This window comes from Lolium perenne, chromosome 3, assembly GCF_019359855.2.
Source record: "Lolium perenne isolate Kyuss_39 chromosome 3, Kyuss_2.0, whole genome shotgun sequence".
NCBI lineage: Eukaryota > Viridiplantae > Streptophyta > Magnoliopsida > Poales > Poaceae > Lolium > Lolium perenne.
Genome location: NC_067246.2, coordinates 352,333,879 through 352,405,967, shown reverse-complemented (window position 1 = coordinate 352,405,967; position 72,089 = coordinate 352,333,879). Strand labels below are relative to the sequence as shown.

At 45.3% G+C, this 72,089-nt stretch overlaps 1 protein-coding gene and 2 long non-coding RNA genes across 3 annotated transcripts; 2 read left to right on the top strand and 1 right to left on the bottom strand.

The window, feature by feature from the left end:
* Window positions 1-48,831: 48,831 nt before the first annotated feature.
* Window positions 48,832-50,688, top strand: LOC127346219 (cytochrome b5). The gene is made up of 3 exons (XM_051372777.2): window positions 48,832-49,011; window positions 50,032-50,098; window positions 50,176-50,688. The coding sequence occupies exons 1-3, from the start codon at window positions 48,925-48,927 to the stop codon at window positions 50,430-50,432; spliced, it is 411 nt and encodes a 136-aa protein (XP_051228737.1). The 5' UTR covers window positions 48,832-48,924; the 3' UTR covers window positions 50,433-50,688.
* Window positions 50,689-51,221: 533 nt separating this feature from the next.
* LOC127346221 (uncharacterized) lies at window positions 51,222-53,211 on the top strand. The gene is made up of 4 exons (XR_007879397.1): window positions 51,222-51,399; window positions 51,522-51,586; window positions 52,390-52,675; window positions 52,810-53,211. It is a non-coding gene; the product is annotated as an uncharacterized lncRNA (long non-coding RNA).
* Window positions 53,212-53,411: 200 nt separating this feature from the next.
* LOC127346220 (uncharacterized) lies at window positions 53,412-56,209 on the bottom strand. The gene is made up of 2 exons (XR_007879396.1): window positions 55,206-56,209; window positions 53,412-53,616 (listed from the first exon to the last, which is right to left on the bottom strand). It is a non-coding gene; the product is annotated as an uncharacterized lncRNA (long non-coding RNA).
* Window positions 56,210-72,089: the final 15,880 nt, after the last annotated feature.

Below are 72,089 nucleotides of genomic sequence, written 5' to 3'. Positions count from 1 at the left end.
TCTGGAAAGTTTTCTGTATCGTGGCTCTCTCGGTAATGGGGGTTTCGCGACGAAGGCTATTTGTAGGCGGAAGGGCAGGTCAAGGGGCGTCACGAGGGGCCCACACAGTAGGTCGGCGCGGCTAAGGCTTGGGCCGCGCCGGCCTAGTGTGTCGCCACCTCGTGGCCCCACTTCGTTAGCTCTCCGATCTTCTGGAAGCTTCGTGTGAAAATAGGCCCCTGGGCGTTGACTTCGTCCAATTCCGAGAATATTTCCTTACTAGGATTTCTGAAACCAAAAACAGCAGAAAACAGCAACTGGCTCTTCGGCATCTTGTTAATAGGTTAGTTCCAGAAAATGCATAAATACGACATAAAGTATGCATAAAACATGTAGGTATCATCAATAATGTGGCATGGAACATAAGAAATTATCGATACGTCGGAGACGTATCATAACCGTTTACAACGAGCTCTTGGTCACCTCCATAACAAAGAAACATATCCTTAGTTCTTTTCAAGTACTTCAGGATATTCTTGACCGCTGTCCAGTGTTCCATTCCTGGATCACTTTGATATCTGCTAGTCAAACTAACAGCATGTGCTATATCCGGTCTAGTACATAGCATGGCATACATGGTAGATCCTACTGCCGAGGCATAGGGGATATTACTCATCCTTTCTCTTTCTTCTACCGTAGCCGGTCCTTGAGTCTTACTCATGACCTTGCCTGGTAACATAGGTAAGAACCCTTTCTTACTTTCGTCCATTCTAAACTTCTTTAGAATCTTGTCCAGGTATGTACTCTGTGATAGCCCTATTAGGCATCTTGATCTATCTCTATAAATCTTGATGCCTAATATATACGATGCTTCACCAAGATCTTTCATTGAAAAACTATTATTCAAATAACCTTTTACACTGCTTAATAGTTCTATATCATTCCCAATCAATAATATGTCATCTACATATAATATCAGGAATGCTACAGAGCTCCCACCCACTTTCTTGTAAATACAGGCCTCTCCATGACACTGTATAAACCCGAAGTTTTGATCACCTTATCAAAGCGTCGGTTCCAACTTCTTGATGCTTGCTTCAGTCCATAGATTGAACGCTGAAGTTTGCATACTTTGTCAGCATTTTTAGGATCGACGAAAACTTTTGGGTTGTACCATATACAACTCTTCCTCAATGTCTCCATTAAGGAACGCCGTTTTGACATCCATCTGCCAAATCTCATAATCGAAAAATGCAGCTATTGCTAACAAAATCCTCATAGATTTTAGCTTCGCTACAGGTGAGAAAGTCTCATCGTAGTCAACTCCTTGAATTTGTTGGAAACCCTTTGCGACAAGTCGAGCTTTATAGACAGTAATATTACCATCAGCATCTGTTTTTCTCTTGAAGATCCATTTATTCTCGACAGCCTTGCGGCTATCAGGTAAGTCTACCAAAGTCCATACTTTGTTATCATACATGGCTCCCATTTCGGATTTCATGGCTTCTTGCCATTTGTTGGAATCTAGGCTCATCATCGCTTCTTCATACGTCGCAGGGTCCTCATCATTGTTATCCACAATCATGACATTTAGACAAGGATCATACCAATCAGGAGTGGCACGTTCCCTTGTCGATCTGCGAGGTTCAGTAGTTTCCTCGTTCGAAGTTTCATGATCATTATCATTAGCTTCCTCTGTTGCCGGTGTAGGCGGTACAGGTACAACTTCCGGTACTGCGCTACTCTGATCAACGAGTAAAGATTCATCAATCTCATCGAGTTCTACTTTTCTTCCAGTCACTTCTTTAGTGAGAAATTCTTTCTCAAGAAAGGTTCCGTTCTTAGCAACAAAGATTTTGCCTTCGGATCTGTGATAGAAAGTGTACCCTATAGTTTCCTTAGGGTATCCTATGAAGACGCATTTCTCCGCTTTGGGTTCTAGCTTGTCCGGTTGTAACTTCTTTACATAGGCTTCGCAACCCCAAAATTTAAGGAACGACAGCTTAGGTTTCTTATTAAACCATAATTCATACGGTGTCGTTTCTACGGATTTTAATGGTGCTCTATTTAAAGTGAATGCGGCTGTCTCTAATGCATAACTCCAAAATGATAAAGGCAAATCAGTAAGAGACATCTAGAACGAACCATATCTAAGAGAGTTCGATTACGACATTCGGACACACCGTTTCGTTGTGGTGTTCCCGGCGGTGTCAATTGTGAAAGTATTCCGCATTTCTTTAAATGCATGCCAAACTCATAACTCAGATATTCACCTCCGCGATCAGATCGTAGAAATTTAATCTTCTTGTTACGTTGATTTTCTACTTCACTTTGGAATTCCTTAAACTTCTCGAAAGTTTCGGATTTATGTTTCATGAAATAGATATACCCATATCTACTCAGATCATCTGTGAAGCTTAGAACATAACGATAACCACTTCGCGATGCTACATTCATTGGTCCACACACATCGGTATGTATGATTTCCAATAAGTCAGTAGCTCGCTCCATCATACCAGAAAATGGAGTCTTAGTCATTTTACCCATTAGACATGCTTCGCATCTATCAAGTGACTCAAAGTCAAGTGATTCAAGTAATCCATCGGTATGGAGTTTCTTCATGCGTTTCACTCCAATATGACCAAGATGACAGTGCCACATATAAGTAGAATTATCATTCAATTTAATTCGCTTAGCATCAATGTTATGTATATGCGTATCACTACTATCGAGATCTAACAGAAATAAGCCATTCTTTTCCGGTGCTCGACCATAAAAGATATTATTCATAAAAATAGAACAACCATTATTCTCAGACTTGAATGAATAACCGTCTTGCATTAAACAAGATACAGATATAATGTTCATGCTCAACGCGGGTACAAAATAACAATTATTTAGGCTTAAAACTAATCCCGAAGGTAGATGTAGAGGAAGTGTGCCGACAGCGATCACATCGACTTTGGATCCGTTTCCAACGCGCATCATCACTTCATCTTTCAGTAGTCTTCGTTTATTCTTTAGTTCCTGTTTCGAGTTACAAATATGAGCAACCGAACCAGTATCAAATACCCAGGTACTAGAACAAGAACCAGTGAGATAAACATCTATAACATGTATATCAGATATACCTTCTTTCTTCTTCTTGACAAGGCCGCTCTTTAGATCAGCCAGATACTTGGAGCAATTACGCTTCCAGTGTCCCTTCTCCTTGCAGTAATAGCACTCAGCATCAGGCTTAGGGCCGTTCTTAGGTTTCATAGGAGGCGTGGCAGTTTCTTGCCACCCTTCTTGAATTTTCCCTTAGACTTGCCCTGTTTCTTGAAACTGGTGGTCTTGTTGACCATCAACACTTGGTGCTCTTTCTTGATCTCAATCTCAGCAGCTTTTAGCATGCCAAAGAGTTCAGGTAACTCCTTGTTCATGTTCTGCATATTGTAGTTCATCACAAAGTTCTTATAACTTGGTGGCAGTGATTGAAGGACACGATTAATCCCCAGTCTGTTAGGAATCACTATTCCCAAGTCACTGAGTTTCTTTGCATGCCTGGTCATAACCAGCATGTGCTCACTAACGGAGCTGCCCTCTTCCATCATACAGCTGAAGGAGTGTTTCGATGCTTCATAGCATTCCACGGCCGCATGAGTCTCAAATATAGCTTTCAACTCATTGACCAACTCATGAAGATCGTGGTGCTCAAAACGTTTTTGAAGATCGGATTCCAGACTGCACAGGATGGCACAATGTACTTGAGAGTACCGAGCTTTCCGAGTCGCGTAAACAGCCTTTACTTCATCGGTTTCAGTTTTTGCAGGAGGTCACCTAGCGGTGCATCAAGCACATATTGCAGATTTCCGCCAGAGAGGAAGATCCACACATGACAGAACCAGTCGGTGAAGTTGCTACCGTTGCTCTTAAGTTTTTCTTTCTCTAGGAACTGGTTAAAATTGATTGGGGACGCCATCTCTACAACATATATTTGCAAAAGTTTAGACTAAGTTTATGAAAAATTGAGTTCAAATTTTAATTCAACATAATTAAAAATCTAGGTGAACTCCCACTCAAAACGCATTGTCTTAGTGATCACACGAACCAAATCCACCGCACCTAAGTGCGATCATCACGAGACAAGGTGTGATTTCAATGGCGAACACTCAAAGTGTTCATCATATCAACCATATGATTCATGCTCTACCTTTCGGTATCACGTGTTCCGAAACCATGTCTGTACATGCTAGGCTCGTCAAGGCCACCTTAGTATCCGCATGTGCAAAACTGTCTTGCACCCGTTGTATGCACTTGTTGATTCTATCACACCCGATCATCACGAGATGCTTCGAAACGACAAGTCTTGGCAACGGTGCTACTAAGGATGAACACTTTATTATCTTGAGATTTTAGTGAGGGATCATCTTATAATGCTACCGTCGTGATCTAAGCAAAATAAGATGCATAAAAGGATTAACATCACATGCAGTTCATATGTGATATGATATGGCCCTTTTGTGTTTGCGCCTTTGATCTTCATCTCCAAAGCACGGACATGATCTCCATCATCTTCGGGCATGATCTCCATCATCGTCGGTGTAGCGTCAAGGGCAATGGCATCGTCTTCATGATTGTCCTCCATGTAGCAACTATTACAACTACTTTGAAATACTACTCAACATGAAATTTAAAGACAACCATAAGGCTCCTGCCGGTTGCCACAATACAATAATGATCATCTCATACATATTCATCATCACATTATGGCCATATCACATCACCAAACCCTGCAAAAACAAGTTAGACATCTCTAATTTGGTTTGCATATTTTACGTGGTTTAGGGTTTTCGAGAGAGATCTAATCTACCTACGAACATGAACCACAACGTTGATACTAATGTTGTCAATAGAAGAGTAAATTGAATCTTCACTATAGTAGGAGAGACAGACACCCACAAAGCCTCTTATGCAATACAAGTTGCATGTCGAACGAGGAACAAGTCTCATGAACGCGGTCATGTAAAGTTAGTCCGAGCCGCTTCATCCCACTATGCCACAAAGATGCAAAGTACTGAAACTAAAGATAACAAGAGCATCAACGCCCACAAAACCATTGTGTTCTACTCGTGCAACCATCTATGCATAGACACGGCTCTGATATCACTGTAGGGATTCGTTCCATAGAAAACAAAAAATTTCCTACCGCGAACACGCAATCCAAGCCAAGATGCAATCTAGAAGACGGTAGCAACGAGGGGATTATCGATACTCACCCTTGGAAAGATTCCAAAGCCTACAAGATGAGGCTCTTGTTGCTGCGGTAGACGTTCACTTGCCACTTGCAAAAGCGCGTAGAAGATCTTGATCACGGCGCCACGAATGGGCAGCACCTCCGTACTCGGTCACACGTTCGGTTGTTGATGAAGACGACGTCCACCTCCCCGTTCCAGCGGGCAGCGGAAGTAGTAGCTCCTCTTGAATCTGGCAGCACGACGGCGTGGTGTCGGTGGTGGTGGAGAAATCCGGCGGAGCTTCGCTAAGCGTGCGGGATGTGGTCGAGGAGAGAGGGCCGCTAGGGTTTGGGAGAGGGGGCGCCGGCCACTAAGGGGTGCGGCCACCTTGTGGTCTTAGGGTGGCCGGCCCCCTCCCCTTGGCCCTCATTATATAGGTGGAACACCCAAGAGTTGGTCTACAAGTCTTCGAATAAGACCCCAAACCAAAACCTTCCATATCACATGAAACCTACCCAAGCTAGGACTCCCACTAGAGGTGGGATTCCCACCCTTCCTTGGGAGGGGGTGGCCGGCCCCCTTAGGGGAGTCCACTTGGGACTCCTCCCCCTTAGGGTTGGCCGGCCATGGGAGGTGGAGTCCCTCCGGGACTCCGCCTTCCTTAGTGGTTTCTTCCGGACTTTTCTAGAACCTTCTAGAACCTTCCATAGAACCTTCCGGATCATTTTAAATCTTATAAAATGACTTCATATATATGAATCTTATTCTCCGGACCATTCCGGGACTCCTCGTGATGTCCGCGATCTCATCCGGGACTCCGAACAAATATTCGAACTCCATTCCATATTCAAGTTCTACTATTTCAACATCCAACTTTAAGTGTGTCACCCTACGGTTCGCGAACTATGCGGACATGGTTGAGTACTCACTCCGACCAATAACCAATAGCGGGATCTGGAGATCCATAATGGCTCCCACATATTCAACGATGACTTTAGTGATCGAATGAACCATTCACATACGATACCAATTCCCTTTGTCACGCGATATTTTACTTGTTCGAGGTTTGATCATCTGTGTCGTCGTGGTGAACGAGCAGATGCCATAGGATGGCTTAGATTGGGGCCGAATGGACGCAAGAGGATTCGGGGGAGGGTTTGTGATCAGGTGGGATGAACTTCCGGATGGTTTCCTCAAGAACTTGGCCAAGGCCAGAGGTTGAAGAAGAAAGACACAAGGAAGAACTCACTCTAGATCACCATGTTCATTGATTCACACAGGTTACAGGTTTCTTTCTCTCTGTGTTCCGCGCGTACATCCATACATGCCTCTCTCCTTTTTTGTGAAGAAGGGCTGCCCCCTCTCCTTATATAGGGGAGAGGGTGGCTTACAGTGCAAGAAACCCTAATGGCATCTTTGACTGGACAAACTACTTTACAAGGCTACTGTACAAAGCTACTTTAATCATAGATGACACCGGGGTCTTCTTTAATCAGGGAGGCTGACGTCCTCCGGCTTCTTTCTCCGTCATCTTCTCCTTTATCGTCAGCCCTTCGTTTAAAGCTACTTTGCTTAGCTCATCCTTGTCTTCTAGCTCTGGAGAGGATCTTTGACCAGCTTTGCCGACAAGCCATTCCTTCCGGTGGCCCGGTACCTTTTCTATCCGGTTCCGGTATCCCTCTTATGAGGATACCGGCTTAGCCTGTTTAGCCAAACACCTATCTTAGACTCCGGCATGAACATCTAACCGGTATCCTGATGGCTCAAACCATCCGGTTTGGCATGCCTTTGGCATACCGGGGGTCATCCCCCCAACATTAGTCCCCGAAGCTGGTATAGTCTGGCGGATCCTATCCAACAGACCATGCCAGGTTCTTACATCTTTGGATACCGGTTTGATCCATCCGGCGCTAGGCTCGGATCCGGCATCTTTGCCCGGATCTTCCTTATCTTTTCTTCGTAAGTCATTCTCCGGTATCTTGTCTTCCGGTATCTTAACCATTAAATACCTCCTCGGCGAAGTCGAGAATATCTCGGGCCCCGCGCCTGACAGAGACATGCGCACTGTGACTGATGGGCCAGTGTCAGTTGTCATTTCGTTTCGACTCCCGCGCGCCCATTTAATGCACCGCTGTGGATCCCACTGGCCGTTCCAGATCTCCTGTGTGCCTCCGTGTGGCCTCCTGTTTTTCGCGTGTATCTCTTCGACACGTGGCGGCCCATGGTGCGAACCGCCGCAGGCCGCGAGGCGAACCGCCACGGCCCAGCGGTTTCCAGCCCACTTCCCTTCTTCTTTATAAGCGCAACCGCCGCTCCTTCTTCCTCTTCTCGCATTCTCCACTTCCTCGCGCACAGTGCTCTTCGCTTCCGTGCCTTCCGCCGTTCGCCGTCGCTCGCCTGAGCCCCGTCGCCCGGCGAACTCACGCCGTCCTTCCGCCGGACTTCGCCGCGCGGAGATCCTCAGCAGCAACTTCACCGCGCCCGCCGCATTCGTGCTTCTCCGCGAACTCCTCCGCCTCGCCGTCGACGGTGGTCGTTGGCGACCGCAGGCTCACCGTACCTCCGGCGAACCTCTTCCTCCGCGACTCCGCCGCCTCAGGTTAGGCCCGACATGCCTTTACCCCTTTCTCTCTTGCACTTCGGATCTTGGGGGCGGTAGAGTATTTATTCGTTATTTGTTTTGCTTTTCCTCTTACTCGTAGATCTTCGCGCGAGGGTCCATTTGGGGAAAACTGTTTCTTGGTAGATTCCGGCGTCCCTAGATCCTCATGTCTAGCGAAGGGTCTCTCCCCGCTGCCACCTCTAGCAACCAAGATAGTAGCGCTTCCGACGGGTTAACCGATGACCTCGCCCGGATGGATCTGGCATCTAGCCGGAAACAAGAGGCCGGCTCATCTAGCCGGGCCTCCGGAAAGGACAAGACACGCGGAGCCTGGAGAGGTTCCGACGTGACCCAGTTTGAGATCGACTGGCTCTACCGGTCTAGGAGGATTCCGGAAGGAGTCATCTGCCGGCTTCCAGGCGACGAGATCCAACCGGTGCTCGAACCCGGTGAGGTCGTTGTTTTTCTTGCTCACTTTGAGCGTGGCTTCGGCCTTCCTGCTTCTGATTTCTTTCGCCAATTCCTCAACTTCTATCGTCTCCAACCTCACCACCTTCCCGGCAATGCCGTTTTTTACCTTTCTTGTTTTGTGGCCTTCATGGAGGGCTACATTGGCATCCGTCCCGCTCGCGAGACGTTTGCCCGCTTTTTCTCCCTTCGGATCAATTCGGTCCAGGGCAAGGACATTCCTAAGCCCAAACCCCCCGTTCAATGCGGGTCTTGCATCATCGGCTCCCGCCAAGGGTGCCCCTTTTTTAAGTTCAACGGCCTCGAGTCTTGCCGGTTGTGGCAGACGACGTTCTTCTATGTGAAGAACGCGGGCGACGTCGACCTCATCAACCTGCCGGCGTTCAACCCGGCGCCGCCTGCCAAGACCAACTGGCAGTACAACCCCGGTACGGATCATGCCGAGACGAACCGGGTGGTGCGCTTCATGATGAAGTTGATGAAGGACACCAACATCTGCTCCGACGATATCATCCGCGCCTTCATCAGCCGCCGGGTGCTTCCCCTTCAGCAGCGCGCTCACAAGATTAGTGAGATGTACGGCCCCGGTGATCCCACCAAGATCACCGGCCTGGCCTTGAGCAAAGAGGATGTGGTCCTCAAGGCCAGCCAAATCTGCCAAACGGACATGCCGGATGACTGGGAGTGGGGCCTTTGCCCCCTCAGCGCCAGAAATCCTCCGTCCAAAGAAGTAAGAAGATACGCGGCTCGGGTCGTATTACCGGTAACTCTTGTACTTGTGTCTAACCTCCCTTTTTTCCTTTGTTTTCAGGCTAAGGCCCGCTTCCCCCGGATTGATTCAGACCGACGAGGCCCTTGCCGGAAGAGGCCTCTGGACAAATACGATCCAGATCCCGTCATCCATTGGCTGGATCTGAGGATGGGCCGGACTGCATCTTCTCGCCTCGGCAAGTCTCCACCGGAACCAGCTGGTTCGTCTGATGACTTGACCATACTTGAGGTAGCTTTTCTGTTCGTTTTCTTATATACTTTTTGTTACTTCCATTCTGTAGACATTCCCTCAGCCAGCAACAACCCACAGGTCCATGAGCATGAGCCCCCCCTACAAGCCGAGGTTGGGGATGAGTTCCTGGATAAACTCATGGCTGAAGGCCAGAAGAGTGATCCTCCGGCTGCTGGCGCCGGCCCCAGCCATGCTCCCTCTGCCAAACGCCCTCGGACTGAGGTCATTGGAGGGAAGCAGGTTGGCACCAAGCGCTACAAGCAGAAGCGGATGCCGATGTCTTCCGGGTAAGTTTTTATCTCTTTTTATGCTCTCTTTGTTTCCACCGAGTTCTTTTCCGGTTGCTTTTTTCCAACTTGCTCTCTTTTTCCTTTCTTTCAGCCCTGCACTTGAGCTTGGCTCTGCCGGCTCCGCGAGGACCACAACTCCTCCTCCTCACTCAAGTCCGGTACCATCTGGTGTCGGCAACAGCTCTGCCTCCCCTTCGGGAGGCACTACAAGTTCGGGGCGCGCGGCCCCAACACCTCCTGATCACCGCGCGGAGGAGGACTTCACCTCCCCTCCAGAGACCCAAGACACCGGCGCCAGCAACATCGGCGCCGGCCAGACTGATGCCGGGCAGGCGGAACCTCTGGTTCCTCCTCCCCCAAAGAAAAAGAAGAAGCAGTCAAGCTCTTCCCCTACCGCGTCGGATACTTCCGCGCCGGTACCTTCTCCTCCTCCCGAGACCACTCCGACACCGCCGCCCAGCCAAGGACCTTCCGCGGCCAAGCAACCGGCGCCGTCCGAGACCCCCAAGATCACCAAGTTCCTCAAGCCCGGGGCTTCCCGCGGCAAGGCTGTGGAGGGCGCCGCCTCAGGCGGCTCGGGGGACGTGGTGCTGCACGTCGGCCCCGCTGCCATCGCTGCCCAGGACAAGCCTACCGGCCTCCTGGGCCGGATTGTTGATCTGAAGCGCGCGGGCAAGGACCTGGGGCACCTTCTCCCCTATGCCCAGAAGTGGAATGAGGCGGATATCTCCGCTTCTACCCGTGGCCTGGGGAAGGATCGCCTTCCGGCACCAGATCCTGCCGGGGCTCGGTCCACTGAAGAACATTTCACGCGGCTTAAACGCGCCGTGAAAGAGTTCGACAGTGCCTGGTACGATGCTACCAACAACGTGGTGGTAAGTTCCGCTAAACCTCTTGTATTTTTGTTGATGCCGGTTTCTTTTCTTTCCGGATCTTATCTATTCTCCCAGTCCCCGAGTTTCGTGGTGAAAACGCAGTTTTCAGCGCGAAACTTTAACTAGAGGCATGTGAAACCGGCATAGCCAGTCCCCGAGTTTCGGGTTGAAACCTTGTTTCTTTCTTTCTCACACCCATCTTCCTTTGAACAGAGCACTGCTGACGCCCGGAAGCAACTCTTTGAGGAGCTTCTGTGGGAGCATCGGGACCTTGCTGAGGCCCACAGCCACTGCCAAGGTTTGTTTCTTTTCCCTCCGGCATCTTTTCACCGGAATGTTTCCTTCTTTGATACTTACGCATTCTTTTGCTTAACAGTTGTTCCGGAAGCTACCATCGAGGCCCTGAAGGCTCAGGTCACCAAGCTTCAAGGTACCATCCTTTCTTTTTGTGCTAACCCGTTCCTTTTTTCATTTCATCTATTGTTGCTTGCTAAGACCTTTCTTTCCGGTACTTAGGCGAGAAGGAGCAGCTCCTCAAGGAGCACAACGAGGCACTGGAGGCCCAGAAGACCGCCCTGGGGGAGCTTAAAGAACAGGCTATACAAGCCGCGCTCCGGCATGAGCAAGCCTTGAAGGACGCCCGGGTTGCAGCGGAGGCCAGGCTGGCGGAGGTCGTGGAGGACTCCACGAACTCCAACACCGTCTTATCGGCAGAGCTGGAGGAGGAGAGGAAATCGCGGAAGGCAGCGGAGCGCCTCATTGACACCATGACCACCGATCACCGGGAATACGATCGGTTGGTTATGAAGATAGACGCGCTGGCTCTCCGTAAGTCCTTGCCTTGTCCCTTCTTTTGCTTATAAGCTTTTTCCTTTTCAAGATGTATCTTTGTTCCTTGCTTTTTCGACATACCTCTTCCGGTGTCTCGTGTTTATGCTTTTTTCTTCTTCCTGTAGAGCATTTCCCGGAATCCCAGGTTTATGCCTTGAAGAAGGTGAGGGAGGATCGGATTGCGCGGGAGTTTCCCAATCTGGACGCGCACTGGGATGGGTACGACTATCTTGTCGCCCTCTCCGCGCGAGTCCAGCATATGCGCTCCGTCGACCGGCTTCTTGCCGACCAGCCAGCCGCCGCCATCCAAGTCTTCAAGGTACTGTGGCCTGAGGAGGAGCTGCCGGGGAACATCACGCTGACTGCCGCGCGGCTCAATGATGCCGGGCACCGGATTCGCGAGTGGCAATGCTCCGCGGCTCGTGCCGGAGCTGACACGGCGCTGCGCTCCGCGTGCTCGTGGTACCCTGACCTGAACCTGGATGCTCTTCAAGGCGTACGCGCAGATGCTCCCACGGACACGGATCCGGCGCTTGCCGCGAAGCGGCGGGACCGGGCATACCGGCTTGCTGAGTATGCCGAGGTCCGCACCTTCATCCCTCCCCCTCCTGGCGTCAAGGACTACCTCAGCGATGAGGAAGAAGAAGACGAGGGAGATGAAGATGAAGCTGCCGAGGACGTGCCGCCGGAAGCTCCCGAAGCCGGTGCTGCTCCCCCTGAAGATGCTGGGGCTGGTGACGCTCCACCCGATGCTCCCGCTGCCTGATGACCCTCTATCAGATGTTTGCCTGTGATCTATTTGTTGGCCCTGTTTGCCTCAAGACAATGTTTGTTAAATTCTACCCCGGTATGCCGGGGTCTATGATGTAAAACTTTAAATCTGCTTTTGGTTGTGGTACAACATTTTATGCCGGTAAGTTATACCGGTAGCTAAGTATTTCTAAGTTTGCCTTAGTATATTTGCTTTTGGTTCTACTTTTATCCTGCACCTCAAAGATTTCCCAATTGTTTCCGCATCCAATTTGATGCATACTTGGTTCTTTTGCCTTGGCTCTGCCTGCCTTCTCTGGGCGTTCTTTGGCGTATGAGCACAAGGTTCTTTCACCAAACAAGCATCTTCTTGAACTTAGAAATAACTTTGAAATTTTGCAAAAAACCGGTTTAACCGGGGTTAGTTAAATTTTCCGGATTGTTCTTTCCTGCTCTCCCTTTTCGCAGTTCATGTGCTTATCCCCTACCGGTTTATCTTGCTTGCCATGAAGCCGGTTTGCGGACAGCAGCAGAGTCGAAGACTCCGGTAGGATTTAGCACACTACTAAACCGGAAAGACAAAACATTCAGTAAGCAACCGGTAAACTGAAAAAATAAACAAGTTACAAGCAACTTAAGTTGGGGTAGTCCCCGAGATTCATTCAAGGTTCCGGCATCTTTTATTCATAGCATATAAGGTACAAAAAGGAACTTCTTACACCACAACTTCAAGAGTAGAAAGGACGCAACAGAGCTACGTTCCATGGACGCTTGCTCTCCTCTCCGGACCTGTCCGCCTTTCCTTTTTTCCATTCCTGTGCATCGATTAAGTAGTATGCGTCATTGTGAAGCACCTTGCTTACAATGAAGGGACCTTCCCATGGTGGCAAAAGCTTATGTCGGCCTTCAGTGCGCTGCACTAGGCGAAGTACAAGATCTCCTTCCCGGAAAACTCTCGGGTTAACCTTCCGGTTATGATAGCGTCTTAGGTTTTGCTGATAAATGGCTGTTCTTGCCAAAGCTAGCTCTCTTGCTTCTTCTAGCAAGTCCACATCATTTTCTCTGGCCTCTTTGACCTCTTGCTCAGTATAGAGCTGTACCCTTGGTGAGTCATGAATGATGTCAGTCGGTATGACCGCTTCTGCTCCATAAACCATGAAGAAGGGAGTGTATCCGGTAGACCGGTTTGGAGTCGTTCTTATACTCCACAGAACTGATGGTAGCTCATCGAGCCAACATCCCGGTGACTTCTCCACTGCATCAATGAGCCTAGGCTTGATACCGGAAAGCACCAAAGCATTCATTCTTTCCACCTGGCCATTGCCTTGTGGGTGTGCCACTGAGCACAAATCCAACCGGATGTTGTTGTCCTCACAGAACCTTTTGAACTCACCTTGAGCAAAGTTGGTTCCATTATCAGTGATGATGCTATGCGGGTACCCATACCGCAAAATGACATCTTTCAAGAATTTCACCGCTGTATGCCCATCACACTTTGCGATAGGTTTCACTTCTAGCCATTTGGTGAACTTATCCACCATGACCAAGATATGAGTCATGCTGCTTCTTGCAGTTTTGAATGGTCCAACCATGTCAAGGCACCAAACGGCGAATGGCCATGTTAACGGTATTGTCTTTAAACCGGATGCTGGGGTATGATTTTGCTTGGCGTACCTCTGGCAGCCGTTGCATTTTCTTACCAAATCCTCAGCATTCTCCAAAGCAGTGGGCCAATAAAATCCATGCCGGAATACTTTTGCTACTAGCGCCCTTGATGAAGCATGGTGCCCACACTCTCCTTGGTGAATTTCCTCAAGCATTTCTTTCCCTTCCTCCGGTTCCACACATCTTTGAAGGACACCGGTAACGCTTCTCTTGTACACCTCACCGTTGATGAATGTGTAAGCTTTGGACCTTCTTTGTATCCTCCTTGACTCGTTTTCGTCAGCCGGCAAGGTGCCGTTGATCAGGAATTCCTTAATAGGTTTAACCCATGACGGTATCTCTCGAACCAGAAATACTGGTGCATCTATCTCCATGCTATCCACCAGCATCATTTCTTCCGGTATGGGTACAGCAGTCCCCGAGCTTACCGGAGCAGTCCCCGAGCTTGCCGGAGCAGTCCCCGAGCTTGCCGGAGCAGTCCCCGGGTTCCCTTCATCGATATCCATGGGCACCACGTGTGACTCGGGTACAAAAATTGATTCCGATTCTGGGCTTGGCTTGATCGATGGTGCTCTTAGATGAGCCAAAGCTATTCCGGGAGGAATTTCTTGCCTAGATGAGCCCAGCTTGGACAAAGCATCCGCGGCTTCATTTTCTGCGTGTGGCACATGGTGGAACTCACATCCTTCGAAGAATCCGGCAATCTTTTGCACGTGAAACCGGTACGAGGCCATGTTGGCATCTTTTGCATCCCAATCTCCGGAACACTGCTGTACCACAAGATCTGAATCTCCGTAGCAAATGATCCTGTGTGCACCGATTTCTTTTGCGACTTTAAGCCCATGGATCAAAGCTTCATATTCAGCGACATTATTCGATGCCCTGAAATGCACTTGCAAAACATACCGGAGGTGGTCTCCTTTTGGTGAAGTAAGCACCACACCGGCACCTAGACCCTCCTTGAGCTTGGATCCATCAAAGTGCATCTTCCAGTACTCTATCCTCTGATCCGGCGGTTTATATTGCATTTCCGCCCAATCAACGAGGAAATTAGCCAAAGCCTGTGATTTTATGGCATCTCTTCTTTCATACACCGGCACGTATGGTGATATCTGGATTGCCCATTTTGCAATCCGGCCGCTGGCGTCTTTGTTGCACATGATGTTGGAAATTGGTGCTTCACTCACCACCTTCATGGGGTGCTCCTCAAAGTAGTGCTTGAGTTTTGTGGCGGCCATGTACACGCCATAAGTCATTTTCTGGAAGTGAGGGTAGTTTTGTTTTGAGAGGGAGAGCACCTCGCTCAGGTAGTATACCGGCCTCTGGACGGTTTTTCCTTCCTCTTCTCTTTCAACTACAACCACTACACTCACAACCCGGTTTGTTGCCGCTATGTATAACAGCATAGGCTCCCTTTCTAGAGGTGAAGCCAGTATTGGTGCTGTGGCTAGCATTGTTTTTAGCTCTTTAAACGCTGCGTCTGCCTGAGGGGTCCAGACGAACGTGTCAGATTTTTTTATCAGAGCATAGAGTGGTAGAGCTTTTTCTCCCAACCTGCTTACGAACCGGCTTAGTGATGCCAAGCTTCCGGTAAACTTTTGCACATCTTTTAACTCTCGAGGGATAGCCATTCTTTCAATTGCCCGGATTTTTACCGGATTGACTTCTATGCCCCGGCTTGACACCAGGAAACCGAGCAGCTTGCCGGCAGGGACACCAAAGGTGCATTTTGCCGGATTGAGTTTCATCCGGAACCGTCTTAGGTTATCGAATGTTTGCCGGATGTCATCGATTAAGGTGTTCTTTACCTTAGTTTTTATCACAATGTCGTCTACATAGACTTGCACATTCTTTCCAATTTGATCAAACAAGCATTTTTGCATACAGCGCTGGTACGTTGCACCAGCGTTGCGCAAACCAAAAGGCATAGTGACATAGCAATAAGCCCCGTGCGGGGTAATGAACGCAGTTTTTATTTGATCTTCCTTTTTCAAGGGAATTTGGTGGAAACCGGAATAGGCATCCAGGAAGGACAACAACTCACACCCAGCAGTTGAATCAATCACTTGATCGATTCGTGGCAAAGGAAAAGGATCTCTTGGGCAAGCCTTGTTTAGGTTGGTGTAGTCGATGCACATGCGCCACACCTTCGGAGCTTTTGCCTCCAGGTTCTCATCTTTCTTCTTTTCAACCATTACCGGATTGGCCAGCCACTCTGTGTGCGTGACCTCCACAATGAATCCGGCAACAAGCAGTTTGGTCACCTCTTCTCCTATGATTTTCCTTCTATCTTCAGCGAACCGGCGCAAGGGTTGTCGCACCGGCTTGGCATCTTTCCGGACGTTTAAGGAGTGCTCAGCCAGCTCCCTCGGAACACCTACCAAATCATCAGTTGACCAGGCAAAGATATTCCGATTCTCACGGAGGAAGCTGACGAGCGCGCTTTCCTATGCTTGATCAAGTCCGGCACCGATACGAACGGTGCGCTCTGGGTAAGCCGGATCCAGCACGATGTCCTTTGTCTCATTTGTTGGCTTGAATGCTGGTGAGCCCATGTTTTCACTCATTGCCGCTAAGCTCAATTGTGAGGACTGAGCCAGCGCAACAGCTGTTTGCATTCTTTTCTTTTCCTCCGCAATCACCAGCGACTCCGCCAGGTTCGATCCGGCGAGATCTTTGTTTCCAGTGAGACCTTATAGTTTCCCACCACAGTCAATGGTCCACGAGGTGCCGGCATCTTCATCTTGAGGTAAGCCGTATGAGTCGTGGCCATGAAGGCTGCCAACGCCGGTCTCCCCAGCAATGCATGGTAGGGACTGTCTAGATCCACCACCTCAAACTCAACATTTTCAACCCGGCAATTGTCACGTCCTCCAAATGCCACGTCCACCCGAACTTTTCCTATCGGGGCACAGGACAAGCCAGGAACGATCCCGTGGAACGTTGTGCGCGTCGGCTGAAGCATGTTCTCTGTTATGCCCAACGTACGCATGGTGTGCTTGTACATGATGTTTATGCTGCTGCCATTGTCTATCAGCACCTTGCTGAATTTTACTCGAGCTTGCGGCCCCTTCATGATTGGGTCCACAACAAGAGCATATCCACCCGGATTCGGCATGATCTTAGGGTGATCCTTGAATGACCAGGTAATTTCCTGATTGGACCACAGCATGTACTTGGGGACTGCCGGCATCACAGCATTGACCTCCATGGAGCGGCGGTGTACACTTTGCCTATCTGTTGGCTCAGTGACAAAGACAACACAGCACAGATGTGGGTCTTCGTAAACATTCCGGCCCAAAGGTGCCGGTGGAGGCGGTTGGTTATCGTTTTGCTCCACCCGGTTAACTTGCTGGTACTGCTGCCGGTTTGGCTGCACCGGTAAGGCGTTTGCCCCAGTAAGTGGCGGTGGTGGCGGTAGTTGTTGCTGCCGCGGCATGTCTTGTGGCGGTTGCGCATCTTTTACCGTTCCCTTTTGCATCAAGTACTTGGTCCAGGTACAATCCTTCGTCAGATGGTTTGACGGGTGTGCCGGATTCGGTGTGTGCCACCGGCAAGGTTGATCCATGGCAGCTTCCATGGTGTATTTTGCGGGTTCTTGCCAGTTTCTTTTCTGGACCCAGGGTTTCTTTTCCACCCATTGTTTCTTAGGACCCGCCCATGGCTGCGATCCGGTTTTTTGCCTCTGACTGCCGCTGGCCTCAGAGTTTTCCTGCACAGCAGCAACTTGCTGCGGACCGTACCTTCGATCCGGAAAATCTTCCCTTCTTTTGTTATTCCAGTTATCCCGGTGTTGTTCGTGGCGCAGCTGTTCCGGCTCAGGTTGCACCGCCGGCTGCGTTGGGTCTCCCAACGCATAGCTATCCGCCACACGTATCATCTGTGCCAACGTTGTCGGCATGTTGCGCTGCAACTTTTGCCACAACGGTGAACCTCTTCTGCATCCACTGCTGAACCAAGCAATGGCATGTGCCTCGATTACCCCTTCACAGGAGTTCCTTGTAGTGTTCCACCGGGCCAGATAATCCCGGTCTGTTTCGTTCGGGCGCTGCACGCACAGAGCAAGTTGCTGCGGCCTGTTTGGCCTCTGATAGGTGCTGCTGAAATTGCTCACAAAAGCCTCCTCAAAATCCAGCCAGCCATTTATGCTTCCTGCCGGCAAGTTGTTTAGCCAGATTCTTGCCGGTCCAACCAAAAACGATGGTATGATCCTCACGGCCCAACGCCGGTTTCCTCCTCCTGCTACGGTTCCTCCACCGCCTGCGACGTATACCGCAGTCACGTAATCCGCGGGCCAATCTTCCGGCTTCGTGGTGCCATCGTATGTCTTTGTGTCACGGGGCAACATAAAGTTGCGAACTGGTGGTTTTTCTTTCATGATCCTTGGGCCAAAGCACTTTGGACCTGGAGGACCTTCCTCCTCGATCATTTCCGACAAGTACACTCTATCCAGACGGTGCCTTGCATCCCGTTCCGGTAAGTATCTTTCTCCCAAGCGTTCTCCCAATGTGTTCCGGTATGCTACCGGTCTTGCAGAATCAGCTTCATCGTAACATTCCGGTACCGCGGCCCTTGCCTGCCGGTACCTTGGGGGATCTATTTCCTCCTCATCGTACGCTGCCCTTGCAGCTCGATAGTTTTGCCCGGTCTCATATCCACCGGCATGATTGTTTCCGGCATAGCCGCCTCTGGCGTAGCCTCGCTCTGCCCCTTGGCCTTTTCTACCGGCATCATGTTGCCCGGCTTGTTGCTTTCCGGCAAGAACCGGATCGTACACAGTCATCTATTGCGCATTCACTTCTTTTTCTCTTCTTCTATCCGGATGGGGGGATGAAGCCTGCCCATGGGACTTGCTACCGGCATTCTTTGTTGAACGCGCGGATTTTGAGGCCGCTGCCTTGTTCAGCTTAGCCAGCTGCTCAGCATTTTGCTGCTCAATAGTTTCTAGCAGCTCTCTAACACGCTCTTGCTGTTTTGCCAAGGCATCTCCGGAAAGCGACTCGCATAGTTTTACCGCAGCTTTGGCAGCTTTTATAGTTTTATCCGGGCTGCTATACTTAGGCTTTTCCACGATGCTAACAGATGCAGAGGTACTTTTGCCGGCATGAATCTCTTTGCACAAATCTTGATCTAGGTTGCGAGCTTTTAGCCGGTTTTCCGGCATCCTAGCAGCATGCGCGCTAACAGAAGCAAAGCCATGGGCAGCGTTATACTCACGTACGGTTAGGTTCAGCTCGCGCTGCGCCCTGACGATGTCCTTGCCGCTCTCGAGCATCTTCTGGCGCTGCGCCTCCAGCTCCGCCTGAGCCGCTGCCGGGTCGACGTTCTGCGCGATGGGGGTGGCGAGGACGTTCATCGCCGCCTGGAGGGGTGTCTCCGGTGGCGCGGATGATGCTCCCGCTGCGCCTGCCCCGCGCTCCAGCGGTGGCTTAGCCGCACGGGTTGAAACCGCGCGACCAGCATCTTCACCCGCAGCCTCCTTTCCTGCACCAGCCACACCGGTCATCATTACCTCAACGCTACCGGCGGCGCGGCCAGCACAGAGCCATCTTGGTGGGTCCGGTGCCACCAGCACCGGCGAGAGGCGCTGGCGCACGGGGACGGTGCCGTGGTAGACGCGGTGGCTGCCAAACTCGATGATGCGGCCGTTCTTGGGGAAGACGCCGCCGTTGGCGAAGCAGCCCGCGTTGTCGTTGATGAAGTCCATGGCGTAGATGCGCTGCACCAACGCGGACACCGTACGCTCGCCGGAGATCTCGAGGACGCCCGCCCGAATGTGAACTCCATCAAGCGCCACTTCATGCCCCACGGTGGGCGCCAACTGTCGTTGTGGTGAACGAGCAGATGCCATAGGATGGCTTAGATTGGGGCCGAATGGACGCAAGAGGATTCGGGGGAGGGTTTGTGATCAGGTGGGATGAACTTTCGGATGGTTTCCTCAAGAACTTGGCCAAGGCCAGAGGTTGAAGAAGAAAGACACAAGGAAGAACTCACTCTAGATCACCATGTTCATTGATTCACACAGGTTACAGGTTTCTTTCTCTCTGTGTTCCGCGCGTACATCCATACATGCCTCTCTCCTTTTTTGTGAAGTAGGGCTGCCCCCTCTCCTTATATAGGGGAGAGGGTGGCTTACAGTGCAAGAAACCCTAATGGCATCTTTGACTGGACAAACTACTTTACAAGGCTACTGTACAAAGCTACTTTAATCATAGATGACACCGGGGTCTTCTTTAATCAGGGAGGCTGACGTCCTCCGGCTTCTTTCTCCGTCATCTTCTCCTTTATCGTCAGCCCTTCGTTTAAAGCTACTTTGCTTAGCTCATCCTTGTCTTCTAGCTCTGGAGAGGATCTTTGACCAGCTTTGCCGACAAGCCATTCCTTCCGGTGGCCCGGTACCTTTTCTATCCGGTTCCGGTATCCCTCTTATGAGGATACCGGCTTAGCCTGTTTAGCCAAACGCCTATCTTAGACTCCGGCATGAACATCTAACCGGTATCCTGATGGCTCAAACCATCCGGTTTGGCATGCCTTTGGCATACCGGGGGTCATCCCCCCAACAATCTGTATCACTTCATACCTTGTTCAACCTCGTCTCCTGACAAGTACTCTTTACTCGTACCGTGGTATGTGGTCTCTTATGAACTAATTCATATGCTTGCAAGACATTAGACGACATTCCACCGAGAGGGCCCAGAGTATATCTATCCGTCATCGGGATGGACAAATCCCACTGTTGATCCATGTGCCTCAACTCATACTTTCCGGATACTTAATCCCACCTTTATAACCACCCATTTACGCAGTGGCGTTTGATGTAATCAAAGTACCTTTCCGGTATAAGTGATTTATATGATCTCATGGTCATAAGGACTAGGTAACTATGTATCGAAAGCTTATAGCAAATAACTTAATGACGTGATCTTATGCTACGCTTAATTGGGTGTGTCCATTACATCATTCATACAATGATATAACCTTGTTATTAATAACATCCAATGTTCATGATTATGAAACTAATCATCTATTAATCAACAAGCTAGTTAAGAGGCATACTAGGGACTCTTTGTTGTTTACATATCACACATGTATCAATGTTTCGGTTAATACAATTATAGCATGATATATAAACATTTATCATAAACATAAAGATATATAATAACCACTTTTATTATTGCCTCTTGGGCATATCTCCTTCAGTACATACCGATACATGGTTTGAGAGGCGTCACAAAAACTCGTGTTTTTCATGTTTTCACCCTCCATTTCCTTGGGCTATAGCTCGTAGTTTTCATGTTTTTCGGCCATTTTGCGGTCCCCGGGATGATTTCCAGGTACAGTTATGAACAATACATGGTTTGATATGTGTCGCATAAACTAGTGTTTTTCATGTTTTGTGCCTCCTTTTCCTCACAGTTTTCATGTTTTCTGCCCATTTCATGGTTTGAGAGGCGCCGCAAAAATCATGTATTTCATGTTTGCTGCCTCCATTTCCGTGTTCTATAAAACACTCATAATTTTCAAGTTTTCTACCCATTCCAAGGGCTATAGCGCATATTTTTTTAGCTCTTAGGATGTTTTCAGCTAACATAACCACCGATACATGGTTTGAGAGGCGCCGCAAAAACTTGGGTATTTCATGTTTGCTACCTCCATTTCCGTGGGCTATAACTCATAGTTTTCATGTTTTCTACCCATTTCATGGGCTATAGATCTGATTTTCCACCTCCTAGGAAGATTTTTAGTTACCATAACCACCGATACCTGGTTTGAGAGGCGCCGCAAAAACTCGGGTATTTCATGTTTGTTGCCTCCATTTCAATGGGCTATAGCTCAAAGTTTTCACGTGTTTTTTAGCTATTTCATTGGCTATAACGCACATTTTCCGGTTTCCGGGATGAGCTTGAGCTACATTAATGACCGATACATGGTTTGAGAGGCGTCGCAAAAACTAGCGTATTTCATGTTTAATAACTTCATTTCCGTGGGCTATAGCTCAAAGTTTTCAAGTTTTCTACCAATTTGATGGGCTATCGCGCACATTTTCTAGCTCCTAGGATGATTTTCAGCTACCGTACATACCGATACATGGTTTGAGAGGCGTCACATAAACTCGTGTTTTTCATGTTTTCTGGCCATTTCATGGGCTATAGCGCACATTTTTTAGTTCTCGGGATGATTTCTAGCTACCATAACCAACGATACATGTTTTGAGAGGCGCCGCAAAAATCGTGTATTTCATGTTTGCTGCCTCCATTTCCGTGTTCTATAAAACACTCATAATTTTCATGTTTTCTACCCATTCCAAGGGCTATAGCGCATATTTTTTTAGCTCTTAGGATGTTTTCAGCTAACATAACCACCGATACATGGTTTGAGAGGCGCCGCAAAAACTTGGGTATTTAATGTTTGCTGTCTCCATTTCCATGAGCTATATCTCACAGTTTTCATGTTTTTTTAGCTATTTCATGGGCTATAGCGCACATTTTTCGGTTTCTAGGATGATTTCCAGCTACATTAACCACCGATATATGGTTTGAGAGGCGTCGCAAAAACTAGCGTATTTCATGTTTAATGCCTCCATTTCCGTGTGCTATAGCTCATAATTTTCATTTTTTCTACCCATTTCATGGGCTATCGCGCACATTTTCCAGCTCCTAGGATGATTTTTAGCTACCGTACATACCGATACATGGTTTGAGAGGCGTTGCAAAACTCATGCTTTTAATGTTTTCAGCCTCCATTTCCTTGGGCTATAGCTCAAAGTTTTCATGTTTTTTGCCATTTCATGGGCTATAGAGCACATTTTCCGGTTCACGGGCTGATTTCCAGTTAACTTTACGACCGATAGATGGTTTGAGAGGCATCGCAAAAACTCGTGGTTTTCATGTTTTATGCCTCCGTTTCCTTGGGCTATAGCTCACATTTTTCATGTTTTCTGCCCATGTCATGGGCCATAGCGCACATTTTTTGGTTCCCTGGATGATTTCCAGCTAACGTAACCATCGATACTTGGTTTGATAGGCGTAGCAAAAACTCGTGTTTTCCCCATTTTCTGCCTCCATTTCCATGGGCTATAGCTCATAATTTTCATGTTTTTTTGCCATTTCATGAGTTATAGCGCACATTTTCCGGTTTCCGGGATGATTTCCAGCTACATTAACCACCCTTACATGGTTTGAGAGGCGACGCAAAAACTCGCGTATTTCATGTTTGCTGCCTCCATTTTTGTGGGTTATAGCTCACAATTTTCATGTTTTCTACCCATTTCATGGGCTATTGCGTACATCTTCCAGCTCCTAGGACGATTTTCAGCTACCGTACATACTGATACATGGTTTGAGAGGTGTCGCAAATACTCGTGTATTTCATGTTTGCTGCCTCCATTTCCGTGGGCTATATCTCATAGTTTTCATGTTTTCTACCCATTTCATGGGCTATACCGCAGATTTTCCACCTCCTAGGAAGATTTTCCGTGACCGTAACCACCGATACCTGGTTTGAGAGGCGCCGCAAAAACTCGGGTATTTCATGTTTGCTGCCTCCATTTCCATGGGCTATAGCTCACAGTTTTCATGTGTTTTTTAGCTATTTCATGGGCTATAACGAACATTTTACAGTTTCCGGGACGATTTCCAGCTACATTAACCACCGATTCATGTTTTCTGCGCATTTCATGGGCTATAGCGCACATTTTCCGGTTCCCGAGACGATTTCCAGCTACCGCAATGACCTATACATGGGTTTACACGCGTCGCAAAACTCGTGTTTTTCATGTTTTCAGCTTCCATTTCCGTGGGCTATAGCTCACCGTTTTCATGTTTTTGCCCATTTCTTGGGCTATAGCACACGTTTTCTAGCTCCGGGATGATTTTCAGCTGCCGTACATACCGATACATGGTTTGAGAGGCGTCGCAAAAACTCGTCTTTTTCATGTATTCAGCCTCCATTTCCTTGGGCTATAGCTCGTAGATTTCTTGTTTTTTAGCCATTTTGCGGTCCTCGGGATGATTTCCAGGTACAGTTATGACCAATGCATGGTTTGAGAGGTGTCGCATAAACTCGTGTTTTTCATGTTTTCTTCTTCCATTTCCTTGGGCTATAGCTCACATTTTTCATGTTTTCTGGCCATTTCATGGGCGATAGCGTACAATTTCTGGTTCTCGGGATGATTTCTAGCTACCGTAATCATAGATATATGGTTTGAGAGGCGCCACAAAAACTCGTGTATTTCATGTTTGCTGCCTCCATTTCCGTGTTCTATAACTCATAATTTTCATGTTTTCTACCCATTTCAAGGGCTATAGCGCACTTTTCCAGCTCTTAGGACGTTTTCAGCTAACGTAACCACCGATACATGGTTTGAGAGGTGCCGCAAAAACTTGGGTATTTAATGTTTGCTGCCTCCATTTCCATGAGCTCTCACAGTTTTCATGTTTTTTTAGCTATTTCATGGGCTATAGAGCACATTTTCCGGTTTCCTTGACGATTTCCAGCTACATTAACCACCAATATATGGTTTCAGAGGTGTCACAAAAACTAGCGTATTTCATGTTTAATGCCTCTATTTCCATGTGCTATAGCTCACAGTTTTCATTTTTTCTACCCATTTCATGGGCTATCACGCAGATTTTCCAGCTCCTAGGACAATTTTTAGCTACCGTACATACCGATACATGGTTTGTGAGGCGTCGCAAAAACTCGTGTTTTTAATGTTTTCAGCCTCCATTTCCTTGGGCTATAGCTCAAAGTTTTCATGTTTTTGGCCATTTCATGGGCTATAGAGCACATTTTCCGGTTCCCGAGATGATTTCTAGGTAACTTTACAACCGATAGATGGTTTGAGAGGCATCACAAAAACTCGCGGTTTTCATGTTTTGTGCCTCCATTTCCTTGGGCTATAGCTCACATTTTTCATGTTTTCTGCCCATGTCATGGGCCATAGAGCACATTTTTTGGTTCCCTGGATGATTTCCAGCTAACGTAATCATCGATACTTGGTTTGATAGGCGTAGCAAAAACTCGTGTTTTTCCCATTTTCTGCCTCCATTTCCATGGGCTATAGCTCACAATTTTCATGTTTTTTTGCAATTTCATGAGTTATAGCGCACATTTTCCGGTTTCCAGGATGATTTCCAGCTACATTAACCACCGTTACATGGTTTGAGAAGCGTCGCAAAAACTCGCGTATTTCATGTTTGCTGCCTCCATTTTCGTGGGCTATAGCTCACAATTTTCATGTTTTCTACCCATTTCATGGGCCATAGCACACATTTTCTGTTTCCCTTGATGATTTTCCAGCTATCGTAACCATCGATACTTGGTTTGATAGGCGTCGCAAAAACTTGTCTTTTTCATGTTTTCAGCCTCCATTTCCATGGGCTATAGCGCACATTTTCATGTTTTTTGGCCATTTCATGAGCTATAGCGCATATTTTCCGGTTTTCGAGATGATTTCCAGCTATCGTAATCATCGATACATGGCTTAAGAGGCGTCGCAAAAAGTCATATGTTTATGTTTTCTGCCTCCATTTCCATGTTCTATAGGTCACATTTTTCATGTTTTCTGCCCATTTCATGGGCTATAGCGCTCATTTTCCGGTTCCCGAGATGATTTCCAGCTACCGTAATGACCGATACATGGGTTTAGACGCGTCGCAAAACTCGTGTTTTTCATGTTTTCAGCCTCCATTTCCGTGGGCTATAGCTCACAGTTTTCATGTTTTCCCCATTTCTTGGGCTATAGCACACATTTTCTAGCTCCAGGACAATTTTCAGCTGCCGTACATACCGATACATGGTTTGAGAGGCGTCGCAAAAACTCGTGTTTTTCATGTATTCGGCCTCCATTTCCTTGGGCTATAGCTCATAGTTTTCTTGTTTTTTAGCCATTTTGCGGTCCTCGGGATGATTTCCAGGTACAGTTATGACCAATACATGGTTTGAGAGGTGTCGCATAAACTCGTGTTTTTCATGTTTTCTTCTTCCATTTCCTTGGGCTATAGCTCACATTTTTCATGTTTTCTGGCCATTTCATGGGCGATAGCGCACAATTTCTGGTTCTCGGGATGATTTCTAGCTACCGTAATCATAGATATATGGTTTGAGAGGCGCCACAAAAACTCGTGTATTTCATGTTTGCTGCCTCCATTTCCGTGTTCTATAATCATAATTTTCATGTTTTCTACCCATTTCAAGGGCTATAGCGCGCTTTTCCAGCTCTTAGGACGTTTTCAGCTAACGTAACCACCGATACATGGTTTGAGAGGCGCCGCAAAAACTTGGGTATTTAATGTTTGCTGCCTCCATTTCCATGAGCTATAGCTCACAGTTTTCATATTTTTTAGCTATTTCATGGGCTATAGTGCACATTTTCCGGTTTCCGGGACGATTTCCAGCTACATTAACCACCGATATATGGTTTTAGAGGCGTCGCAAAAACTAGCGTATTTCATGTTTAATGCCTCTATTTCCATGTGCTATAGCTCACAGTTTTCATTTTTTCTACCCATTTCATGGGCTATCACGCAGATTTTCCAGCTCCTAGGACGATTTTTAGCTACCGTACATACCGATACATGGTTTGTGAGGCGTCGCAAAAACTCGTGTTTTTAATGTTTTCAGCCTCCATTTCCTTGGGCTATAGCTCAAAGTTTTCATGTTTTTGGCCATTTCATGGGCTATAGAGCACATTTTCCGGTTCCCGAGATGATTTCTAGGTAACTTTACAACCGATAGATGGTTTGAGAGGCATCACAAAAACTCGCGGTTTTCATGTTTTGTGCCTCCATTTCCTTGGGCTATAGCTCACATTTTTCATGTTTTCTGCCCATGTCATGGGCCATAGAGCACATTTTTTGGTTCCCTGGATGATTTCCAGCTAACGTAATCATCGATACTTGGTTTGATAGGCGTAGCAAAAACTCGTGTTTTTCCCATTTTCTGCCTCCATTTCCATGGGCTATAGCTCACAATTTTCATGTTTTTTTGCAATTTCATGAGTTATAGCGCACATTTTCCGGTTTCCAGGATGATTTCCAGCTACATTAACCACCGTTACATGGTTTGAGAAGCGTCGCAAAAACTCGCGTATTTCATGTTTGCTGCCTCCATTTTCGTGGGCTATAGCTCACAATTTTCATGTTTTCTACCCATTTCATGGGCCATAGCACACATTTTCTGTTTCCCTTGATGATTTTCCAGCTATCGTAACCATCGATACTTGGTTTGATAGGCGTCGCAAAAACTTGTCTTTTTCATGTTTTCAGCCTCCATTTCCATGGGCTATAGCGCACATTTTCATGTTTTTTGGCCATTTCATGAGCTATAGCGCATATTTTCCGGTTTTCGAGATGATTTCCAGCTATCGTAATCATCGATACATGGCTTAAGAGGCGTCGCAAAAAGTCATATGTTTATGTTTTCTGCCTCCATTTCCATGTTCTATAGGTCACATTTTTCATGTTTTCTGCCCATTTCATGGGCTATAGCGCTCATTTTCCGGTTCCCGAGATGATTTCCAGCTACCGTAATGACCGATACATGGGTTTAGACGCGTCGCAAAACTCGTGTTTTTCATGTTTTCAGCCTCCATTTCCGTGGGCTATAGCTCACAGTTTTCATGTTTTCCCCATTTCTTGGGCTATAGCACACATTTTCTAGCTCCAGGACAATTTTCAGCTGCCGTACATACCGATACATGGTTTGAGAGGCGTCGCAAAAACTCGTGTTTTTCATGTATTCGGCCTCCATTTCCTTGGGCTATAGCTCGTAGTTTTCTTGTTTTTTAGCCATTTTGCGGTCCTCGGGATGATTTCCAGGTACAGTTATGACCAATACATGGTTTGAGAGGTGTCGCATAAACTCGTGTTTTTCATGTTTTCTTCTTCCATTTCCTTGGGCTATAGCTCACATTTTTCATGTTTTCTGGCCATTTCATGGGCGATAGCGCACAATTTCTGGTTCTCGGGATGATTTCTAGCTACCGTAATCATAGATATATGGTTTGAGAGGCGCCACAAAAACTCGTGTATTTCATGTTTGCTGCCTCCATTTCCGTGTTCTATAATCATAATTTTCATGTTTTCTACCCATTTCAAGGGCTATAGCGCGCTTTTCCAGCTCTTAGGACGTTTTCAGCTAACGTAACCACCGATACATGGTTTGAGAGGCGCCGCAAAAACTTGGGTATTTAATGTTTGCTGCCTCCATTTCCATGAGCTATAGCTCACAGTTTTCATGTTTTTTAGCTATTTCATGGGCTATAGTGCACATTTTCCGGTTTCCGGGACGATTTCCAGCTACATTAACCACCGATATATGGTTTTAGAGGCGTCGCAAAAACTAGCGTATTTCATGTTTAATGCCTCTATTTCCATGTGCTATAGCTCACAGTTTTCATTTTTTCTACCCATTTCATGGGCTATCACGCACATTTTCCAGCTCCTAGGACGATTTTTAGCTACCGTACATACCGATACATGGTTTGTGAGGCGTCACAAAAACTCGTGTTTTTAATGTTTTCAGCCTCCATATTCTTGGGCTATAGCCCAAAGTTTTCATGTTTTTGGCCATTTCATGGGCTATAGAGCACATTTTCCGGTTCCCGGGATGATTTCTAGGTAACTTTATGACCGATAGATGGTTTGAGAGGCATCACAAAAACTCACGGTCTTCATGTTTTATGCCTCCATTTCCTTGGGCTATAGCTCACATTTTCATGTTTTCTGCCCATGTCATGGGCCATAGCGCACATTTTTTGGTTCCCTAGATGATTTCCAGCTAACGTAACCATCGATACTTGGTTTGATAGGCGTAGCAAAAACTCGTGTTTTTCCCATTTTCTGCCTCCATTTCCATGGGCTATAGCTCACAATTTTCATGTTTTTTTTGCAATTTCATGAGTTATAGCGCACATTTTCCGGTTTCCAGGACGATTTCCAGCTACATTAACCACCGTTATATGGTTTGAGAAGCGTCGCAAAAACTCGCGTATTTCATGTTTGCTGCCTCCATTTTCGTGGGCTATAGCTCACAATTTTCATATTTTCTACCCATTTCATGGGCCATAGCACACATTTTCTGTTTCCCTTGATGATTTTCCAGCTATCCTAACCATCGATACTTGGTTTGATAGGCGTCGCAAAAACTTGTCTTTTTCATGTTTTTAGCCTCCATTTCCATGGGCTATAGCGCACATTTTCATGTTTTTTGGCCATTTCATGAGCTATAGCGCATATTTTCCGGTTTTCGGGATGATTTCCAGCTATCGAAATCATCGATACATGGTTTAAGAGGCGTCGCAAAAAGTCGTATTTTTATGTTTTCTGCCTCCATTTCCATGTTCTATAGGTCACATTTTTCATGTTTTCTGCCCATTTCATGGGCTATAGCGCACATGTTCCGGTTCCCGAGATGATTTCCAGCTAGCGTAATGACCGATACATGGGTTTGGACGCGTCGCAAAACTCGTGTTTTTCATGTTTTCAGCCTCCATTTCCGTGGGCTATAGCTCACAGTTTTCATGTTTTTCCCATTTCTTGGGCTATAGCACACATTTTCCAGCTCCAGGACAATTTTCAGCTGCCGTACATACCGATACATGGTTTGAGAGGCGTCACGAAAACTCGTGTTTTTCATGTTTTCAGCCTCCATTTCCTTGGGCTATAGCTCGTAGTTTTCATGTTTTTGCCCATTTCTTGGGCTATAGAAAACACTTTCTAGCTCGAGGACGATTTTCAGCTGCCTTACATACCGATACATGGTTTGAGAGGCGTCGCAAAAACTCGTGTTTTTTGATGTTTTAAGCCTCCATTTCCTTGGGCTATAGCTCGTAGTTTTCATGTTTTTTGGCCATCTTGCGGTCCCCGGGATGACTTCCAGGTACAGTTATGACCAATACATGGTATGAGAGGCGTCGCATAAACTCGTGTTTTTCATGTTTCGTGCCTCCATTTCCTCACAATTTTCATGTTTTTGGCTCATTTCATGGGCCATAGCGCATATTTTCTGGTTCCCTGGATGATTTTCTAGCTATCATGACCATCGATACTTGGTTTGATAGGCGTCGCAAAAACTCGTGTCTTTTATGTTTTTTGCCTCCATTTCCATGGGCTATCGCTCATAGTTTTCTTGTTTTCTGCCCATTTCATGGGCTATAGCGCACATTTTCTGGTTCCCGGGATGATTTCCAGCTACATTAACCACCGATACATGGTTTGAGAGGCATCTCAAAAACTCGTGCTTTTTATGTTTTCTTCTCCCATTTCCTTGGGCTATAGCTGACATTTTTCATGTTTTCTGGCCATTTCATGGGCTATAGCGCACATTTTCTGGTTCTCGGGTTGATTTCTAGCTACCTTAACCATCGATACATGGTTTGAGAGGCGCCGCAAAAACTCGTGTATTTCATGTTTGCTGCCTCCATTTCCGTGTTCTATAACTCATAATTTTCATGTTTTCTACCCATTTCAAGGGCTATAGCGCACATTTTTCAGTTCTTACGACGTTTTCAGCTATCGTAACCACCGATACATGATTTGAGAGGCGCCACAAAAACTTGGGTATTTAATGTTTGCTGCCTCCATTTCCATGAGCTATAGCTCACAGTTTTCATGTTTTTTAGCTATTTCATGGGCTATAGCCTACATTTTCCGGTTTCCGGGACGATTTCCAGCTACATTTACCACCGATACATGGTTTGAGAGGCGTCGCAAAAACTAGCGTATTTCATGTTTAATGCCTCCATTTCCGTGTGCTATAGCTCACAGTTTTCATTTTTTCTACCAATTTCTTGGGCTATCGCGCACATTTTCCAGCTCCTAGGATGATTTTTAGTTGTCGTACATACCGATACATGGTTTGAGAGGCGTCGCAAAAACTCGTGTTTTTAATGTTTTCCGCCTCCATTTCCTTGGGTTATAGCTCAAAGTTTTCATGTTTTTGGCCATTTCATGGGCTATAGAGCACATTTTCCGGTTCCCGGGATGATTTCCAAGTAACTTTACGACCGATAGATGGTTTGAGAGGCGTCGCAAAAACTCGCGGTTTTCATGTTTTGTGCCTCCATTTCCTTGGGCTATAGCTCACATTTTTCATGTTTTTTGCCATTTCATGAGTTATAGCGCACATTTTCCGGTTTCCGGGACGATTTCCTTCTACATTAACCACCGTTACATGGTTTGAGAGGCGTCGCAAAAAATCGCGTATTTCATGTTTGCTGCCTCCATTTTCGTGGGCTATAGCTCACAATTTTCATGTTTTCTACCCATTTCATGGGCCATAGCACACATTTTCTGTATCCCTTGATGATTTTCCAGCTATCGTAACCATCGATACTTGGTTTGATAGGCGTCACAAAAACTTGTGTTTTTCATGTTTTCAGCCTCCATTTCCATGGGCTATAGCGCACATTTTTCATGATTTTGGCCATTTCATGGGCTATAGCGCATATTTTCCGGTTTTCGGGATGATTTCCACCTATCGTAATCATTGATACATGGTTTAAGAGGCGTCGCAAAAAATCGTATTTTTATGTTTTCTGCCTTCATTTCCATGTTCTATAGGTCACATTTTTCATGTTTTCTGCCCATTTCATGGGCTATAGTGCACATGTTCCGGTTCCCAAGATGATTTCCAGCTACCGTAATCACCGATACATGGGTTTGGACGCGTCGCAAAACTCGTGTTTTTCATGTTTTCAGCCTCCATTTCCGTGGGCTATAGCTCACAGTTTTCATGTTTTTCCCATTTCTTGGGCTATAGCACACATTTTCTAGCTCCAGGACAATTTTCAGCTGCCGTACATACCGATACATGGTTTGAGAGGCGTCGTAAAAACTCGTATTTTTCATGTATTCAGCCTCCATTTCCTTCGGCTATAGCTCGTAGTTTTCTTGTTTTTTAGCCATTTTGCGGTCCTCGGGATGATTTCTAGGTACAGTTATGACCAATACATGGTTTGTGAGGTGTCGCATAAACTCGTGTTTTTCATGTTTTCTTCTTCCATTTCCTTGGGCTATAGCTCACATTTTTCATGTTTTCTGGCCATTTCATGGGCGATAGCGCACAATTTCTTGTTCTCGGGATGATTTCTAGCTACGGTAATCATAGATATATGGTTTGAGAGGCGCCACAAAAACTCGTGTATTTCATGTTTGCTGCCTCCATTTCCGTGTTCTATAACTCATAATTTTCATGTTTTCTACCCATTTCAAGGGCTATAGCGCACTTTTCCAGCTCTTAGGACGTTTTCAGCTAACGTAACCACCGATACATGGTTTGAGAGGCGCCGCAAAAACTTGGGTATTTAATGTTTGCTGCCTCCATTTCCATGAGCTATAGCTCACAGTTTTCATGTTTTTTTAGCTATTTCATGGGCTATAGTGCACATTTTCCGGTTTCCGGGACGATTTCCAGCTACATTAACCACCGATATATGGTTTCAGAGGCGTCGCAAAAACTAGCGTATTTCATGTTTAATGCCTCTATTTCCATGTGCTATAGCTCACAGTTTTCATTTTTTCTACCCATTTCATGGGCTATCACGCACATTTTCCAGCTCCTAGGACGATTTTTAGCTACCGTACATACCGATACATGGTTTGTGAGGCGTCGCAAAAACTCGTGTTTTTAATGTTTTCAGCCTCCATTTCCTTGGGCTATAGCTAAAAGTTTTCATGTTTTTGGCCATTTCATGGGCTATAGAGCACATTTTCCGGTTCCCGGGATGATTTCTAGGTAACTTTACGACCGATAGATGGTTTGAGAGGCATCACAAAAACTCACGGTTTTCATGTTTTGTGCCTCCATTTCCTTGGGCTATAGCTCACATTTTCATGTTTTCTGCCCATGTCATGGGCCATAGCGCACATTTTTTGGTTCCCTAGATGATTTCCAGCTAACGTAACCATCGATACTTGGTTTGATAGGCGTAGCAAAAACTCGTGTTTTTCCCATTTTCTGCCTCCATTTCCATGGGCTATAGCTCACAATTTTCATGTTTTTTTTGCAATTTCATGAGTTATAGCGCACATTTTCCGGTTTCCAGGACGATTTCCAGCTACATTAACCACCGTTACATGGTTTGAGAAGCGTCGCAAAAACTCGCGTATTTCATGTTTGCTACCTCCATTTTCGTGGGCTATAGCTCACAATTTTCATGTTTTCTACCCATTTCATGGGCCATAGCACACATTTTCTGTTTCCCTTGATGATTTTCCAGCTATCGTAACCATCGATACTTGGTTTGATAGGCGTCGCAAAAACTTGTCTTTTTCATGTTTTCAGCCTCCATTTCCATGGGCTATAGCGCACATTTTCATGTTTTTTGGCCATTTCATGAGCTATAGCGCATATTTTCCGGTTTTCGGGATGATTTCCAGCTATCGAAATCATCGATACATGGTTTAAGAGGCGTCGCAAAAAGTCGTATTTTTATGTTTTCTGCCTCCATTTCCATGTTCTATAGGTCACATTTTTCATGTTTTCTGCCCATTTCATGGGCTATAGCGCACATGTTCCGATTCCCGAGACGATTTCCAGCTACCGTAATGACCGATACATGGGTTTGGACGCGTCGCAAAACTCGTGTTTTTCATGTTTTCAGCCTCCATTTCCGTGGGCTATAGCTCACAGTTTTCATGTTTTTCCCATTTCTTGGGCTATAGCACACATTTTCCAGCTCCAGGACAATTTTCAGCTGCCGTACATACCGATACATGGTTTGAGAGGCGTCACGAAAACTCGTGTTTTTCATGTTTTCAGCCTCCATTTCCTTGGGCTATAGCTCGTAGTTTTCATGTTTTTGCCCATTTCATGGGCTATAGCACACATTTTCTAGCTCCAGGACGATTTTCAGCTGCCTTACATACCGATACATGGTTTGAGAGGCGTCGCAAAAACTCGTGTTTTTTGATGTTTTCAGCCTCCATTTCCTTGGGCTATAGCTCGTAGTTTTCGTGTTTTTTGGCCATCTTGCGGTCCCCGGGATGACTTCCAGGTACAGTTATGACCAATACATGGTATGAGAGGCGTCGCATAAACTCGTGTTTTTCATGTTTCGTGCCTCCATTTCCTCACAATTTTCATGTTTTTTGCCCATTTCATGGGCCATAGCGCATATTTTCTGGTTCCCTGGATGATTTTCTAGCTATCATGACCATCGATACTTGGTTTGATAGGCGTCGCAAAAACTCGTGTCTTTTATGCTTTCTGCCTCCATTTCCATGGGCTATGGCTCATAGTTTTCTTGTTTTCTGCCCATTTCATGGGCTATAGCGCACATTTTCTGGTTCCCGGGATGATTTCCAGCTACATTAACCACCGATACATGGTTTGAGAGGCATCTCAAAAACTCGTGTTTTTCATGTTTTCTTCTCCCATTTCCTTGGGCTATAGCTGACATTTTTCATGTTTTCTGGCCATTTCATGGGCTATAGCGCACATTTTCTAGTTCTCGGGTTGATTTCTAGCTACCTTAACCATCGATACATGGTTTGAGAGGCGCCGCAAAAACTCGTGTATTTCATGTTTGCTGCCTCCATTTCCGTGTTCTATCACTCATAATTTTCATGTTTGCTACCCATTTCAAGGGCTATAGCGCACATTTTTCAGTTCTTACGACGTTTTTAGCTATCGTAACCACCGATACATGATTTGAGAGGCGCCACAAAAACTTGGGTATTTAATGTTTGCTGCCTCCATTTCCATGAGCTATAGCTCACAGTTTTCATGTTTTTTAGCAATTTCATGGGCTATAGCCTACATTTTCCGGTTTCCGGGACGATTTCCAGCTACATTTACCACCGATACATGGTTTGAGAGGCGTCGCAAAAACTAGCGTATTTCATGTTTAATGCCTCCATTTCCGTGTGCTATAGCTCACAGTTTTCATTTTTTCTACCAATTTCTTGGGCTATCGCGCACATTTTCCAGCTCCTAGGATGATTTTTAGCTGCCGTACATACCGATACATGGTTTGAGAGCCGTCGCAAAAACTCGTGTTTTTAATGTTTTCAGCCTCCATTTCCTTGGGTTATAGCTCAAAGTTTTCATGTTTTTGGCCATTTCATGGGCTATAGAGCACATTTTCCGGTTCCCGGGATGATTTCCAAGTAACTTTACGACCGATAGATGGTTTGAGAGGCGTCGCAAAAACTCGCGGTTTTCATGTTTTGTGCCTCCATTTCCTTGGGCTATAGCTCACATTTTTCATGTTTTTTTCCATTTCATGAGTTATAGCGCACATTTTCCGGTTTCCGGGACGATTTCCTTCTACATTAACCACCGTTACATGGTTTGAGAGGCGTCGCAAAAACTCGCGTATTTCATGTTTGCTGCCTCCATTTTCGTGGGCTATAGCTCACAATTTTCATGTTTTCTACCCATTTCATGGGCCATAGCACACATTTTCTGTATCCCTTGATGATTTTCCAGCTATCGTAACCATCGATACTTGGTTTGATAGGCGTCACAAAAACTTGTGTTTTTCATGTTTTCAGCCTCCATTTCCATGGGCTATAGCGCACATTTTTCATGATTTTGGCCATTTCATGGGCTATAGCGCATATTTTCCGGTTTTCGGGATGATTTCCACCTATCGTAATCATTGATACATGGTTTAAGAGGCGTCGCAAAAAATCGTATTTTTATGTTTTCTGCCTCCATTTCCATGTTCTATAGGTCACATTTTTCATGTTTTCTGCCCATTTCATGGGCTATAGCGCACATTTTCTGGTTCCCGAGATGATTTCCAGCTACCGTAATGACCGATACATGGGTTTAGACGCGTCGCAAAACTCGTGTTTTTCATGTTTTCAGCCTCCATTTCCGTGGGCTATAGCTCACAGTTTTCATGTTTTTCCCATTTCTTGGGCTATAGCACACATTTTCTAGCTCCAGGAGAATTTTCAGCTGCCGTACATACCAATACATGGTTTGAGAGGCGTCACAAAAACTCGTGTTTTTCATGTTTTCACCCTCCATTTCCTTGGGCTATAGCTCGTAGTTTTCATGTTTTTCGGCCATTTTGCGGTCCCCGGGATGATTTCCAGGTACAGTTATGAACAATACATGGTTTGATAGGCGTCGCATAAACTCGTGTTTTTCATGTTTTGTGCCTCCTTTTCCTCACAGTTTTCATGTTTTCTGCCCATTTCATGGGCCATAGCGCATATTTTCTGGTTCCCTGGATGATTTTCTAGCTATCGTGACCATCGATACTTGGTTTGATAAGCGTCGCAAAAACTCGTCTTTTTTATGTTTTCATGCCTCCATTTCCATGGGCTATCGCTCACAGTTTTCTTGTTTTCTGCCCATTTCATGGGCTATAGCGCATTAACCTGGTTCCCGGGATGATTTCCAGCTACATTAACCACCGATACATGGTTTGAGAGGCATCTCCAAAACTCGTGTTTTTCATGTTTTCTTCTTCCATTTCCTTGGGCTATAGCTCACATTTTTCATGTTTTCTAGCCATTTCATTGGCTATAGCGCACATTTTCTAGTTCTCGGGATGATTTCTAGCTACCGTAACCATCGATACATGGTTTCAGAGGCGCCGCAAAAATCGTGTATTTCATGTTTGCTGCCTCTATTTCCGTGTTCTATAAAACACTCATAATTTTCATGTTTTCTACCCATTCCAAGGGATATAGCGCGTATTTTTTTAGCTCTTAGGATGTTTTCAGCTAACATAACCACCGATACATGGTTTGAGAGGCGCCGCAAAAACTTGGGTATTTCATGTTTGCTACCTCCATTTCCGTGGGCTATAACTCATAGTTTTCATGTTTTCTACCCATTTCATGGGCTATAGCGCTGATTTTCCACCTCCTAGGAAGATTTTTAGTTACCATAACCACCGATACCTGGTTTGAGAGGCGCCGCAAAAACTCGGGTATTTCATGTTTGTTGCCTCCATTTCAATGGGCTATAGCTCAAAGTTTTCAAGTGTTTTTTAGCTATTTCATTGGCTATAACGCACATTTTCCGGTTTCCGGGATGAGCTTTAGCTACATTAATGACCGATACATGGTTTGAGAGGCGTCGCAAAAACTAGCGTATTTCATGTTTAATAACTCCATTTCTGTGGGCTATAGCTCAAAGTTTTCTTGTTTTCTACCAATTTGATGGGCTATCGCGCACATTTTCTAGCTCCTAGGATGATTTTCAGCTACCGTACATACCGATACATGGTTTGAGAGGCGTCACATAAACTCGTGTTTTTCATGTTTTCTGGCCATTTCATGGGCTATAGCGCACATTTTCTAGTTCTCGGGATGATTTCTAGCTAGCCTCCTCTTGTAGGCTTTGGAAATCTTCAAGGGTTAGTCTCGTTCATCCCCTCGTTGCTCCCATCTTCTAGATTGCATCTTGGCTTGGATTGCGTTCTCGCGGTAGGAATTTTTTTTTCTATGCTACGAATCCCATCAATGTCGCACGTCATCGACGGTCTATATTATCCCTCCTCCCCTGCCTCATTGGTGCAAAAATCCTAGAAAAATAGCACAATGTTCGATTCGTGGGATGATGCGGCGCTAGAGGCGTCCGTAGAAGTCAGGGAGGCGGACCCGCAGCTCGTAGAGTATGAGGCGTGGGAGGAGGTGGCGCTAGCGGCGACCGTGGATGCCTATGTCACGAACGAGCAGCAGGGTGATGACCCACAAGTATAGCTGGTGTATCGTAGTATCTTCGATAAGTAAGAATGTCGATCCCAACGAGGAGCAGAAGGTGTTGACAAGCAGTTTCGATGAAGGATTCACTGTAAATGCTCACAGACAAGTATTCAGGGGGTTTTGTAACAGATGAATAAAGTACGAGTAAATAAAGTGCGAGAGTAACAATTGCAGCGAGTGGCCCAATCCTTTTTAGCACAAAGGACAAGCCGGGTTGTTTACTTATAATGACCAAACGTTCTCGAGGACACACGGGATTTTAGTCTAGTGCTTTCGCTACATACGGCTAATTAATCTTCATTGTTTTGATAAGTGTTGTGTGGGTGAACCTATGCTAATGTACCGCCCTTCCTAGGACTAATACATACTTGTGATTATACCCCTTGCAAGCATCCGCAACTACAAGAAAGTAATTAAGATAAATCTAACCACAGCCTTAAACTCTGAGATCCTGCTATCCCTCCTGCATCGATATACCAACGGGGGTTTAGGTTTCTGTCACTCCGGCAACCCCGCAATTGTCAAACGAGTACAAGATGTATTCCCCTAGGCCCATAAAGGTGAAGTGTCGTGTAGTCGACGTTCACACGACACCACTAGAAGAATAACACCACAACTTAAATATCATAACATTGAATATTACTCAACCATACTTCACTACTAACATTTAGACTTCACCCATGTCCTCAAGAACTAAACGAACTACTCACGAGACATCATATGGAACATGATCAGAGGTGATATGATGATGAATAACAATCTGAACATAAACCTTGGTTCAACGGTTTCACTCAATCGCATCAATAACAAGTAGAAATCAATACCGGGAGAGTTTCCCCTATCAAACAATCAAGATCAAACCCAAATTGCTATGGCGGTGACGATGTGCAGCGGTGGAGATGGCGGTGATGATGATGAAGATGATGATGATGGTGATGGAGATGATGTCCAGCTCGATGACGGTGACGATGGCGTCGATTTCCCCCTCCGGGAGGGAATTTCCCCGGCGGATTTCAGCCGCCGGAGAGCTCTTTTCTCTCTGGTGTTCTCCGCCCCGCAGAGGCGGCTGTAACTCTTCGCGAGGTACCCTCTGTGGCTTAGGTCTTCGGGACGAAGGAGTTCGCGAAGAAAAGGAGGTAAGAGGGGCTGTGGGCCCCCCTCCTCACAGGGCGGCGTGGCCAGGCCCTGGGCCGCGCCGGCCTATGGGGTGGGCCCACCTCGGGTCCCCTCAGCTCCCCCTTCTGGCTTCCTTCGTCATCTGGAAAAATAGGATTTTTGGTATAATTTCCTTCAACTGTTGATCTTCCGAAATATTGCATTCTGACGGTGCTTTTTCCAGCAGAATCCTGGCTTCGGTGCTCGATCCTCCAATAATCATGAAACATGCAAAATAGATGAAATAACATGAGTATTATGTCCAAACATGAAATATATCAATGAATAACAGCAAATTATGATATAAAATAGTGATGCAAATTGGACGTATCAACTCCCCCCAAGCTTAGACCTCGCTTGTCCCCAAGCGAAACTGAACTCAGTAAACAGGACCACATGTTTATGGAGTGAAGAGTCGATAAATAAAATACGGACAAGAAGCATCATATTCATTCACACAAGATATTCTAGTAAACAACTTCCTCATATAACTCAACTTGAAACAAGTATAAGGTAATCACAAATAAAGGTGCATAAGAAATCATAGTTGGTGATGGCAAACTTCGTTCTTGGTCAGAGAACAATTAACAGGTTATATTTATCTATTGAGCAGCGCTCTCATGTTAAAGTTTATATGGCACAACTTGCATACTCAATCATAATAGTCTCCTCATGATCATTGATAACTTGCAAAGCTATATTCATTCAGATAAAACTTGTACTAAACAAGGAAAAGTAAAAGACATGATGAAACAAATCACAATATAATGGTTTGATCACAACTACTCAAATGCTTGCTTGAGATGGTGGGAAATAGGTTTACTGACTCAACATAAAGTAAAAGACAGGCCCTTCGCAGAGGGAAGCAGGGATTAAATCATGTGCTAGAGCTTTTTCAGTTTTGAAATCATATAAAGAGAATAAAAGTAATATTTTGAGAGGTGTTTGTTGTTGTCAACGACTGGTAGCGGGTACTCTAACCCCCTTGCCAGACAAACCTTCAAAGAGCGGCTCCCATCTTATTTTTATTTTGTGTGGCACTCCTTCCAACCTTTCTTTCACAAACCATGGCTAACCGAATCCTCGGGTGCCTGCCAATAATCTCATACCATGAAGGAGTGCCTTTTTATTTTAGTTTTATTATGATGACACTCCCCCCAACCTTTGCTTACACAAGCCATGGCTAACCGAATCCTTCGGGTGCCGTCCATCAATCACATACCATGGAGGAGTGTCTATTGAGTTTAGTTAATTTGGGACTGGGAATCCCATTGCCAGCTCTTTTTGCAAAATTATTGGATAAGCGGATGAAGCCACTAGTCCATTGGTGAAAGTTGCCCAACAAGATTGAAAGATAAAACACCACATACTTCCTCATGAGCTATAAAACATTGACACAAATAAGAGATAGTAAATTTTGAATTATTTAAAGGTAGCACACGAAGTATTTACTTGGAATGGCAGAAAATACCATGTAGTAGGTAGATATGGTGGACACAAATGGCATAGGTTTGGGTTCAGGTTTTGGATGCACGAGAAGTATTCCCTCTCAGTACAGGTCTTTGGCTAGCAAGGTTAATTAGCAAGCATAAGAGTTGAAGGAAACAAACAAATATACATGTGATAGAAACAATCATGCATCTTCCTTGTAAGCACAAATAATTTTAACTTCAGAATAATAAGCTATGAGCTAACAAGAAAGAAAGACAATGAAACAACTACATGTATTTCTCTTTTCTACTTAAACCTCAAAGTGTTGTTGCTATTGACCAATGCTAAGTTTGCCAAAACCAAATAGATTCATTCAATGCTCCCAAAGTGATACCATACTAACAACAAGGTAAATCATATAACAGAGATTGCAAACTAAAGTAAGATGTGCAATACGTAAATGATAAGACTTCTCATTAATATTCCATAACGATAACTCACACCAAGGGATACATAGATAACCAACTAAAGGAGAGATACTTCCAAACTGCAACCCATCTTATATGATAACTTCCCTACTCATGATATAACACTACTTGACAGTAAAAAGTAAAAGGTAGTGATGATGTGATACCGCGGCACTCCCCCAAGCTTGGAACAAACCAAGGGGATGCCAATACCGATGATGTTTTACTCCTTCGGCGATGGTGGTGATGAACTCCTGTCATCAAACTTCCAAGGAAGAGGCTCCCCATCAACAAACGACATCTTGGTCTCGGGAATCCTGAAACTAGCAGCATGGCTTATGTATTTAAACCTGTTTTCATACTCACAGTTCTGATTCTGAATGTCATAGAGTTGTGCTTGGAGTTTGTTGGTGGTGTCGTGAAGTGAGAGGATGTCGCCACATAGCTTTGCAGTTTCCTTCTCGTGTTCAGCAATGAGTTCAGACACAATCTTGTGGAAGATATCCACCTCACGCTCAGCCATCTTCTTGTATTTGAAGACCTCTTGTTCTAGCTTCTCCATCCTGTCTTCCAAGCTTCCTTCTCCTTTAGGACCCTGAATATCCTTGATCTGCAGTTCTCCCTAAACGAGCAGCAACTCCTTGGGGTGCATCCTCAGCTCCTCCATGTACAAGTTGTCAACATCCTTGCAGGAGCTTTCCTTCGGAGTTTCCGATGAAAACATGATGGCTCTAGATCCGAAGCAAATCATGGCAGAAACAGCTCGAAACAAAACACGTCGAGAAAACGATATACGGACCTCCAGGGGTCCGGGGGATTATATAGCAAAAAATTTCACGACAAAAGGAAAGTACCAGGTCAAACCGGAGTCGGAAAGGGGCGACGAGGCGGCCAGCTCATAGGGCGGCGCGGGCCAAGGCCAGGCCGCGCCGGCCTATGGGGGCACGCCCTCGTGCGTCTCCTCCACTCCGTTTCGATCTCGTAATTTTTCATATTTTCCAAAAACAGCAAAAATATTGTTCGGAAAGTAAATTGCGAACTTTTTATTACCAGTACTGTTACCTATTCAAAGTCGAGTTCTGGCGGACTGTCAATTTGTCCTTTGATGAAAGCCTCCGGTGTTTCCACTCGAATAATATCAACATCAACATTATAAGAATCACCTGAGATATAATGCTTGAGTCTTTGTCCATTCACCACTTGTGTGGCATTGCCTTGGAGAGAGCTAATTTTAATTGCTCCTGAACGATACACCTCCTCAACAACATATGGTCCTTCCCATTTCGAGAGTAATTTCCCTGCAAAGAACCTGAGACGAGACCGATACAATAGGACTTTATACCCAATATTAAATTCTCTTTTAATAATCCTTCTATCATGCCATTTTTTAACTTTCTCTTTAAAGAGTTTAGCATTTTCATAAGCTTCACTTCTCCATTCATCTAGAGAACTCAATTGCAACAACCTCTTATTACCGGCAAGTTTAGGATCTTTATTTAATTCTCTAACAGCCCAATAAGCTTTGTGCTCTAGTTCTAAAGGTAAATGACAAGCTTTTCCATAAACCATTTTATAAGGTGACATTCCCATGGGATTTTTATAAGCAGTTCTATAAGCCCATAGTGCATCCTTCAATTTACTAGCCCAATTCTTTCTAGTTTTGTTAACAGTCTTTTCCAAGATAGATTTAATCTCTCTATTTGATAATTCTACTTGCCCACTAGTTTGAGGATGATAAGCGGAAGCAATTCTATGATTAATACCATATTTAGCAAGTTTTTCTAAAACCACCATGAATAAAATGAGAACCTCCATCAGTCATAATATATCTAGGAACTCCAAATCTAGGAAAAATAATATCTAAAAGCATTCTTAAAGAGGTCTCACCATCAGCACTTTTTGTAGGTATGGCTTCCACCCATTTAGTAACATAATCCACAGCAACAAGTATATGAGTGTTACCTTCTGAAGAGGGAAAAGGTCCCATGAAGTCAAATCCCCAACAATCGAACGGTTCAATAACAAGAGTATAATTCATAGGCATTTCATTGCGTCTAGAGATATTACCAACCCTTTGGCATTCATCACAAGATAAAATAAACTTCCTTGCATCTTTGAAGAGAGTCGGCCAATAAAAACCTGATTGAAGAACCTTTTGCGCGGTTCTTTCTCCGGCGTGATGTCCTCCATAAGCACTACCATGACATTTACTCAATATCTCTTGTTGTTCATATTCGGGAACACATCTTCGCAGAATACCATCCACTCCTTCTTTATATAAGTGTGGGTCATCCCAAAAATAATGCCTCAAGTCATAAAAGAATTTCCTCCTGTGCTGAGCTGAAAAGGTTGGAGGCAAGTACTTGGAAACAATAAAGTTAGCATAATCAGCATACCAAGGACTGTCTCGCGAGCTCACCTTAATTGCAGCCAATTGTTCATTTGGAAAACTATCATTAACAGGAACAAGATCATAAGCAATATTTTCCAATCTAGACAAATTATCAGCAACTGGATTATCAGCACCTTTCCTATCTACAATATGTAAATCAAATTCTTGCAACAGAAGTACCCATCTAATAAGCCTTGGCTTAGCATCTTTCTTTTGCATAAGGTATCTGATTGCAGCATGATCAGTATGAATAGTAACTTTTGAATCAACAATATAGGATCTAAACTTATCACAAGCAAAGACTACAGCTAACAATTCTTTTTCAGTAGTAGCATAATTTCTTTGAGCAGCATCAAGAGTTTTACTAGCATAATGAATAACATTCAATTTTTTATCTACTCGCTGTCCAAGAACAGCGCCTACAGCAAAATCACTAGCATCACACATAATTTCAAATGGTAAGTTCCAATTAGGAGGTTCAACTATAGGAGCAGTTGTTAAGGCTTTCTTTAGAGTTTCAAAAGCTTCCTTACAATCATCATCAAAAACAAAAGGTACATCTTTTTGAAGAAGATTAGTAAGAGGCTTTGAAATCTTGGAGAAATCTTTAATAAACCTCCTATAAAACCCAGCATGACCAAGAACACTACGAATACCTTTAACATCCCTAGGATAGGGCATCTTCTCAATTGCTTCAACTTTAGCTCTATCAACTTCAATACATCTCTCGGAAATTTTATGTCCCAATACAATTCCTTCATTAACCATAAAGTGGCATTTCTCCCAATTAAGAACAAGGTTAGTTTCTTCACATCTCTGCAAAACTTTATCAAGGTTTCGCAAGCAATTATCAAAAGAATTCCCATAGACAGAAAAATCATCCATGAATACCTCTACAATACTCTCGCAAAAGCCATGAAAAATAGCAGACATGCATATTTGAAAAGTAGCAGGAGCATTACATAAACCAAAAGGCATACGTCTATAAGCATAAGTTCCATAGGGAGAAGTGAAAGTGGTTTTCTCTTGATCCTTAGTTTTAACAGCAATTTGTGAAAACCCAGAATAACCATCAAGAAAACAAAAATGAGTATTTTTAGATAACCTTTCTAACATTTGATCAATAAAAGGCAAAGGGTAATGATCTTTCTTAGTAACCTTATTAACTTTATAATAATCAATGCACATTCTATACCCTACAACTACTCTTTGGGGTATGAGCTCATCATTATCATTAGGCACAACAGTCATTCCTCCTTTCTTAGGAACACAATGCACAGGACTAACCCATCTACTATCAGCAATAGGATATATAATACCAGCTTCAAGAAGTTGTAATACCTCATTTCTTACCACATCCTTCATCTTAGGAATTAGACGACGCTGAGGTTCAACAACAGGCTTCGCATCATCTTCCATATTAATGGCGTGTTGGCAAATAGAGGGAGAAATCCCCTTCAAGTCATCAAGAGTGTAGCCAATAGCACCTCGGTGTTTCTTCAATATTTCCAATAACCTTTCTTCTTCGAACTCTGTAAGCTTAGAACTAATAATAACAGGATATATTTTCTTATCATCAATATGAGCATATTTAAGATTACCAGGCAAAGGTTTTAAATCAAAGACATGATCTTCCTTTGGTGGTGGTGTTGTACCCAGATCTTCCACCGGTAAATCATGCTTAAGAATAGGTTGGCGAAGAAAATTTTCATCAAGCTCATCTCTTTCTTTCCTAAAAACTTCACTCTCGCTATTCTCCAAATATTGCTGCAAGGGATTATTAGGAACAAGAACAATAGATGCACACTGTTCCATTTTAAAATCATTATTATGCAAAACAGCTTTATAAGGAGTTTTGGTAAATTTAGAGAAATTAAACTCATAAGATTCACCAGCAAATTTAGTCAAAATTTTCTCTTTCTTGCAATCTATAATAGCTCCACACGTGTTTAGAAAAGGTCTACCAAAAATGATAGGACAATATTCACTAGCAGCAGAACCAAGTACCAAAAAGTCAGCAGGATATTTAATCTTACCACATAGAACTTCCACATCTCGAACAATACCAATTGGAGAAATAGTTTCTCTATTAGCCAGTTGAATAACCACATCAATATCTTCAAGTTCACAAGAATCAATTTCGTGCATAATCTCCGTGTAAAGCTCATAAGGAATAGCACTAATACTTGCACCAATATCACATAAACCATAATAGCAATGATCACCAATTCTAACAGATAGCATAGGAACACTAGCTTGCTTGGGTTTATTAGGATGTGAAACAATATTAGAAGCATCTTCACAGAAAATAATATGACCATCCTCCACATTTTCAGTCACAAGATCTTTAACTATTGCAACAGCAGGTTCAACTTTTATTTGTTCTTCAGGTTCTATAGGTTTCTTTTCACTTTTATGAACCGCGCTATTTATAACAGAGTACTCCTTCATTTTAGCAGGGAAAGGAGTTTTTTAATATAAGCTTCAGGAATAACATGATCAACAGTTTCAACTACAACGCATTTATTAATAGATGAATCAATTTTATCTTTATACGGTTCATGATACTTATCAAAATTCTTCTTAGGCAATTCATAATGAGAGGCAAAAGCTTTATAAAGATTTGCAGCAACTTGAGAATCAAGACCATAAGTAGCACTCATATTACGAAATTTATCAGTATCCATAAAAGCTTCAATGCATTTATAATCATAATTTATACCTGATTCTCTATCTTTGTCGTTCTCCCATCCTTCAGTATTTTCCTGGATCCGATTAAGAAGGTCCCTTTTAAACTCTTCCTTATTACGCGTGAATGATCCGGAACAAGAAGTATCCAGCAAGGTCTTATCTTCAAAAGAAAGTCTTGCATAGAAATTATCAATAATAACATTACCAAGAAGCTCATGAATGGGGCATTTGAGCATTAAAGACTTCAATCTCCCCCACGCTTGGGCAATACTCTCTCCATCATGAGGCCAAAAATTATATATGCGGTTCCGATCCTTGTGAATTTCACTTGGAGGATAGAACTTAGAATAAAACCGGGGCACAATATCATTCCATTCAAGAGAATCCCCATTATCCAGTAATTTATACCAATGCGCCGCTTTACCAGACATCGATATAGAGAATAGTTTCTTCCTCACTTCATCCATAGCAATACCTGCACACTTGAATAAACCGCATAATTCATGCAAGAACAGTAAATGATCTCCAGGGTGGACAGTTCCATCCCCTGTATAACGGTTATTCACTACGCGTTCAATAATTTTCATAGGTATTTTGTATGGTATCTCTTCCTCACCTGGCGCCTCATCCACTACCTTTGCAGTAGTAGTAGATTTTCCAAAAAAACATTCAAAAGGAGATCTCTCCATAATGAATTATGGCAGCAGGCAGAAATAAAATCAGCACAAATAGTAGAAGTTTCCCTTACCAATTCCACTTACCAATAGCGCTTCACTCCCCGGCAATGGCGCCAGAAAATAGTCTTGATGACCCACAAGTATAGGGGGTGTATCGTAGTATCTTCGATAAGTAAGAATATCGATCCCAACGAGGAGCAGAAGGTGTTGACAAGCAGTTTCGATGAAGGATTCACTGTAAATGCTCACAGACAAGTATTCAGGGGGTTTTGATGTAACAGATGAATAAAGTACGAGTAAATAAAGTGTGAGAGTAACAATTGCAGCGAGTGGCCCAATCCTTTTTAGCACAAAGGACAAGCCGGGTTGTTTACTTATAATGACCAAACGTTCTCGAGGACACACGGGATTTTAGTCTAGTGCTTTCGCTACATACGGCTAATTAATCTTCATTGTTTTGATAAGTGTTGTGTGGGTGAACCTATGCTAATGTACCGCCCTTCCTAGGACTAATACATACTTGTGATTATACCCCTTGCAAGCATCCGCAACTACAAGAAAGTAATTAAGATAAATCTAACCACAGCCTTAAACTCTGAGATCCTGCTATCCCTCCTGCATCGATATACCAATGGGGGTTTAGGTTTCTGTCACTCCGGCAACCCCGCAATTGGCAAACGAGTACAAGATGCATTCCCCTAGGCCCATAAAGGTGAAGTGTCGTGTAGTCGACGTTCACACGACACCACTAGAAGAATAACACCACAACTTAAATATCATAACATTGAATATTACTCAACCATACTTCACTACTAACATTTAGACTTCACCCATGTCCTCAAGAACTAAATGAACTACTCACGAGACATCATATGGAACATGATCAGAGGTGATATGATGATGAATAACAATCTGAACATAAACCTTGGTTCAACGGTTTCACTCAATAGCATCAATAACAAGTAGAAATCAATACCGGGAGAGTTTCCCCTATCAAACAATCAAGATCAAACCCAATATGCTACGGCCGTGACGATGTGCAGCGGTGGAGACGGCGGTGATGATGATGGAGATGATGATGATGGTGATGGAGATGATGTCCAGCTCGATGACGGTGACGATGACGTCGATTTCCCCCTCCGGGAGGGAATTTCCCCGGCGGATTTCAGCCGCCGGAGAGCTCTTTTCTCTCTGGTGTTCTCCGCCCCGCAGAGGCGGCTGTAACTCTTCGCGAGGTACCCTCTGTGGCTTAGGTCTTCGGGACGAAGGAGTTCGCGAAGAAAAGGAGGCGAGAGGGGCTGTGGGCCCCCCTCCTCACAGGGCGGCGCGGCCAGGCCCTAGGCCGCGCCGGCCTATGGGGTGGGCCCACCTCGGGTCCCCTCAGCTCCCCCTTCTGGCTTCCTTCGTCATCTGGAAAAATAGGATTTTTGGTATAATTTCCTTCAACTGTTGATCTTCGAAATATTGCATTCTGACGGTGCTTTTTCCAGCAGAATCCTAGCTCCGGTGCTCGATCCTCCAATAATCATGAAACATGCAAAATAGATGAAATAACATAAGTATTATGTCCAAACATGAAATATATCAATGAATAACAGCAAATTATGATATAAAATAGTGATGCAAATTGGACGTATCACAGGGCTAGGAGTCGGACATCGGGAGCACGAGGAGGCGCGGCGGCTGCGGGAGACGCGGCGGGAGGCGGTGCGGCAGGGCCAGGAGGTAGAGCGGCGGCAGCGGGAGGAGGCGGAGCGGCTGGAGTTCCTGGAGGCGCGGTGGCGGCGGGAGGAGCTGAGCCAACGCCGGTGGGAAGCGCACCAATAGAAGGGGTGGGAGGAGCTTGCGCTGCGGCGGCTGCAACGGGAGGAGACGCGGCGTCAGGATGAATTCTGCGAGCGGCGGCATTTGGCGGAGATGCAGCTCCGCCTACAGAGGCAGGAGTTGGATCACCGTCGGCGGTGGGAGGACCTGGAGCGGCAGCTGCGTCAGGAGGCGGTGGCCGCAGATAGAGCTGCCTACTTGACGTTCGTGGCGGAGAGAGCAGGGGATCATCGACGGAGGAGCAGCGAAGAAAGGAGGGGAGAGAGCACCGAAGAGAACGGCGGGCGATCGTCCACCTTCATAGAGCCAGATGGCCAGTAGGTAGTATGCTAGAGATGAAGCATGTTTCATATGTCATCCGGGGTCGAGGAGTGAATAATGTTTACTCGGATTTACCCGAAAATATTATTCATTCCTCGATCCTGAATGACATTAAAATGAAACTCAAGTAAAAATATTTAGTTTTTTGTAAAAAAAATCTATCGGAGCCACCGATTTAGGGACGCCGGTGTGAGAACATCTTCTCAAATAAAGGATGCAGTGCTAGCGTCCCGTCCCCTATACGGAGGTGCCGGATTTAGGGGACCTGGGAGGAAGGTAGTAGTTGATGGTGATGCTGCTAAATTGATCTTGCTAACCAAAGGTTGGGTAGTGCGGCGCCCACAGAGAAGAGACGGAGTATGGTGAGCACACGGCGTACGCCAGGTAGAGATGTGGCCGGCTGGGGTAGGTGGGTCAAACTCCCCAACCTTACTAACCGAGAATGACCGGTGGGCCCGTCCAAAACCTCCCACACCTCAGCACCACACCTACCCCAATCAATTCTCCTTCTCTTCCTCCCTCCTACTCTCTGCTCGGAGAGATCCAAACCCCATCCACCACTCTCTTCTTCCCCTACCTCCCTCTCTGCTCTTCTTCGGAGACAAGAAGATGTCGTCGTCGTCCAAGGTGTTCACCCTCGAGGAGGTCGCCAAGCACAGCTCCAAGGACGACTGCTGGCTCGTCATCGGCGGCAAGGTCCCTCCTTTCTCGTTCTCTTCCTTCCTCCACTGCTCAGCGAGATCCGGTGCCTTCTTTCGCTTTCGCTTTCTTGGGAATCTCCGCCAGGCGGATCGCGTGCTGTGCGGATCAATTATCACTTGCGTCCTACAACCTTCGTCATAAGAATTGTCTGTATCACAGTTGCTCCTGATCTGGGCTTCTCTTTTCAACTGCATAAATCCATTAGGAATTTCGGTTCGCGCTTGTCTACTCCATGGATTTTAGATCCAGGGAGCTCTCTCCGGGTGCAGTTCCGGCCTTTCCATGTCAATTTCTTTTTGTTTCTTATTATATATATATAAACCTCAATTGCCGGTCAACTGCACAGTATGTCATCACAAAGATATCAGGAAATATGTATATATAGTATATGCTGCAGTGAGATGAGAATCTTATAATTCCCAGCACTTGATTCTGCTAGAGTCGTCTTCATCTCCGTAGCCGCTGGTTAGGGGCACCTATGCATAGAACGCCTGTCCTTGTTTACTCGCGAGATTTATTGGAACAACTGAAGCGCTCCTGTTCAGTTTAGTAGCTGGAACCGGCGATGCGGTCCAGTTTTCTTCACGAGATATCATGCAACATAATGCACTTCCTTTTTATTTATTTGTTTTTATTGGGTTATTACACAGCGCGCTGACCTGTTTCATCCTCACTTTTCTGTTGACATGAATTATTACGCTGCTTTGTTCATATAGTAGTGAATGTTTGATTGACAACCGCGGGATTACATCCTGTTCAGTGTTTCTGCTGCACTAATAGTACCGTTTGGTACTATGTCATCTTCCTGGGGCCAGCTTTTGCTTTTCCATCCAGAGAAGATGTTGACGCGGCCACAATGTTTGCTAGGATAATTCCAAAAGCCAGGCATTGCAATCTAAGTGTGCAGTTATTGTGTTGATGTTCTCTTGCAAATTACATACACGTTCAAGTTGAAAATGTTTATTCTAGTTTCCACAAAACCCAAACTCACTCAAGAATTTTGTTGCTCTATAGGTGTACAATGTGACCAAGTTCCTCGATGACCACCCTGGAGGCGACGACGTCCTGCTCTCCTCAACTGGTACTTGCCTTTCCCCATGATTCTTTGGTAAACAAGGGTATGCCATTTCAGCTTACAAAGCCCCATTCGAATTGCAGCCAAGGATGCGACCGACGACTTTGAGGACGTAGGGCACAGCACGACCGCACGGGCGATGATGGATGAGTACTACGTTGGCGAGATCGATGCGACCACGATACCCACTAAGGTGAAGTACACGCCTCCCAAGCAGCCGCACTACAACCAGGACAAGACCCCTGAGTTCGTCATCAAGATCCTCCAGTTCCTGGTCCCCCTCGCCATACTCGGCCTGGCTGTCGCCGTACGGATCTACACCAAGTCGGAGTCTGCCTAGAATTGTTTATCAGTCTTTACTATGGATATTCTACACCGAGTCAGAATCTGCTTAGTACTGTTATATCAACAATCAGTCTGTCGAAAGATGGTGAACTGAATAAGTTTAGTGGGGATTGCATGCATATTTTGTACCATCGTGGAAATTTGGGAACTGGTTCAAAGACATCCACTGGTAATTCGTGACTTGAAACCGATAGATATCTGGGTATATTTTCCCATCTTGCTGATGAATGTTATTCTTATTTGATGTGATTCGTCTAATTTTCGTACTGTACATGTTTCTTTTGCTGGATGTTGTCACGCTAAATGATGTGTCCATGCTAAAATGTGTAGTATTATTTTGGCAATAGCAAGCTACATCTTTCACAGAAGCAAAAAAAGCAGCAGCCCCAACAATTCACGGATTTACATTGGCAGCCATAGCTTAGAAGTGTGACACTTTTCACAGAGGCTCCGCGTGTCATACGCACATTCTCAGTCATGCTGTAACAGATGCTGCTGCTCAGTGCTAACATTCAGTACAAGATGCAAGGTGAATGGATCTGACGACGTTCCTTGCTTTGGGGCACCGTATTAGACGTACTTTCCATCTTGCTACGCATCGTCCACATATAGAAGACGAGGCCACGACGTCTAAATTGAAATGCCAGAAAATGTATTTTTTTTGTTGCTTGATTAGGTATCCATCCATGCCTCCACGGGGGAGTCAGCCGGCGAGAAGTCAGGGAAGCGACCTCAGCCAGCGGTTCCCCTATGCATTTTACGAGCGATAATGCTACACACGGAATCAGACGTGGCTGCTGAATGACAGAAAAAAAAACGGCCGCGCTAATTGTGCAACCAAAAGGGTGTCCCGCTAATTTTGCATCCAACACCTGAAGCTTCCCTGTACGGTTGCCCTTGATCAGATCGATCACGCCGAGCTTCCTCCACCACGCCGTCGTGAACCACCGGGCAGCACGCAGGTACTCACCATCTTCCTCAACCAGTAATCAGACCTCGCAGTCGTGCCATTGGTGGCCGGCGGACATTCAGCTAATTATGCAATGAACCAATAGCTGAAGCCGTACGTTTTGCCTTTGTTTAGAACTTCAGATCGATCACGTCGAGCTTTCTCCATTGAGCCGTCGTGAATGGCCAAACCGCACACAGGTACCTTACCATATTCCTTAACCCAAAGATAGACCTTGCCGTTTGCCACCGGCGGCCGCCGAACGTTTGGCTAATTATGCAACTGACGACACTGTAGGTTCAGATTGAAGGCGTTTGCTCCGGTACAACCCCTCCCCTAAACTCAAAGCAAACTTAAATACAAGGACGCTTGAGATCGCTTGATACCCCTTCGTTTAATATTAAACGGGTATACGTAGCCCTGTACAAAACCCGTATGATCCAACTAAATTGTATACCGCATACGTATGTATATAATTATGTATGTATGTGGATTATTGGTGGTGATTCATCAGCGCGGTGGCGGTCGTGGCCGTTGGGCGGGAGGAGCAACAAGGTGGTGATGGGCAGCCACGAGGCACTGTGAGGCGAAGCTAGACGACACGAGTCTCGGCAATGTCTCGTAGGTCCGTACCGGTATGGTTGGGGCGGCGTGCAGGCTAGACGGCGGCGTGATGGCGCGACGAACGGCCGGATAGTCCGCCCCGGACAGTCCGGTGCAATTCGGCCGGACTGTCCATCGCGTTGGGAACGAGACTAACCGGACTGCGGTGCTTGCGTTGGATTCTCTTGTGGCGCCGGACTGTCTTGTGGTGTTCACGCTGGACAGTCTTGCGGTGCCGGACTGTCTTGCGATGCCCGCCGGACTGTCTTGCGGCGACTGTATGCCTGTATGCCTATACGTGGGAATACTAAGTTTTGGATTTGGGTTTGGATATGGGCCTAAATAATACCGGTTGAGTTTTGTAAGTTTGGGAGGGGGTTGTACTGGAGCAAGCCTCCAGATTGAAAACGCCAAGCTACTGAAGATCATTCTAGGGAAGAGAAACATGTTCAAGTCGATTGATCAAACCCAACTTGGCTTTCCTGATACTTAGCCATCTGCATTTGCGGGTAACTAATCTTAATATTCTACATGGATTATTGTGTAGCTTAGTTTTTATCTTTCAGTACATACTGCATCCATGTCTTTTACGACTTTATCTGTAGCAGGTATCTTTTGACTTTGGCATTAGTTCTAGCAACGTAAATCAAATCATGACAACTCCACTACCTTACAGAACATTTGTGGTACATTTTTTCTCATCTTGCTGTTTCTAAAAATTAATTTATGATCCAATTCATGTATATATTTTTGTCTCTTTATTTGTCTATGTAGTAAGTACTTTGACATCTAATTTACCTTCTAAACTTGTTTGGTGCAGGAACCATTTGACTTTGGTGTTAGCAACATTAATCCAACCATGGCAACTGCATTACCATATGGAGGTTCATTGTCTGTTGTTATGCCTCGAATTCTTGGAAAATATACAAGCATGATGTATCAAGTTCAGCAAAACTCCGCTCCTCTGTCCAGTTCTTCACAATTACGCTTTGATGGAATTGGAGAGTCCAACAATACCATGCATCGAAGTTAGACATGAACTTAATTTAAGGATGTTGGATGCAGACCTTTCTTATAATCTACATGTACATGGAAATTTTAGTGTAAAAACTTATAGGCACAGGGTAGTAGAAAGTAAACGTATTTATGTTTCTGAATCTGGATTCTTCATGTTGTATTTGAACTGATTACAAAATTATATGCAATTGCAATTTTCCAAGTAGATGCCCATTGTGCATATGCACTTCTTTTCACTGACAGTTCAGAATGTCTGTGTTAGCTTGGAAACTATCCAAACTACATCTCACTGTAAATCCTAGGACCGGAAATAAGAACCAGGTAATTGAGCATATTGGAAGCCAAACCATTAGCTAGCAGCAGTACAACAAGGCACAAGGATAGAACCCATATTGCAAGTACATCTGAACAATATGTATTCATGTAAATATAAACGTGAAGCTTACAGAGTAGGATGGAACAAAGATAACACAATACAAGTGCACAGCTAAGCCGTGCCACACAATTTTTACCCTGATAAGAAATCATACAACCCAGCCTTGTTTCTACATTCACAAACTATATACTACAGGCTGCAGAACAATCCATCGTCCCTAGGACTAATCTATACCTAATAATAAAGGAGCTAAGGTTTCTGCCAAAAAGTTTCGTTAACGCTTTTTTTCTAGATCGTTTTGGCCTTCCACCAATTTACATATAACGCACCAATACCACCGTACCGGTTCAATTGTTTTCTCGCAAACCAACAAGCTTGCTCGCACTGGGTGTTCGATGCGGACTATCCCCGATCTAGCCTGGGCCCTGGGCCATAGCAACCTTGATGCGTCTGGCCCATAGCAATGAATCGGTTGCATGCCGCTAAAAAGCTGTAAAACCCATCTGACACGCCTAATACTTTGCCCAATAGTCCCACCTCGCTATATTATAATGAATTTGGCTGGTTTATATACGTCAATACTTCTGGAATTAACAAGCCGCTCAATAAGATGTGATCAGAAACAAATTAACTTCCGCCGGCCAATGAGAGAGAATTGATGGGTGGCGGCATGGCCGATCAAAGGAGGGACGGAAGGCAATTGATGGAAGGGGAAAGCGGAGAGGCAAGGTGTCGGAGGTCGACGGCAGCTGCGCTCTGCCAGACGGGACAAGCGAAGAGGGCAAGGTGCCGGAGTTTGGCGGAGGGGTGCTGCCATGTCAGCGGCAGAGCTCTGGAGCGGGCAAGGTGCCGGAGTTTGGCGGAGGGGTGCTGCCATGTCAGCGGCAGAGCTCTGGAGCGGGCGTCTCGCTTGGCCGGCTCGAGCGTCCGCAGGGGCGCGCTCCGACGGCCCGGCGCAGCAGCGTCGCTCGCCGCGGCCACCAGAATAGAGGAGCCGGTGGTTGTAGGCGTCTATGGCAGGTGCGGCGCGGCTAGAGAGGCAGCCGAGGCGTCGATGGGCAGCAGCGGACGCCGGCCAGAGGCGGCGGCCGGCAATTAAGCGTGTCTGCGTTCTGAGCCTAGGGGAGAGGATAGGGTTACGATTTGTACTTGCTATCCTGGGCCTTGGCCGATTTGGCTGCTGGGCGCAAATACCTTCTCTGATGGGCCAATAAGTGACAACTACGGCTGCGCGAAAGAGGACCATCAGGAAGCCATTATGTGGAGATGTGAGCTGACTGATTAAACGTTAAGCCGCACAACCATCGTGTGGTACTGGTCCGTACCAACATGGCTTTGTTTTTTAGATTGATATAAATATTTAGTTTTCCTTTGGGGCATACTTTGCCATGCTACAATTTTAAGCCCAGCCAAACCGTTAAGAAGGACATTTTGGAAGGACATTTTGTTTTGGACGTTTGCGCAAACCATAAAACAACCCTAATTTTAGATAGTACCAGCGATCTAACTTCCTCTTAAGAACTCTTCGTCCCGTCAATAAAATAAATTCACAATAGTGATTTCCTTCGTCTATTAACAAAAATGAAGTCACATTCTTCATCAATAAAAATTTATTTTAGCTGAAAATTCATTTTGATTCATATCTTACTAAAATTTATATAAGGGTGGCATCCACCATATACATATCTGCAGTGTTACAAGTCAATGCAGCGATGGGGTCTTATAATTGATTATGTTCTCATGGTTAGGAAAAAGTGTGACCAACATCGACGATGATAATATTTCTCCCGGTGCAACGCACGGGCACTTTTGCTAGTCTATACCTATACCTACTAATAAAGGAAGGAAGGTTTCTCCCCTCTATTTTCGTCCGTTTTAGATCTATCCATACTTTTTAGAAATATTTACAAGCAGTGCCACCGCTTAGTCACGAAAATGGTTCGTCGAGAGAGAAAAAACGGTTCCGCGAACGGCCTTCACATCGGACGTACCTCCTTCATACGCAGCCCATGAACTTGGGCTTCCTCTTTCTTAGGCCTAACAGATATTCACCAAAGCGCGCAACCGGCAAATCCATCCAACGAAAGCGTAGCTTTGATTTTCTAGGTTCAATAGTCCCACATCGCTTCCGTACAATCAATTTCACCGGTTTATATACCTTCGAATTTGCCTGGAATATCAGCAAGGGAATCATGAAGAAATAACACCATTGGTTGGTATGAGATCCGCTGCCTGCATGAATTAAAGGAAAGGAATTAAAGGAGGGTGTTGCCGGCATCAAATGAGTGGAGCGACCAAAATAAATCTTGACCCGGACGGAGGACTGGAGGAAAGAGGCAAGCTCGGACACGGGCTGTCGACGATGGTGGTGGGTGCTGAAACGAGCTGGCTCCAGAGGAGCTCGCGCTTGCCGGAAGTAGAGAAGAAGGAAGTCCGTCTGCTCCGGACGAGGTCGCCGAGAGAGAAGGCCTGGAGAGGAGAATGGGCGGCGGCGCAGGCGAAGTGTGTGGAGGAGGATACGACCAAGGGAAGATAGGTTTGGGTCTGGCCGGTTGCTGGGCGCTCTCCCTCACAAACTAAAAAGCCTTTTTTTTTTCTTTTAAACGGGATTATGAGCTCCTTACTTGCTAGGATGGTGCATAAATAAAAAGAAGCACGTGCCTGCATCCTTCTTAAATAATAGTAGGCTACTCTTTCGTCACAAAAGATAAATGCATGGTGATACGGAAACATTCAAAAATGAATAAAACTCCATACGAAATATTTGGCAATTATGTCGCCTCCCGTCTGGTACCTTGCAGTGTCGTATCGGAAAGTTGTTTCTAAGGGTATCTCTAGCAGGCCGACATGAAACGGACGCTAAAATTGACGGTTTGCGTCGGCTTCAATGGTCAAAATCAACCGCACGTCCATCTGCGTCTATGGTGCCTCCAGCGGGCTGACACATATTTTTTCTAAAAGATTTTCCACTCAATTAAAAAGCATAATTTACATAGGGAATAAAAGAAAAATAAAAAAGAGATTTACATAGTGAATACCCCCTCGTCGTGGTGTCCGATAGCTAGAACTCTCGGCCCTCCTTCCTGGCCGTTCGCCAGTCGTAGAATACGGTGGCGATGATGTCGTCGCTGTTATCCTTTGCCTCCTCATTGTAGTAGGCCAGCGCGGCATCGTCGGCGACGGCTGGCGTGATTACGAGGCGCAACAAGGTGTGGGTGCGACGGAGGAGGGCTGTATGGGTAGTCCCAGTCGCCGAGAAATCCCGCCTTCCTCATGTTGTTTGTCTCAATCCCGCGCTACGTGTGCCATCGATCGGAGTCGACGTCGTAGGATGGGTCGGCGCGCACGGAGGTCTGGCGGTAGGTATTGATGCCTGCGCTAGGAAGGTACACGTCCCGCCAGTTGCCACACGACACCCAGTTGTCGTGCATGAGGCACGCCATGTCGACGGCGAGCGGCACCCCGTTTGACCAGGCCTCCTTCACACCGCTGCTAGATGCCTCGAATTCTTTCTTCTTCCCGATGGTAACGCGGAGACACGTGGTCGTGGCTGTGGGAGTGGAGGCGCGGTGCGGCGGTGGTAGGGAGGTGAGGGCGATGGCTGGGACGATGTCGGTCGCCTTTTAAAGGTCGGGCGTGTGCGGGGCACAATGCCATTGATGGCAGCGCGCTGACATCTGCGACGCAGACGCGAAAGCGAGGGCCACCGAAGAGATGCAGCCGAAACATGCCTCGCGCTCGCTGCTAGGCGGGCCCGTGGTGGTAGGACGTGGTCACGATGCGGAACCGCGCAGCGTCCGCACCGACGCATCCAAGGCGCATATTTGAGCCGTGTTTGCGTCTGCGCGGACATCCTGAGCACTATGCATCGTGCCGCTGGTAGAGGTGCAGGCGCATATTTCGATCGCCCGGTCGGAAACGATAGCTTCGCATCCGTTGTTGGAGATGCCCTAATATTCTGGAAAAAATAAGATTTTGGATCGAAGGTCAGAATTTTAATCAACCGCGGTAACGCACGGGCTTATTTACTAGTCCACTACCAAAATTTGCATGCTCCTGCAGAGAAGAACCCGGTAGCAATCCTTTAGCAATCAGTCAGCAATCTTATCGCCTTGATCTCAGTCTAGACCACATTAGCATCATCCATCCGCCCGTTGTATACCCACGAACAGAAATTGAAAGAGAGTTGCATTAAGAGAGAAGACAAATTCTTCAGCACACTTGCACTATAAATTCTGAAAATTATAGTTTTAACACCAAACCCTATGAGATCCGTTTCTGTGAGTGGGGAATCGACGCGCTGCTTCCGACGAGAACAAGCTCTCCGCGCCGCCGCCTACCACCAAGAGATTCCACTCTGTTGGAAGTCGCCGTCCATCTGAAAAGCAGGGAAGGTCACCGCGCCGCAACCGACTAGGGGTAGGTCCCCGCGCCGCTCCCGACGAGGGTGTCGCCGCGCCTCCGTCGATAAGCGGGAGGTCGCCGCGCCGGCGCCAAGGAGGGCTTGGTCGCGCGCCACCTGAAGAGAAGCGGAGCTCGGCTGGGATTGATGGATATTTTCCAAATGAATTTTCTTTTTTCCTGGGACGGAGAAACTTATCCACGCCAGCTCGACTCGTCAGCGCGTAGCATTCCGTAGCCCGATTCGTCCGTAGGTGTAGCATTACCGTTTTACGAGCCACCTCCACAACGAGTTGTTATGGATATAAACTTTGGGTGTGTTTGGTAGCCTACAGATGGTCCGATCAGGCCTAATTTGGACGAAAATCGGGAGTTTGGTTACCTGGATGCTTTGCTGGGTTGCACTAGCGCGAAGCCTAAAGCACCCGCGGCCAGGCCCAGCGACAATGGCCGATTCGGTAGTTTCTAGTGAGCCACTCCGTGCGCCTAGGCCATCTTCAATCGGGCGACCTAAATCGCGCTCGCGCGTCCGGATGGATCGAGCCGAACAAAAACACGGCCCAGTGCGCGGACCCATCCCTAAAACGGATGGCCGCGGCGTCCGGACGATTCAAACCCGGTCCAAATTTGGGGTGAGTTTGCGTGGCCGCGGACATCGAATGCTGGTCGCTCGCGTCCGCCCATGGCCCGCGTGTCATAGGAATAGAATTCTTTTCATTCAAAGGAACCATTACATTTTTTTAGCCTACTACTTCTATCCTAATACGTACGGGGCCGGCGGCCTCGCCGGCGATTCCCTCGCCGATGACTCCCTTGCCGTCGGGGCCGTGGATTTCACTCGACGCGGGCGGCCTGTACGCGTGAGGATTCCACTCCAGCTTACGAGCTGGGTGGCGCGGCGGAGGACTTCATCCTCCTCCTTTCCGCTCGCGCGCCTCGGGCGCGCTCGCGCTCCGCCTCCTGAGGCGGCACCATCCGCTTCCCGCATAGCTCCAGTTCCTGCAGGGCGGCGCGTTCCACAGCGGTGAGCGCCTCCAGGCGGACGCGGACGGCGGCCTGGGCCTCGTGGTTCCCGTTCCGCCGGTGCATGCACTCTTGTCGGCCGCGCTCCACCGACGCAGCAGCCTCCCGGGCGCGCCGCTCGGGCGAGGGCATCTGGATGAGGTGGCGGGCTGCTCGCATAGCGAGCAGCTCGTTCTTCTGCCCGAGGAGATCACCTAATCGGCGGCGGCCGGCCTGGCAGGTCGCCTCGTGCTCCTTCGTCACGTGCGTGAGGTCGGCGAGGCGCTCCTCGATGGCGGCGTTGATGTTGGCCAGCGCGAGGTCCTCCTCGTTCACGGACTCCTCCTCCGCGCCGTCCGTGGCCTCGTACCAGCCGTCCGCGGTCTCGTGCCAGCCGTCCGCGGCCGCCTCCACCATCTCCGCGTCCCCTTCCTTCTTCGCCGCCGCCTCGGCAGCGGCGCGGAGCGCGTCATCGTCGGCAACCCACCGCGCGTCCTCGCGCTCCTCCTCCTCCGTCCGCGGGAACCTAGCCCGAGCGGCGAGGGAGAGCTTGGCCCACGTGGCCTGCAGGGTGCGCGGCAAGGCGCCGGAGAAGGTGGAGGGGGAGAGGACGGTGGAGAGGGTGTGATGCGGTCTCTGGCCGCCTCTGTCTTTTATAGCCGGCGGCCTAGCGAGAAACTTGGGCGCGAGCGCGCGCCAAAGGGCTTTTCGCGCGCGCGGGAACTTTTCCGCGCGTTCCACCGTTGATAACCCACAAGTATTGGGGATCGCAACAGTCTTCGAGGGAAGTAAAACCCAAATTTATTGATTCAACACAAGGGGAGGTAAAGAATACTTATAAGCCTTAACAACTGAGTTGTCAATTCAGCTGCACCTGGAAAAGCACTAGTAACAGGGGTGATGTGAAAGCAGCAGTAATATGAGAGCAATAGTAACAGTAACACAGCAGTAGTAGCAATAACACAGAGGCGATGGCACCAGAAAATAGTTGATACTACTTCCAATGTCATATAGAAACGAGTATATGATGATGAGAGATGGACCGGGGTTCCCAGCGATCTACACTAGTGGTAACTCTCCAATAACAAGTGGCAAGTGTTGGGTGAATGATACGCGTACAACACGCGTCCGTTGGGAACCCCAAGAGGAAGGTGTGATGCGTACAGCAGCAAGTTTTCCCTCAGTAATAAACTAAGGTTTATCGAACCAGTAGGAGCCAAGAAGCACGTTGAAGGTTGATGGCGGCGAAGTGTAGTGCGGCGCAACACCAGGGATTCCGGCGCCAACGTGGAACCTGCACAACACAACCAAATTACTTTACCCCAACGTGACAGTGAGCTTGTCAATCTCACCGGCTTGCTGTAACAAAGGATTAGATGTATAGTGTGGATGATGATTGTTTGCAGAAAACAGTAGAACAAGTATTGCAGTAGATTGTATTCGATGTAAAAGAATGGACCGGGGTCCATAGTTCACTAGAGGCGTCTCTCCGATAAGAATAAGCATGTTGGGTGAACAAATTACAGTTGGGCAATTGACAAATAAAGAGGGCATGACCATGCACATACATGATATGATGAGTATAGTGAGATTTAATTGGGCATTACGACAAAGTACATAGACCGCTATCCAGCATGCATCTATGCCTAAAAAGTCCACCTTCAGATTATCATCCGAACCCCTTCCAGTATTAAGTTGCAAACAACAGACAATTGCATTAAGTATGGTGCGTAATGTAATCAACAACTACATCCTTAGACATAGCATCGATGGTTTATCCCTAGTGGCAACAACACATCCATAACCTTAGAACTTTCTGTCACTGTCCCAGATTTAATGGAGGCATGAACCCACTATCGAGCATAAATACTCCCTCTTGGAGTTACTAGCAAAAACTTGGCCAGAGCCTCTACTAATAACGGAGAGCATGCAAGATCGTAAACAACACATAGATAATAGATTGATAATCAACATAACATAGCATTCTCTATTCATCGGATCCCAACAAACACAACATGTAGCATTACAGATAGATGATCTTGATCATGTTAGGAAGCTCACAAGATCCGACAATGAAGCACAATTAGGAGAAGACGACCATCTAGCTACTGCTATGGACCCATAGTCCAGGGGTGAACTACTCACTCATCACTCCGGAGGCGACCATGGCGGTGAAGAGTCCTCCGGGAGATGATTCCCCTCTCCGGCAGGGTGCCGGAGGCGATCTCCTGAATCCTCGAGATGGGATTGGCGGCGGTGGCGTCTCTGGAAGGTTTTCCGTGTCGTGGCTCTCGGTACTGGGGGTTTCGCAACGAAGGCTTTAAGTAGGCGGAAGGGCGGAGTCGGAGGGCTGACGGGGGCCCCACACGCTAGGGCCGCGCGGGCCCCCCTGGGCCGCGCCACCCTAGTGTGGCGGCGCCTCGTCGCCCCACTTCGGTTCCCTTTCGGTGTTCTGGAAGCTTCGTGGAAAAATAGGCCCCTGGGCGTTGATTTCGTCCAATTCTGAGAATATTTCCTTACTAGGATTTCTGAAACCAAAAACAGCAGAAAACAGCAACTGGCTCTTCGGCATCTTGTTAATAGGTTTGTGCCGGAAAATGCATAAATATGACATAAAGTATGCATAAAACATGTAGGTATCATCAATAAAGTGGCATGGAACATAAGAAATTATCGATACGTTGGAGACGTATCAGCATCCCCAAGCTTAGTTCCTGCTCGTCCCGAGTAGGTAAACGATAACAAAGATAATTTCTGGAGTGACATGTCATCATAATCTTGATCATACTATTGTAAGCACATGTAATGAATGCAGCGACAAAGCAATGGTAAATGACATGAGTAAACAAATGAATCATATAGCAAAGACTTTTCATTAATAGTACTTTCAAGATAAGCATCAATAAGTCTTGCATAAGAGTTAACACATAAAGCAATAAATTCAAAGTAAAGGTATTGAAACAACACAAAGGAAGATGAAGTTTCAGCGGTTGCTTTCAACTTGTAACATGTATATCTCATGGATATTGTCAACGTAAAGTAATATAACAAGTGCAATATGCAAGTATGTAGAAATCAATGCACAGTTCACACAAGTGTTTGCTTCTTGAGGTGGAGAGAAATAGGTAAACTGACTCAAAATAAAAGTAAAAGAAAGGCCCTTCGCAGAGGGAAGCATTGATTGCTATATTTGTGCTAGAGCTTTGGTTTTGAAAACAAGAAATTTTTTTGTCAACGGTAGTAATAAAGCATATGCATCATGTAAATTATATCCTACAAGTTGCAAGCCTCATGCATAGTATACTAATAGTGCCCGCACCTTGTCCTAATTAGCTCGGATTACCTGGATTATCATCGCAATACATATGTTTTAACCAAGTGTCACAAATGGGTACCTCTATGCCGCCTGTACAAAGGTCTAAGGAGAAAGCTCGCATTGGATTTCTCGCTTTTGATTATTCTCAACTTAGACATCCATACCGGGATAACATAGACAACAGATAATGTACTCCTCTTTAATGCATAAGCATTTAGCAACAATTAATGTTCTCATATGAGATTGAGGATATTTGTCCAAAACTGAAACTTCCACCATGATTCATGGCTTTAGTTAGCGTCCCAATGTTCTTCTCTAACAGTATGCATACTCTAACCATTCAACTAGTGGTAAATCTCCCTTACTTCAGACAAGACGGACATGCATAGCAACTCACATGATATTCAACAAAGAGTAGTTGATGGCGTCCCCAGGAACATGGTTATCGCACAACAAGCAACTTAATAAGAGATAAAATGCGTAAGTACATATTCAATACCACAATAGTTTTTAGGCTATTTGTCCCATGAGCTATATATTGTAAAGGTAGAGGATATAAATTTTAAAGGTAGCATGATACGTCTCCGACGTATCGATAATTTCTTATGTTCCATGCCACATTATTGATGATATCTACATGTTTTATGCACACTTTATGTCATATTTATGCGTTTTCCGGAACTAACCTATTGACGAGATGCCGAAAGGCCAGTTGCTGTTTTCTGTTGTTTTTGGTTTCAGAAATCCTAGTAAGGAAATATTTTCGGAATCGGACGAAATCAACACCGGAGATCTTATAATTTCGGGAAGCTTCCAGAGCACCGGAGAAAAGTCAGAGGGGAGCCAGGGGGCCCCACCCCACAGGGCGGCGCGGCCCAAGGGGGGCGCCCCCTATCATCTGGGCACCCCGTGGCCCCTCCGACTCCGACTCTCCGCCTATATATTCGTCCCTGACCTAAAAACATCGACGAGTTCGACGAAAACAGAGAAAACCATCCAGAGCCGCCGCCATCGCGAAAGTCCAATTCGGGGGACAGAACTCTCTGTTCCGGCACCCTGCCGGGACGGGGAATTGCCCCCGGAGCCATCTCCACCGCCGTCTCCACCGCCATCTTCACCGCCATCGCTGCCTCCATGATGAGGAGGGAGTAATTCACCCCCGAGGCTGAGGGCTCCGCTGTAGCTATGTGGTTCATCTCTCTCTCTTTGTGATCAAGTTGAATATCATCTATGTGCTACTCTAGTGATGTTATTAAAGTAGTCTATTCCTCCTCCGCGGTGTAATGGTGACAGTGTGTGCACCGCGTAGTACTTGGTTTATGCTATGATTGTGATCTCTTGTAGATTGTGAAGTTAACTAGTGCTATGTTAGTATTGATATGATCTATGCCTCCTTCATAGTGTGATGGTGACAGTGTGCATGCTATGTTAGTTCTCGGTGTGATTGTGTTGATCTATCTTACACTCTAAGGTTATTTAAATATGAAAATTGAATATTGTGGAGCTTGTTAACTCCGGCATTGAGGGTTCGTGTAATCCTACACAGTTAGTGGTGTTCATCATCCAACAAGAGGGTGTAGAGTAGTCCTATTATGTGATCTTTGTTGAGAGTGTCCACTAGTGAAAGCAGGATCCCTGGGCCTTGCTTCCAAACATCGAATCTCCGTTTGTTTACTGTTTTGTTGAATGTTTACTCGCTGCCATATTTTATTCAGATTGCTATTACCACTCACACTCATCCATATTACTTGTATCTCACTATCTCTTCACCGAACTAGTGCACCTATTGTATTAGGTGTGTTGGGGACACAAGAGACTTCTTGCTTTGTGGTTGCAGGGTTGCTTGAGAGGGATATCTTTGACCTCTTCCTCCCTGAGTTCGATAAACCTTGGGTGATCCACTTAAGGGAAACTTGTTGCTGTTCTACAAACCTCTGCTCTTGGAAGCCCAACACTGTCTACAAGAATAGAAGCTCCCGTAGACATCAAGCACTTTTCTGGCGCCGTTGCCGGGGAGGAAAGGTAAAAGGCACTCATACTTCGGTTCCAGGTAACAGTACTTTTCTGGCGCCATTGTGTTTGTGCTCGAAGCTATTTCCTTTAGATCCTGTAATTGCAACTTTTTGTTTCTTGTTTACACTAGTTAGGCATAATGGAATACAACTATGAGCTTTTTGATTTATTTCCTAAGTTAGGACATGAATTGTGTGATGCGAAAATTAAAGAACCTATGGAGCCTCAATTGCATGCTAGTAGTAATGTTATTAGTATGAACACAATCACTACTAATACTATGAATAAGTCTAAGCTTGGGGAAGCTAGTTTATATAAAAATAATCTTTTTTGCTCTTCAGCTTTTGAAGAAATATTTTGCTCTGATAATGCTTTATCTCCCATATGCGATAACTCTAATGATGCTTCTGATATTTTAAATCCACCTACTGCAAGTACTTCTTTCAAGATACCCATGAAAATTATCGAACGTGTTATGGATAACCGCTATGAAGGGGATGGAACTGTCCATCCTAAAGATCATTTACTGTTTTTGCATGAATTATGCGGGTTATTCAAGTGTGCAGGTATCTCTATGGATGAAGTGAGGAAGAAGCTATTCTCTGTTTCGCTGTCTGGTAAAGCGGCGCATTGGTATAAATTGTTGGAGAATAGTCATTCTCTTGGTTGGGATGAAATTGCATCTCTCTTTTATTCTAAATTTTATTCTCCTCATGAAGTGCATATTGATAGGAATTATATTTATAACTTTTATCCTCGTGATGGAGAGAGTATTTCTCAAGCGTGGGGGAAATTGAAATCACTAATGCTCAAATGTCCCATTCATGAGCTCCCTCGTAATGTTATTGTTAACAATTTTTATGCGAGACTTTCAGGACAACACAAGGACTATCTGGATGCCTGTTCGGAGGGATCTTTCACAAGCAAGGAGGTTGAAGCTAGGTGGGATCTTCTTGATCGGATTGAGGACAACGCTGAAGGATGGGAGAACAACAAAGGTAAAGAGTCAGGTATAAATTATGATTATGAATGCATTGAAGCTTTTATGGATACCGATAAATTTCGAGATATGAGTGCTACTTATGGTCTTGACTCTCAAATTGCTGCAAATCTTTATAAAGCCTTTGCTTCTCATTTTGAATTTCCTAAAAAGAATTTTGATAAGTATCATGAACCTTTTAAAGAGGCTTGCATGAAGAATGAAATTGTTGTTAATTATTGCAATAAGCATGCTCAAACTCCTAAGAATGCTATTTCCTATAAGCATGTTAATTTTTGTGGAATGCATAGACCTTGTGGAATTAATCAAGTCAAAGATGAATATTGCATCCATCATATTAATGAAAAAACTAGAAAGTGGCTTAGGGCTCTAGATGATCTTGGTAAAAAAGTTTGTGCCCTCTATCCTTTTATTTGTGAAGTTTGCCATGAAGTGGGTCATTTTAATTTTCAATGCTCCTCCAATGATAATTTGAACCCAATGAGTGCTGCAAATTTGTATTGTGATGATGAAATTACTCCTAATCAGCATGATGAACTTACTTTATTTTTGGGGTGTGAAGAACTGTCGAGAAAAATCTCTTTGTTACATATGAGTGATCTTGATATTGATGACGTCCTGCATGGGTGTTTTTCTTATTGCATTGATAATAGCCATACAAATACTTACATACAAAATATTTTACAAGATGACACCTTGCCAAAATATGATAGGACCGCTGTGTGTTTTCAACTAATTAATGAAAAGGAGGGATCCTCCCAAGTTTCTTCTATTGTTTCTGAAAGTAAATCAGGTTATGCGGATAAGCCACCCTTCAAGCCTCTTCCTCCTAAAGGAGGGAACGAGGAGAAGGAAGAGAAGAAGAAGAAGGGAACGAAGAAGAAGAAGAAGAAGAAGAAGAAGAAGAGGGAGAATAAAAAGAAAGAGGTAACAGCATATTCCCGCGTGAATGAGATAACGCTAGGTAACCTTAAGTATGTTGCTCCTAATGATTATTGTGATAATGAATCTGAATACGATGATCTTCCTATGCCCTTTACATACATTAGCGATCATGATTTGAATGAGCACACTACTTTTGACATTGCAAATCTCTGGGAAACTAATTCTGAAAATGATGATGATAATAATTGCCATAGTGTCAGTGCTATCCATGCTTCCTCCCATAATGATATAGAAAGCTCTAAGCTTGGGGAAGAGGTGTTTGAAAATCCTTTTGCTACTGATCATTATGTGTTTGATACATCTCCTTCTAATAACAATGATGGTATGGTCATAGATAAACCGACTGTGAAAGATAACTATTCTATTTCTTATGATGACACTGTGCCTCCGATCTTTGATGATTATTATAAAGAATGCTATGATATAGGTTATAATTATCCTTATGAAACTTGTCATAGTCATGATTGGATTACCAAAAACAATTCTTTTAATATGCAACTTGTTTACTATGTTCAAATTCTTGATAATAATCTTGCTCCCATTACTATTAATGAGAATAACTCTTCTTATGCCAAAATTAATGATACTTCTATGCATATGAACCATGATAAGAATGTTTTAAGTGATGGGTATATGATGACCCACAAGTATAGGGGATCGCAACAGTCTTCGAGGGAAGTAAAACCCAATTTATTGATTCGACACAAGGGGAGACAAAGAACACTTGGAAGCCTTAACAGCGGAGTTGTCAATTCAGCTGCACCTGGAAACAGACTTGCTCGCAAGAGTTTATCGATAGTAACGGTTTTATAGCGATGTGATAGTGAAATAACAGACGAGTAACGAGAGACAGCAGTAGTGATTTTAGTAAACAGCAGGATTAAAATACTGTAGGCACGGGGACGGATGACGGGCGTTGCATGGATGAGAGAAACTCATGTAACAATCATAGCAGGGCATTTGCAGATAATAATAAAACGGTGTCCAAGTACAAAGCAATCAATAGGCATGTGTTCCATATATAGTCGTGCGTGCTCGCAATGAGAAACTTGCACAACATCTTTTGTCCTACCAGCCGGTGGCAGCCGGGCCTCAAGGGAAACTACTGGATATTAAGGTACTCCTTTTAATAGAGTACCGGAGCAAAGCATTAACACTCCGTGAACACATGTGATCCTCACATCGCTACCATTCCCTCCGGTTGTCCCGATTTCTGTCACTTCGGGGCCATCGGTTCCGGACAGCAACATGTGTATACAACTTGCAGGTAAGATCAATAAACAATGAATATCATGATGAAACAATAACATGTTCAGATCTGAGATCATGGCACTCGGGCCCTAGTGACAAGCATTAAGCATAACAAGTTGCAACAATATCATCAAAGTACCAATTACGGACACTAGGCACTATGCCCTAACAATCTTATGCTATTACATGACCAATCTCATCCAATCCCTACCATCCCCTTCGGCCTACAGCGGGGGAATTACTCACACATGGATGGGGGAAACATGGCTGGTTGATGTAGAGGCGTTGGCGGTGATGGCGGCGATGATCTCCTCCAATTCCCCGTCCCGGCGGAGTGCCAGAACGGAGACTTCTGGCTCCCGCGACGGAGTTTCGCGATGTGGCGGCGTTCTGGAGGGTTTCTGGCGACTTCTCCCCGTGCGTTTTTAGGTCGAGGCCGATAAATAGTCCGAAGGAGGGCGTCGGAGGCCGGCCGAGGGGGCCACACCACATGGCCGCGCGGCCCCCCCGGGCCGCGCCGCCCTATGGTGTGGGGCCCTCGGGCCTCCACCTGACTTGTCCTTCTGGCTCCGTCAGTTTTCTGGGAAAATAGGGCCTTCTGCATAAATTCCGAGGATTTTCCCGAAAGTTGGATTTCTGCACAAAAATGAGACACCAGAACAGTTCTGCTGAAAACAGCGTTAGTTCGTGTTAGTTGCATCCAAAATACACAAATTAGAGGCAAAACAATAGCAAAAGTGTTCGGGAAAGTAGATACGTTTTGGACGTATCAACTCCCCCCAAGCTTAGCTTATTGCTTGTCCTCAAGCAATTCAGTTAACAACTGAGCGATAAAAGAACTTTCACGAACACATTTGCTCATATGATGTATATATTCTCATGCTATGGCTAATACTTAAGCAGTTCATAATGAGATACATGCAAATAAGATCATCTAACAGCTATGTCAATCATGGAGAGGTACCAACAATTAATAATAAGCATCATGAATCATGTATATAAGCAGGATTGCAATGTTCATAAGAGAGTATGATAAAGTGGTATCTCGTTTGCCTGTATTTGATTGGCAAAACATAAATGCCCGGGCACCTCTGGAGTTCATAGAAAGACTAGAAGTAGTGATTGTCAAAGATAAAAGCATCAAAGTTATACCACAATCAATCATATTTTGAGACAAGCATATTATACTAAGAATGACAGTTGTGCTCTCAAGATAGTGCTCAAAGAAATAATGGAGACACAACATAAAAGTAAAAGATCGACCCTTCGCAGAGGGAAGCAGGGATTAACATGCGCTAGAGCTTTTCATTTTTGAAATCAGGAGTAAAATTATTTTGAGAGGTGTTTGTCGTTGTCAACGAATGGTAATGGGTACACTAACTACCTCGCCAACCGAACTTTCAAGAGCGGCTCCCATGAGTTATTTCATATTTATTTGGCACTCCTTCCAACCTTTCTTTCACAAACCATGGCTAACCGAATCCTCGGGTGCCTGCCAACAATCTCATACCATGAAGGAGTGCCTTTTTATTTTAGTTTTATTATGATGATGACACTCCCCCCAACCTTTGCTTACACAAGCCATGGCTAACCGAATCCTTCGGGTGCCGTCCAACAATCACAAACCATGGAGGAGTGTCTATTTAAGTTAATTAATTCGGGACTGAGAATCCCATTGCCAGCTCTTTTTGCAAAATTATTGGATAAGCGGATGTGCAACTAGTCCATATGAGAGTCCGTCAAAAGTAAATGACAAGGTTGAAAGCTAAACACCACATACTTCCTCATGAGCTATGAAACATAAACACAAATTGAGAAGCATTTTGAAGGTTTTAAAGGTAGCGCATGAGAATTTACTTGGAATGGTTTGAAATGCCATGCATAGGTATTTATAGTGGACACTCTGGAATAACTTGGTTTTCATGTGTTTGGAAGCACGAGCAGCGTTCCCGCTCAGTACAAGTGAAGGCTAGCAATAGACTAGGGAGCGACAAATCAAGAGAGCAGTAACTGTCATAATCATGCTTGCGGCAAAATAAATTAACGGAGGCATAAAAGTGATACAAGAACTCTGAAGCAATATAAATCATCGAGGCTTAATTGACTTTGGTTCAGTCATATGCATGCGTGAGCATGTGCCAAGTCGATATAAATGAATTATTCAGAGGAGGATACCACAATGCCATACTTACTTATGAATAAAACAATGCAAGCGAACATCCATGACATGCTACTCATATTAATAAATTGGAGCTAAACATGAGAGATCATGAACTACTAGACTTTCTTAAATGACATATACCTCACATGAACCAACTAAGCATGCTCACATGGATGAGTATATGTACAAAAATGAAAACAAATAGAGTTCATACCAGCCTCTCACCACAATCAGATTGTCGTAGATCGTCATTATTGCCTTTTCACTTGTGTAGCTTGGATAATATGAAATGAAAACCACGCTCCAGCCACCGAAGACCATTGAACTCATAAAGAACTTTACAAAACCAAAGAAGAACAGCAAATATTTTTGGTGTTTTCAAATTGAGAACAAGAACAAGAGGAAACAAGCAAACAAAGCAAAATCTTTTTGGGTTTTCTTATAGCAAACTGGCAATAGCAAATGAAGCGAAACAAATGCAAGAAACCAAAGCAAACAAATGGTGAAGAGAAACAACAGAAATATTTTTGGTCTTTTTGTGTTTTGGGAAAGAAACAAAGCAAAAACAAGAAATAACAAACTAAAAGAAACACAGAAAAGCCAGATGGCAGAAATCTGCCAAAACCTGACAGCAGTACAGAAATCGATTTTTACAAAAATCTTACGTTGCTCAGCTCGAAAAGTGTTCAACTAATGAAAGTTAGATAACAACCTGGGGAACCTGCACAAAAATTGGCAGCTCAAAATAACGCTCTGGCTGTGCGCACGAATTTTTCTAGTAACAGTCCAGAATCTGTTTTCAGGCAGCACTTCCCCAAATATCATCTTCCTCTCATTAGAAAACCACTCAAACGAACAAAACAAATATGTACAAGTATCCAGCAACCATAATATGCAAAGAATGAGTGATGCCGGTATACCTCCCCCCAAGCTTAGGCTTTTGGCCTAAGTGGAGTTCAACCCCAACGAGGGTCGCTGTTCCTCGCCGGTGGATAATTCATGGAGTAGTCATAGTAGAGTTCCTGTGCAGAAGAAAAGCGTGGAGGCTCCACATGCCCAACATGTTGATGCGAGGAACTTGCTGCATCGGATGATGAGTCGAGGTGCTCCTCGACCTCCGTGTCGTCTCTTGCATGTTGGCCTCCTCCCTCTATGTGTGCATCCAGTGCACCTTCTGTGACCGACCAATCTCCCCTGGAATCAAGGTTAGACAGAACAGGCGCAGGCAATCTTACTAATTTCTCAGTTTTCTTAGTTATTCTCCAGACTTTCTTATAAAATGTCATCTTGTAAAACAGGTTACCCAAGTTGGAGGAATCAGAAACAAATTCATGTTTAATCATAGAGGCTATGTCAAGTTTTTCTATGGGGAATGGAATATCAAAATGATGAGGTTCTACATTATGAAAAGCTAGTAAACGAGAGGCGAAGAGACCTCCACAAATTCCACCTTTCTCACGGTTAGTAGCAAGTCTATAAGCTATCAATGCCCCCAAATTATAAGTCCTACTACTTTGCAGTGCCGCAGCTAGAAAAGCTAAATCCGGAATAGAAAGTTTACCACCAATCTTTTTAGCAAGAACGCATTTAGTAATAAAATAGGCAAAGTAGCGGATAGCCGGGAGCTGAATGCTAGTGATTTTACCACTATCCTCTGAGAAACTCCTTCCATAACAAATCATCTTGAAGAGGTCTAAGAGTTCTTGCGGCGATCCCCTTATCTTTTCGCATGATCCCCATTGCGGTACTCTAATTGCTGCACAAAAATCACTGAATGGCAAGTTGACAGCTTTGTTGTAAATTTTATACTGGACCGTGGGGTTAGATCGCGACCAATTGAACTTAAAGTCCTGCACAAAAGACATAGTTAATTTTGCATATTGTCTTGGCTCTCCCTCAACAAAGTCACTCAGCCCTGCACGAGAAATTAGACTTTGAACATCTTCAAATATTCCCGCGCTTCTCATGAAATCTGCACATGGGTAGTAGGAGGGGTATACTCCCTCTTCACGATTCACTCTCATAACTTGTTGGACTTCCAATTCTTGTTGGTTCAATTGGTATCTATTCCACTCCATTTTCAAGGAGCAAATGTGCCAAATTTCAGCAAGAAATCTGGGCTAAGCAAAGAGATCGAAAAATCCTGAGCTCTTGAGCAAAAACGCGAGTGAGAGGAACCTGGTGCGAGTTTTTTCGGGAGAGAGAAGATGCTGGGAGAAAGAGATGAGATAGTGGGGCAAGGAGGGGCCCACACCACAGGGTGGCGCGCCCCCCTCCTTGGCCGCGCCGGCCTGTGGTGTGGCACCCTCTGGTGCCTCGCAGGTCATCCTCTGGTGCTCCCAGGTGCCTCGTCGAAAAATAGGACCAACGGTATAATTTTTGTGAATTTTTGAAAACTTTGAAAAATGCACATTTCTGGGTATTTAGTTTATTATTACTGGCCAGGAAAATTTTTGAAATCTCCAAATAACTAAGGAACTTTGCAAATTAAAAGTGCTACAGCAACTAGAGCAAGTGGAGGAAGAAAGAGATGTTGTTTACCTCCTCTATGCATATAAAAAGTATTCGTTAACAAGGTTGATCAAGTCTTGCCACCAAATAAATTTTACATAGCATAA

Bases quoted from the DNA above. Each gene is read 5' to 3' on its own strand.
- LOC127346219 (XM_051372777.2), top strand. From the start codon at position 48,925: ATGTCGTCGTCGTCCAAGGTGTTCACCCTCGAGGAGGTCGCCAAGCAC. The intron at 49,012-50,031 runs GTCCCTCCTTTC...GTTGCTCTATAG, and splicing joins GGCTCGTCATCGGCGGCAAG to GTGTACAATGTGACCAAGTT. The intron at 50,099-50,175 runs GTACTTGCCTTT...TTCGAATTGCAG, and splicing joins CGTCCTGCTCTCCTCAACTG to CCAAGGATGCGACCGACGAC.